The sequence below is a fragment of the Schistocerca americana genome, chromosome 3, assembly GCF_021461395.2.
Source record: "Schistocerca americana isolate TAMUIC-IGC-003095 chromosome 3, iqSchAmer2.1, whole genome shotgun sequence".
In the NCBI taxonomy this organism is placed as follows: Eukaryota; Metazoa; Arthropoda; class Insecta; order Orthoptera; family Acrididae; genus Schistocerca; species Schistocerca americana.
The window spans coordinates 725,325,402-725,397,490 of record NC_060121.1 but is presented as its reverse complement, the minus strand read 5'-3'; the positions used below and the strand labels follow the sequence as shown (position 1 = coordinate 725,397,490).

Genomic DNA, 72,089 nt, shown 5'->3' with positions numbered 1-72,089 from the left:
GCACCTTCGACAGGATACACTAATGTTACTGCTTGTTCTAAACTGTCCTTAATATTGTCAAAAGCATTTAAGGATAGTAGCCTCACTTGCAATCGAAGGAAGTCGGTATTACGCCAAGGAAGGTGAAATTCTTAGGGCAGATCAGCAGCTGTGAGAGCATTATGCCGGACTCAGCAGACCTCAATGCAATTCGAGATGCAACCCCACCAAAAAACATCAAGCAACTACGTTAATTTATTAGGCTTGTAGTGTTTTATTGAAGATTTGTGAAGACAAAAGCTTTAAATGCACATTGCTGCTGGCATTAACAGGTAGCAAAGCAGTTTGGGACTGGAATGGGCTGTGTCAGGTGGAATTTGAGCTTATCGCACAGGAATTAGTTTTGGCCTCAACACTGTACCACTCAGATCTCGCAGTGCCATTTTACCTGGTCTCAGATAGTTCATCTTGTGGTATTGGTGCCCATGAATTCCACCTATGCAGTAAGGTGAAGACACTGAAGTTGTAACTATACTTTTGCCAGCAGAATTCTCATAAACACTAGCGAAACTATTTGGTTACAAAACTGGAAGCACATTCCATTGTCTGGACATTCCAGCACTTTCATTACTACTTATTAGGGAGAAGAATGATTAGTGAACCTATCACCATGGTCTTGAGTTCTGTGGGCCAAAGCTCATGTATAGAATACTGAGGAGATAGATGTTGCTCTTACACGAGTATCATTTACAAATGCTATACCACCATGGAAAGGAGAACGTTGTGGTTGAGCACTCTCTCAACTTACTGTAGGGGCAAGAACAAGAAAGGGGTAGCGGATATAGGTAGACACACACACACACACACACACACACACACATACACGACGACACACACCCACACCCACATGCGCATGCACACACACACAACACATGTGGTGTGTGTGTGTGTGTGTGTGTGTGTGTGTGTGTGTGTATGTATGTGCATGTTTCTCCTACAGCTTGAGAAAGGAATTCCATTCCGAAAGCTAGCAAAAGTAGTGGGACAAAGTTCGTTCTGCCCAACTCTGCATTGTTGCCAAATTTATTAAGATGGCGGTGATAGATGTGTCACTGTGGCAACGACATCAGTGTGGGAAGTTCAAATTTTGGCTGGAAAATAGGACAACTGGGCTCCCTCCACTAACCTAACCCCATCCCCTCCTCTCCTCCATCCTCTCCCTAAGAAAATGGCAGGAAGTTCAAATTTTGACAGGAAAAAGGTCACTGGGGCTAGCTCCACTAACCTAAGAAAATGGTGGAAAAAAGATGACTTGGGCTACCTGCACTAATCTAAGTCATCCAACCAACACCTCTTCCCTGCAATTGGCAGGTAAACGACTCTCGCTGTGCTGGGTTGCTGGATAGGATGGACATAAGTCTTTATTTTGCATGCAGTGTTTATAAACAATTTGAGTTGTGATAGGCAGTAGCTCCAGTGAGTATCTTCACCACGAGGTCCGAAGTCCAACTGACCTAGTAGTAGGCTACTGCAACCAGAGGGCGCTGTCGCCCCTTGGTAGTCTGGGGAAAAATGGTGGGAAAAGGATGCAGTTTGTGTCCAGCTGCTGGAGAGGGGAAGGAGTGTACATTTATTTATTATTTCAGTGGGAAGTTGGATCAATTTATTTAGGGATGGATTTCACATAGTATATTTATTACACTGATACAAAAACTCACCCTAGCGTGCTTGGGGTCACAGTAAAGATCCTACAGACCTGCAAACTACCCGTAAATCATCGAAATAATGCAGTACACTGATGTGCAGACACGAAAACAACTCGTAAATTGTCAAGATAATGCGTGTGTAACCTTCTGCAAACAAGCTCACTAATTATAAACTTTCGAAATAACTCATTGCACAGCCTACAGACCTGCAAAGTACTCGTAAATTACGTAAATAATGCTGTAATCTGATGTACAGACACACAAACAACTCGTAAATTGTCAAAATAATACCTATAAAACGCTATGCAAACACGCTCACTAACTATAAACTGTTGAAACAATGCGTTGCACAGCCCACAGACATGTTCACGAAATAATGCAACAGAGACACGCACTACACGTAAAATTGGCATAATAATGCATGTATAACGCTCTGCAAACACGCTCACAACGCTTAAACGACCGAAAATAATGCAGTGAACAAATACTCATTGCATGTAAAAACGCTTTCGAGCTATCGTTAAGAAATCCAACTGTGAAATATCAGCGAATTGTTCCCTACAGAGGTCCCAAGGTGCACATGCCGGCGTGGCGTGCTCACGCTGGTCCCAGATGCGAGACGCTTCCAGAGGCATACGTGTTTACATAACCACAGTTGCTGGTGCAACGATGCATAGCCTTTGTACCTGTGAGTCCAGCAAGATGCTTACCTAGCGACTCACCCTTGCAGGGGCAGCTAAAAGGTTGTCAGTGTTATACTGAAGTCACAAATCTATGTAAATAACAGCCAAGTCTCCCCCTGGATGCACCATAGAAATCTTTTGCAATGCTTTCAGAAACAGTTTACAAATAGTCCAGAATAACACAGGTTGCATTCTTCCTAGCAATCCAACGGAACAGCCAGTCCACTACATATTGGCCTCTTCCCAGAAATCGTAAGTGTCGCAGAAATAGTTAACGGTCGCTTTTGTTGTTGTAGGAGCTTTCGTAATGTCTCAGCTTGTCTGCATGGAAATTCTTGTCCTAACAGGACCTGTTTACGAAAATAGCCCAGAATAACACTGAATGCATTCTTCCTGATGATTCTGACAAGGCACCCCATCCATCACGTGTTACCCTTCCTGAAACTCAACGCTAAAAGCCTTCATCATGTCTGTGCATGACTGCTAAAACACTGTTAATCATAAAAGCGTTCTTGTTACTTGGAAAGAGTGATGATGGTGGCATCAAACTCTTGCAGGAAATAGTGACGTTCCATAAAAGCTTCCCGTTGGCTGTACATTAAAATAAAGCTCTCTCATTGGCCGCCTCCCACAACCAACCACCATTGTCCTCAGTCTGCTGCTGTTTGCCTTGTGCGTACCTTCATCTCTGTATGTGTTTTGGAAATTTATGGTAAGGTCTTGTGGGACAAAACTACTCAGGTCATCGGTTCCTAAGCCTACACACAACTTAATCTAACTTAAACTAACTTATGCTATGGACAACACACACCCCCATGTGCAAGGGAGGACACGAACCTCTGACAGGGCGAGGCGCACAGACCGTGACAAGCTGTCTCAGACTGCATGGCTACCCCGCACGGCTCTGTGTGCGTTCTTTTTCTCCCCAAGATAAAGAGAGGTAGCAGCAGCAACGATTCAGACTATAGTGGCAAGAGGCATAGAGTTCTGGAGACAGGGTTACCATTTTAGTGAATGATTTGTATTTTGAGTGTAAATTTTCGTGTGTATGTTAAATTCCGTATCCTTGTTATAGTACAACTCCAGGATTTTATCTTGCAGTGTGAGGAGATACAGAAGGGGTCTGGATTGTGGTAGACTCTCGAAGTCCAGTATCCTGTGTTGGGAACACAGCAGGATTGCCACGTGAGTTTAATTTTCATTGTAATTTGTTCTTCATATTGGCGATTCAGAGTTTTCTTATTTCACACTTGTTTTTTCGGTTTATATGTCTTGTTTTTTGTTGTTGTAGGCGAGACTGACCAAGTGCCAGATGTCGATTCTGACAAGGACAACGACATGCCTGAATAGGTCAGACAAAGGGCCACTGAACTAGAGGAGGAGGAAAGACGTCATGTTCTGGTCCTGTTAGATGATGTTGATGATGACTTCTTTGAGGGTGTGGCGGAGTTTCCCAATGAAGTGTTAATGCCTTGGAACCAGAGTAAAAAAAGTAAATACTTATTCTGCTCATAACCTTGTGATCGTCAGTATTCTTTCTTTCACTCTGTCAGCAGCGGTAAGCAGTGTACTTAACTACCTTTTTTTATCTCTTCCTCTACAGCTGTCGCGTCTCCGCAGCCGCAACACAGAGTGTCACGCATACCCGTGGTGTCTAAAACTTCTTCCTTGCAAAGCAGCGCCCAGTAAGGCACGCATCGCCTATAATGGCGCCACTAGTCGCCGAGCGGGAAGCCGCCGCCGCCACCGCCGCCGCCACCCTGGCACCACCGCTCTGGCATCCATGGGCCAAGGAACGTACCACCACCCCTCAAGTTACCGCGTTGGGTCTGCAGCAGCAGCAACATCTACATCTACATCTACATGATTGCTGTGCAATTCACATTTAAATGCTTGGCAGAGGGTTCATCGAACCACAATCATACTATCTCTCTACCATTCCACTCCCGTACAGCGCGCGGGAAAAACGAACACCTAAAACTTTCTGTTCGAGCTCTGATTTCTCTTATTTTATTTTATGATCATTCCTACCTATGTAGGTTGGGCTCAACAAAATATTTTCGCATTCGGAAGATAAAGTTGGTGACTGAAATTTCGTAAATAGATCTCGCCGCGACGAAAAAAGTCTTTGCTTTAATGACTTCCATCCCAACTCGCGTATCATATCTGCCACACTCTCTCCCCTATTACGTGATAATACAAAACGAGCTGCCCTTTTTTGAACCCTTTCAATGTCCTCCGTCAATCCCACCTGGTAAGGATCCCACACCGCGCAGCAATATTCTAACAGAGGACGAACGAGTGTAGTGTAAGCTGTCTCTTTAGTGGACTTGTTGCATCTTCTAAGTGTCCTGCCAATGAAACGCAACCTTCGGCTCGCCTTCCCCATAATATTATCTGTGTGGTCTTTCCAACTGAATTTTAACACCCAGGTACTTAGTTGAATTGACAGCGTTGAGAATTGTACTATTTATCGAGTAATCGAATTCCAACGGATTTCTTTTGGAACTCATGTGGATCACCTCACACTTTTCGTTATTTAGCGTCAACTGCCACCTGCCATACCATACATCAATCTTTTCTAAATCGCTTTGCAACTGATACTGGTCTTCGGATGACCTTACTAGACGATAAATTCCAGTATCATTTGCGAACAACCTAAGAGAACTGCTCAGATTGTCACCCAGGTCATTTATATAGATCAGGAACAGCAGAGATCCCAGGACGCTTCCCTGGGGAACACCTGATATCACTTCAATTTTACTCAATGATTTGCCGTCTATTACTACGAACTGCGACCTTCCTGACAGGAAATCATGAATCCAGTCGCACAACTGAGACGATACCCCATAGGCCCGCAGCTTGATTAGAAGTCGCTTGTGAGGAACGGTGTCAAAAGCTTTCCGGAAATCTAGAAATACAGATTCAACTTGAGATCCCCTGTCGATAGCGGCCATTACTTCGTGCGAATAAAGAGCTAGCTGCGTTGCACAAGAACGATGTTTTCTGAAACCATGCTGATTACGTATCAATAGATCGTTCCCTTCGAGGTGATTCATAATGTTTGAACACAATATATGCTCCAAAACCCTACTGTAAACCGACGTCAATGATATAGGTCTATAGTTCGATGAATTACTCCTACTACCCTTCTTAAACACTGGTGCGACCTGCGCAATTTTCCAATCTGTAGGTACAGATCTATCAGTAATGGGTACCATCACCGTAGCGTGATGATCGTCGCATCAAGCTGTTCCCATTGGTCTGACCCAGTAGCACCGCAGCATTCTCCTCCGTCATCATCGTCATCATCATCATCATCATCATCACATCAGCCTTGTCGGAATCGATGTAAACGCAAGGTATGTGTGCCTCAGCGAATACCTACTACCATGATCAATGGGGTGGATGCAGAAGAGCATTAATAGTAATAGAGAAGATCCTGGGGCTAGTGGCAGTTAACTCTCCCATCCTTTTAGTGAAGGACATCAGGCCAATGACACCATACCACAGTTAGAATACTCGGTCATTGCAGACGCCTTTGAGGGGCGAATCTCATTCATGAGGATCGAGAGCCCGGCAGGAGGGTACTGTGATGCTGTTGGTTTTCTAAGGGCGTGCTTTCCTACCATGGAAACAGGGTCAATGATCCGCAGCATCCCGCCATTAATGCAGTGCTCTGCATCGAACTATCGCACCCCCTACCCCCTCCCCAAGTTGATTCTGGTGTTGAAGAGACAACTCTTCATTATCTTTGGGGGGAAAATGGCGTGATAACGCGGAGCTCGTCAATCGTCGAGTGGTTTTGTAAATCCACCTTTACTCCTATACTGGCCTGGTTTTCCGAGTTGGAAGTCAGAGGGTCAGCTAGACCACTCGAGCTGAAACTACACCTGGACATCCATACACATGTCTATGATCCAGTAAACGGAGAGTCTAGCTATATCAAGTTAACTAAAGATACAGTTAATAAGCATGCATGCATTAATGTCGAAAATAGAAAGGATCAGGCTTGTTTTGCGTGGACAATCCTGGCTTACGAAAGAAATTACCATTGCAGAGATCATCCTGAATGTCCCAATACATACCATGTAGGTGATAATATTCGTGGGTGTTATAACTTTGATGGTATCGATTTCCCTATCAAGTTCCAGGACATACCTAAATTTGAAGCGCAGAATACCGGGATATTGGTTCATGTTTATGGTTTGGAGAAGAAAAACAAGTCAGGTGAGCAAGACAAGCATATTGTAGTCGGGCCCCTCCATTTCTCAAAATTTGCCTGTGAGCATGAGCTCCATGCAAACAGGCTGCTCTTCTCTGAAGGTGATAATTATCCCTATGTTTGGATCAAAGACATGTTCCAGCCAACTATCAACTAATCATCATGTAAAACATATTTGCTTATTGTGCCTGAATTATTTCTCCTCAGATAAGTTACTAGTGGCGCATCTAGTAGACTGTGCTTCCAGGGACCCGGTACGTGAAATTATGCCTACTGAGAGAAACAAATTCATAAAGTTTAAGAATGGTCAACACCAGGAGCAATGGCCATTTGTAGTGTACACCAACTTTGAATGCCTCCTGGCTCCTATGATACGCTGTGATGGTGACCCCACGGCATCACATACCACCTTTACAAAAAAACACGTACCATATGTGGCAGCATACCAAATTATGTCATCCTGTGATTCCAGTCTTAACTGCTGCAAATCTTATGTCGGGGATAATCCTGTGGTTTGGCTGCTCACTGAGCCCGAAAAACTTCCATGGGAGGTTTATAAGCTTTGCTGCGACAACGTTCCCATGACCAAATAAAAGGAGAATGAAGATTTGTACAATAATGCGGTTGACTGTCACATCTGTCGCTTGCGGTTAGACAAAAAAATGGTAACTCCTTGTAGGGACCACTGTCATCTTGCGGGGAAGTTCCATGGAGGAGCTCACAATATGTGGCATTTGAAATACTAGCTACCAACGCACATACCCGTTTTCTTTCATAATTTAATTAGGTATGATACTCATTTCCTAGTTGAGCATTTCGCTGATTTTGGCTTGGAAAAAGATTAGATCGGTGTCCTACCTGAGAGCATCAAGAAATACATTTGTTTCTCCAAACACATGATGCCAAGAATTATGCTCCGATTCCTTGATACACTACGTCTTATGCAGGCGCCACTCCAGAAACTCGTTGAAACTCTACCTTGGGAGAATATGCACATCACTCAAGCTGCAATTCCCAATGAGGAAAAGTTTCAGCTTCTAACTAGGAAAGGGGTTTTTCCATCCGAGTACATGGATAGTACAGCAAAACTCAACGAAACCAGGCTCTCTGACTTCATTCTCCAGCAACCTTACAGGCAATGCCATAATGGATGCAGAGTATGAGAATGCCATGAATGTCTGGTGGGAATTCAACATCTCCACTTTAGGAGAGTAAGCACAGCTTTACACAGACACAGATGTGCGCTTGCTTGGAGACATTTTCGAGAAATTCCAGAGTCTGTGCATGGCCACATATTCTCTGGATCCCGCCTTTTATTACACAGCACCTGGTATGCCTTGTGATGCAATGCTCAAGAAAACGATGTGCAGCATTGAATTATTGACTGATGCTGACATGCTTCTTTTCTTTGAATGAGGGATCCTTGGGTGATTTTGCCAATGTGTCCATAGGCATGCAAAGGCAAATAACCTGTGGACGGGTGACAGGTGTAACGCATCCCTTGATTCAAGGTACATAATGTACCTGGGTGTAAATAACTTACACAGGCACACCATGCAGCAATCACTGCCGATTCGTGAGTTTCAATGCGTGCCCGAAGACGAATGCAAGGGATCAGGCGGAGAAATCATGGTGGGTATGGAAGCTGATTCTGATGTAGGATATGTGGTGGCAGAACTTACCTACCTCATTAGTTTGCATGATGCACACGCCGATTTGCCACTGTGTCCAGAGCAACCAGTTCTGTGACGAGGCTCCATGCCAAAACTGATGACAACGCTGGTGAATAAGCGGAGATACATTTTTCATTACCATAATCTCCAGCGGTGTCTCAGCTTGCGTATGGGGCTGGTTGTAATCACTCGGGCCATCTCCTTCAAGCACTCCGCCTGGTTGAAGGAGTATATAGATTTGAATATGAGACAGACAGCTTCTGCGAATGTGACTTTGAGAAAGATTTTTACAAATTAATGACTAATTCAATTTTCGTTAAAACAATGGAAAATTTGAGGGAAGGATGTTAAATTTTGATTAGAACCGAATGGGATGGGCGTTATGGTGTAAGAAAAAGCATTGCCAGACCAAACTTTAAACAGGTCACCACATTCAATAAGAACTTTGTTGCTGTGGAGATGGTGAAGACTGCAGTAGAGATTAACAAACCTATTTAAGTGGGGATGTGCATACTAGACCTATCCAAACTCCACATGTACCGCTTCAATTATGAGTCTGCGAAAACTCATTTCACAGATCCTAAATTATTTTATATGGATACAGATAGTGTCATCTGTTGGATAAAGAACTGCAATCCTTATGAAGTAATGATGTGCCACGGTAATGAATTCAACATGTCCTCATACACGGCCGATAATCTTTATGGTATTGTTTCACAGAACAAGAAGTTATCGGTCTTATGAAGCATGAGGCGAATGGATTTCCAGTTGTGGAGTTTGTAGGTCTATGCTCAAAAATGTATGAGTACCGCACATTGGAAGGTGCCACCCAGCGACGGGCTAAGGGTGGGCATCATATGGCATTGAGAGCCTCTCTATCGAAGGCTACTTGTGGTGCCTGTTCAGTGGTGTCTGCGGTGCTGCACTGCAGCCGCTGCATATAGTATAGCAGACCAGTATTCTATCTTGAGGACACGACGTGTACACTGTGCTACAGTCTAAAATCGGCCAGTTGCCCCATGGCGATACAAGGGTCATTTGTGATGATGGGATTTAAACTCTCCTGTACTCACACTACTCTCTTGTAGCGAGAAAAGGGCTGGGGGATACTGATTGAGTCAGAATGAGAAAATGATAGAGAGAGAGAGAGAGAGAGAGAGAGAGAGAGAGAGAGAGAGAGAGAGTCTGCAGAGTAGTAGTATGGCCTTTTATCGTAGCGGAAGTAATTTGTGTGCGTGTGTGTCATGTAAATATTTTTGTGTACTATGTACATGTGGATATACATACACACATAAAGCATTTGTGGAAAAAAGGATAAAAAGAAAGAAAAGAAAAAAGTGTATACAGGCACACCATGTGTGTGAAAGAAAAAAATTAAAAATTCATAAACAAAAAATATTATAAACCATAAACAGAAAAAGTTGTTTATTTATTTATTTATTCATACACAACATACGTGTAGCCTGTAAATATATATATCCATGCACCTAGTGCATCTTGTAAATAGAATAGTTTTTCAGTTTTTCACCTGCTGCTAGCATTCCAACTCAGAATAGTGTTTAAGAGTATATATATATCTATATATCTCGCAATCCGTCAGAATTGTTACTGTAAAAACCTTTGCTATTGGGGCTGTTGAAATTAGGTTCTAAGCGTGCACAGTCCATCAGAATTATTGTAAAAGCTATGCTACTGGGGCTGTGGAATTTAGTCATAGTAAAGAAATTATCTTGGCATTAGCTTTTAGCGTCGATTTATAAAACAAAATTCTGACCAGTGTTACTATTGCAGCATGTAAGTTAAAAGTATCTCTGCATTGGAATAGCAGAATCAATTTATACCTCAAGAATTCTATGTTGTACCACAAAAACTACATTGTACCTCAAAGGTTATATTGTACCTGAAGAGCTATATTGTATTTGTGTGAACTGAATAAACAAAGAAAAAAATTAGGCACTATATGTCTTTTTTGTTGTTATTTACAAAAATCCTATCCCCTGGTGGATTATTTATGTATATGTATATAAAGGCTGTGGGGGTCACAAATGACATTAGTTTTTCTGAAGATGCGTGCTATTAATGAGTTGAAGTTTAAGATGGTAGATAACAAAATATATATTGGTTGCGTGGAATTACACTTGTCATGCAGCACGAATTGGGTTATGGGAGCAGGAGGCAAATGACCGTGTCTGCTTCCAAAGATATATAGTAGGCATGTCTAAAATTATATCTTCTGTGTCTGAAGAAAACCACAGACATAGCATGTGGTTAAAACTGTACACTGTCAAAGCGAGAACAGAGTTGAAAAAAAGAACACAGAGGCTGTGAGGTAAAAATTCATTTATTTCTCATCCAACTTAAAAGTAATTCTACATTTTCATAAGCAGACACAGCTACACTCTTTTCACACATTTTCTTCTTCTTCTTCTTATGCTTCTTCTTGAGTCAATGGACACCCGTGGAATTCCAGGTCTTGAATAGCAGCAAACTTGAAGATTGGAAGCATTCATGAGATCTTCTCCTTCCCCTTCACGTAGATGTTGGTATCCGTGTGGTTGAATAACTGAAGCGACGTCACCAGATCTTTATAGGGTATGCCAGGATCATCCCAGTGAATTCCATGGTAGAATGTATTAACCACTTTGCACTTTTCAGTATCTTAGCAGACTTCACATACTTAAAAGAGTTCAGTGATGCAATGTTTGCTGAGAATGTCTCTATTATTCCTGCATCTTCTGTGTATGCTACAAATACAGCATCTTTAAATATGAACTGTCTATGCTCACTATCATAGAAACCCTGTGCGTCTGCTAAGATGTTCACACCTTGAGATGCCATTGTAGAATGCTCTAGGTATAGTGCAGCACCTGTTCATTTACAAAGCTCGTTGCACAACACCGGTCAGCGGGCAGCAGTTGATCACACGGTCATGTACAACTAGAGCATATGTGGCAGTATGTTCTGGGAAATTTATCGAAAATTAAAGTTCAGTTCGCAAAATCTATAGGTCCAGGCTTAATTATCTCGTCCTGTTACGAGCAGTCTATTACGATGATCAGTGATAGCTCCTTGAACTTCCGTGGACTGAGTAGACACCCTCCTGCTTCTCCTTCAGCATGTTCATAGTAAGAAACACGAAACCTCGCATACATGTCGTATGCTAGACTTTATACATTTTCATCTCATTGCAGGTGTAAAATGTCATATGGGTAAAATTCTGAATTCAGGTAGACGTTGGCTTTAGTTAACTTGCAGTTGTCGAACACAGTGGAATCATGTGCTATATTCCCTCTTCTATCAGTCTGAAACGCAAGTATGATGAATCAAGGTGTCTCTAACTGCGAAGAGGTTTTATAGACCATATTTGTCTGCTTGCAGTCGGTAGCACTGGGTACTCGAAATCCACCCACGAGTGAAATGTTAATGATAGATATGTAGTAGAACTTTTATATGCCTTCAAACGCTCCTCGTCTGATTCACTGATGTGAGGCATTTTCCATATTGTCTTGCTGACTGTAATCATATTCTGCTCTTGAGCTACTTGACTGTATGAATTATTATCCGTCGCACTCCGAACGAGAATGAGTTCCTGTTTAGCATTCATAATAATCAGGCTCATGTCTTCAAAGTATCCCATAAGCATTTTCAGAGGTATGCAAGTAGTAAATCGCTTGTACTCTGCAATGTTCTATCCTCCATATCGTCTATGAACCATCCCGCATTTCCTAAACCATTCAGATCCGTGGGTGATGCAGAGACGAATGCTTTAAGGGTTGATGTTATGCCGACATCGATCTCAGATCCATTGAGTTCACAGCGTATCTCTTGAAACAGAAATGCTAAAGAGTTACGAGTAAGCTTGGATCCCACTGTATCATTGCCATCGGTTTTCTTGAATGACCCCTCCAAATATATGAAACCCTTGCAGGGAAGCGTCAGTGCGTCTTGGTGCAGGATGACAATCCTAATTTCGTCGTTCTTGTTATATGTGTTCGAAGCATAAGGTTTATGCGAGAAGTGAAGTAGAAGTGGATAGTTCCTGTGAATTATTATGGGTGGAGGTTACACTAAACAACCGAACTAGGTTAATAATTGGCTCCTTTTACCGACCTCCCGACTCAGCAGCATTAGTGGCAGAACAACTGAGAGAAAATTTGGAATACATTTCACATAAATTTTCTCAGCATGTTATAGTCTTAGGTGGAGATTTCAATTTACCAGGTATAGACTGGGACACTCAGATGTTTAGCACGGGTGGTAGGGACAGAGCATCGAGTGACATTATACTGAGTGCACTATCCGAAAATTACCTCGAGCAATTAAACAGAGAACCGACTCGTGGAGATAACATATTGGACCTACTGATAACAAACAGACCCGAACTTTTCGAATCTGTATGTACAGAACAGGGAATCAGTGATCATAAGGCCGTTGCAGCATCCCTGAATATGGAAGTTAATAGGAATATAAAAAAAGGGAGGAAGGTTTATCTGTTTAGCAAGAGTAATAGAAGGCAGATTTCAGACTACCTAACAGATCAAAACGAAAATTTCTGTTCCGACGCTGACAATGTTGAGTGTTTATGGAAAAAGTTCAAGGCAATCGTAAAATGCGTTTTAGACAGGTACGTGCCGAGTAAAACTGTGAGGGACGGGAAAAACCCACCGTGGTACAACAACAAAGTTAGGAAACTACTGCGAAAGCAAAGAGAGCTTCACTCCAAGTTTAAACGCAGCCAAAACCTCTCAGACAAACAGAAGCTAAACGATGTCAAAGTTAGCGTAAGGAGGGCTATGCGTGAAGCGTTCATTGAATTCGAAAGTAAAATTCTATGTACCGACTTGACAGAAAATCCTAGGAAGTTCTGGTCTTACGTTAAATCAGTAAGTGGCTCGAAACAGCATATCCAGACACTACGGGATGATGATGGCATTGAAACAGAGGATGACACGCGTAAAGCTGAAATACTAAACACCTTTTTCCAAAGCTGTTTCACAGAGGAAGACCGCACTGCAGTTCCTTCTCTAAATCCTCGCACAAACGAAAAAATGGCTGACATCGAAATAAGTGTCCAAGGAATAGAAAAGCAACTGGAATCACTCAATAGAGGAAAGTCCACTGGACCTGACGGGATACCAATTCGATTCTACACAGAGTACGCGAAAGAACTTGCCCCCCTTCTAACAGCCGTGTACCGCAAGTCTCTAGAGGAACGGAGGGTTCCAAATGATTGGAAAAGAGCACAGATAGTCCCAGTCTTCAAGAAGGGTCGTCGAGCAGATGCGCAAAACTATAGACCTATATCTCTTACGTCGATCTCTTGTAAAATTTTAGAACATGTTTTTTGCTCGCGTATCATGTCATTTCTGGAAACCCAGAATCTACTATGTAGGAATCAACATGGATTCCGGAAACAGCGATCGTGTGAGACCCAACTCGCCTTATTTGTTCATGAGACCCAGAAAATATTAGATACAGGCTCCCAGGTAGATGCTATTTTTCTTGACTTCCGGAAGGCGTTCGATACAGTTCCGCACTGTCGCCTGATAAGCAAAGTAAGAGCCTACGGAATATCAGACCAGCTGTGTGGCTGGATTGAGGAGTTTTTGGCAAACAGAACACAGCATGTTGTTATCAATGGAGAGACGTCTACAGACGTTAAAGTAACCTCTGGCGTGCCACAGGGGAGTGTTATGGGACCATTGCTTTTCACAATATATATAAATGACTTAGTAGATAGTGTCGGAAGTTCCATGCGGCTTTTCGCGGATGATGCTGTAGTATACAGAGAAGTTGCTGCATTAGAAAATTGTAGCGAAATACAGGAAGATCTGCAGCGGATAGGCACTTGGTGCAGGGAGTGGCAACTGACCCTTAACATAGACAAATGTAATGTATTGCGAATACATAGAAAGAAGGATCCTTTATTGTATGATTATATGATAGCGGAACAAACACTGGTAGCAGTTACTTCTGTAAAATATCTGGGAGTATGCGTGCGGAACGATTTGAAGTGGAATGATCATATAAAATTAATTGTTGGTAAGGCGGGTACCAGGTTGAGATTCATTGGGAGAGTGCTTAGAAAATGTAGTCCATCAACAAAGGAGGTGGCTTACAAAACACTCGTTCGACCTATACTTGAGTATTGCTCATCAGTGTGGGATCCGTACCAGGTCGGGTTGACGGAGGAGATAGAGAAGATCCAAAGAAGAGCGGCGCGTTTCGTCACTGGGTTATTTGGTAACCGTGATAGCGTTACGGAGATGTTTAATAAACTCAAGTGGCAGACTCTGCAAGAGAGGCGCTCTGCATCGCGGTGTAGCTTGCTCGCCAGGTTTCGAGAGGATGCGTTTCTGGATGAGGTATCGAATATATTGCTTCCCCCTACTTATACTTCCCGAGGAGATCACGAATGTAAAATTAGAGAGATTAGAGCGCGCACGGAGGCTTTCAGACAGTCGTTCTTCCCGCGAACCATACGCGACTGGAACAGGAAAGGGAGGTAATGACAGTGGCACGTAAGGTGCCCTCCGCCACACACCGTTGGGTGGCTTGCGGAGTATCAATGTAGATGTAGATGTAGAAGTATTCCTGACTTATAATTCGCTCGTCATACTCTACTGGACTGGTTATATTGAGTGAGGATGTCATTGCGAGGTTTCAAGCCAACTGATTTATCAAACTCGTAGTTCGCACATGTTATCAGTATGCGGTTCTGCAGCGAAGTGACATGCTGTGGAATGCGTACACCGGTTTTATGCCATACGCCCATGCCACCTTAAATGTAATCGTACAATGGTTTCCTCACCCCGAAAGTCAACGAGTTGATTATTCTGGTTCACAATACGCAACTACAAATAATACAATATCTGAACTGTCACTGGAAGATATATTGGATTGGTAGGAGTCTCAACAATCTTATACCCCGTTTCAACTGAAGGGAAGAACCCGTAAATACTATGAATCAGACTGTCGTTGAGATAGGAGTTTGCTGCAATGTTACACTCGACTCTGATTGTGCTGATGGGTAGTATGTCAACAGTCTGATCTGACTTGTAAAATTTACTAGGATCGTTTTCAAAATCTGCCCCTTTGTGAAACCCAGTAGTCGCCCTATTGAACCTTTCTAGTTAAAGTCAATCGTCGCATTTAGAGTCCCTATTCCAGCTTTAAGTGTATCGATGTTTGCACGTAGCTCAATACCTTTTCCAGACTGTTTTAAGACTTCGCTTAAACTGCCGATATCATGTGCACTGGGCTCTATTGCCCCAATGTCTTTTTCACCATTAATATCCAGATGCAGTTGTTGCCAGTCTCGGTGATGTTTGGGATGCTGCCGTACATCTACAGTCCAGTCAATGCAATACTACATACACCAATGCTCGGATCAATTGGTTGGAACTAATTTGCACGTAATATAGATGATCGTTTTTTTAATGTCAGAATGTATGACATTGCATCTGATCCTCAACTGATTAGGTAATGTTTAAACCTCCTCCTTATATATTCTTCTTCTTCTTCTTCTTCTTCTTTGTAAACGTCAAGGGAAACATAATGCATAGACGACAAAATAGGTGTGTATTAAAATCCTGATAGCGTAGAAAACTGTAGAACTCACGTCTTCTGTGAGTGAAGTATCATAGTAATTCTTCTGGCAGTTGCAGGTCACCAATTGAGCCGAAATAGTAGACGGTATCCGCATTTTTTATAATGTTTAACACCCACTGGGTGCTGGAACCTCCAGCAACATCTAAATTCACAATACCACATTCACCAGTTTTCCATATAGTCTTCGGTAATGTATCCCGCATAAACACACCACAGAATCTTGGAATGTTGAATTTTTGTGTAACAAACTTAAGAAGATCAGTATTTGTGAGTGGTGAAAGGTGGCTACACTGAGTCACAGCGCCAGAGATTGCGGCAAAGAGTATTTTTCCGCCGCCTCCACTGGGGCAGTTGTAGTCCAGAGGTTGCTGTGGGCAGTGCTTGTTGAGATGATGTCGATAGCAGTACTAGTTGAGGGCATGTCGTGTGCAATTGTTCTGTTGGGCGAGACAGCAGATGCTGTTCGATTGGGGATGTTGCAATGATCACAGTGTATTTTTCGTCAATATATATGAAGGTAACAAAAAATTTATTATTTCAAATTTCCTAAATAACAATGCCTCTTGGTCACAGGTTCAGTCAACAAAGCATCTGGCTTGTGTTCATGTATTAGACTGTAATTCTGGTTTCTATGTGCAATTATAGTATTTCTGTTTTTTTAAGTGCTTCATTGTAAATGGTGTTTAAAATATCTTGTCGTATTGAGGAAGAACCGTGCCAGATGTGTACGTTGAATCACACTTCCACACACAGAACAGTTACACTTGTGCTTTGTTGTTTCGTAGCTTTTATAGTTGCTGGGGACTTAATTAATCAATTGTGTTAACGGAAATTTCCTTTCATTCCTTATTGTTATTCTATGCAGTCGGATTGCGTACTAATATTACTCAGGGCCAACCGGTTATGAGACTAAAATTATTTGCATTTTTATTTAATTAAGCCCCCATGCTGTGGTCGATCTGGTAGGAGCGCTAATGGACTATTTGTTTTATATATGAATAGACCTAATCCTTTCCTATGCGGTTTCAAGTACAGTCCTTTTCCGATGGCTGCGGCATCCATCATGCGGTTATGTCTTCTTGCCTCTTCTAACTGCACTTGGGAGTTTTGCGTGTTCTTGACTGTTCGAGCAGTAGCTGCAACACCACCAGCGAGGGACCCTACCGCCGAGAGCGTGGGGAGGGCTGGGATGAAGAATGAAGAATGAAAGAAAACCACCAGACGTCTTGGGTACTGGTAGAAGTCGAGGTGCTTTAACCGATCCTCTTCTTCTTCTTCTCACACCCTTCTGCTTCACAGTGTTTTAAGCTGCATACATCGCTGACAGGATACAGTTCTTCAAACAGCTCTGCTTCCCACCCTTCTCCTTCTTATAGTTTAGTGCACAATGTGTAGCATTCATAACTCGCTTGAAATTCGTCACCCCTTAACCCAACTTAATTTTTCCTCGCTTAGTTTTATCAGCTGTAAATGCTGCAATGCTTTGACCTATATCAATATCATTTTTCTGCGTATCACATTAGCATTATCAACTAAAATGGTATCTGCAATGTGACGAATTGAGAGATCTTTATTTGCAGCATATGCAGTATCGTGATCCATACACACTTCGAAGAGCAGATTAACCCCCTTATCACCTAGTGCCAAGCGTTTCTGAAGCTTTGTTCCCGGACCACAGTAGTTATATCCTGGAATGTGTAATTCCACTGGCAGTTTGTCAAGAATACCACCACCTCCTCTAATGCGTCTCCTAGCACACACACCGAGCGAGGTGGCGCAGTGGTTAGCACACTGGACTCGCATTCGGGAGAACGACGGTTCAATCCCGTCTCCAGCCATCCTGGTTTAGGTTTTCCGTGATTTCCCTAAATCGTTTCATGGAAAATGCCGGGATGGTTCCTTTGAAAGGGCACGGCCGATTTCCTTCCCCATCCTTCCCTAACCCGAGCTTGCGCTCCGTCTCTATTGACCTCGTTGTTGACGGGACGTTAAACACCACTAACCTAACCTAACCTCCTAGCACACATGTTATGCTACTGCGTTGGTTGTGGACTGTGCACCCCATTATATAGCAAATCGTTAGCATCATTCCAACTGTTTTGTGGTGCAGGAAAACCAAGCCATTTAACTAGTGCTCTATTTCCACGGCGTCTTATGACTCTCTCCAAGAGAAACAAAAAATGGCTCTGAGCACTATGGGACTTAACTTCTAAGGTCATCAGTCCCCTAGAACTTAGAACTACTTAAATCTAACTAACCTAAGGATATCACACACATCCATGCCCGAGGCAGGATTCGAACCTGCGACCGTAGCGGTCGCGCGGTTCCAGACTGTAGCGCCTAGAACCGCTAGGCCAGCCCGGCCGGCCAAGAGAGACACATCCGGTTCTGAACTTTTCTGCAACTCCTCGGTGTAGAAGCAACCTGCAATTTCTTCACCTTTACTATCCCTCAAGATATAAGTTCTAGGATTCGTTCTTTGCACCTTTGAAGCTGTAAATGTCTCTGTTCACCAGTTCGGTAGGCGTGATTTCTCAAATGCTGTCTTATGTTTTAAATTTCTGTCTGCATGTGTCCATCATTTTATTGCGATAGTACACTGTATCCATGAATCCATATCATGAACATCGATTCATCTCATTTTTACTTTGCTATGTTTGGTTCGATTATACTGAGCAGTTATTTCTGGGAGGAAAGTTAAAATGCATCCACATTCGATCTTTTATTGTTTTGTTCAGACGATCCACGATACTTGCCTTCAGGTGGGTGAATGTTGAGTAGTGATGTATTCCATACCGCTGAATCAGGGTCTTGAAATACCTATTATAAAACTCTCCACACTAATCGGTTTGGAGGTTGTCTAGACGTCGATTCGTCCCTGTCTGTAGCAAACACTCAAACACATCCGCTACATTTTGTTTTAGCAGGTAATGCCAAGGCAAATTTGGAGTACGCATCAATAACCATTAAAATATATTTGACTCCATTATTCTCATGTGAATATTCCTTCACATCTACAAGATCAGCCTGCCATAAGTCATCCAAACCTTTAATGATAACATGCCTACTAGGGAATGTTTGACGTGCTGGTTTGTGGAGTTCTCGAACTATTGTCTCCATACTTATTCGATGATACCTCTCTCTCTAAGCTCAGAGATTACTGAAACAGCCTCATTCGAATGAGCTGTATTACCTGCAGCAGCTGATGCCATGAGCAGCCTTAGTCGATCTATTAGCTCGTTGGGGTCGTCATAATATATACACTCCGCGATTCGACTGTTCACAGATTTATACTCAATGTCAATACCATCGCCGCCGCTGCTGTTCTTGTTGTTTTCGCCATCAAGTATTGGTTTATAATGGTTTTACATTTCTTGTTGCTCAGGCTTTTTGCAATCTTATGTACATCTGTCAAATGCAGTATTTCACAGTGCATTTCCCTATCGTTAACTGAATAATTTGTAGGTTTTTTGGTAGGTTCATTAAGCTAGGTATTCTCTCAAACCGCCTATCACCAATCTGTATTGTGTCATCAGTTACATTTGTAGGATGCATGCCCAACATGTATGGTCTCCCCCCCTGCTAACGCCGAATGTTCCATCCATCTGATCAGGGGCGTGATGAATAAGAAATTCGTAAATGGCAAAACCATCGTTATCGTGTGGTTTTGTTTTTGCTGAGAGCTGCCTCAGAGATTCAGCAAAAGTCTCTCCCCGGTTGGAGATTTTCTCTACTAGTGGACTGGGTGTTGTGTTGTCCTCATCATCATTTCATCCTCATCATCGGCCGTAAGTTGCCCAATGTGGCGCCCACTGCAATAAGACTTGCACTTGATGGCCAAACCCGACTGGGACCTCCCGGCCAAAAATGCCATACGATCATTTTATTACCAGGCTATATATACATGCACTCTTGAAAGTTTTGCCTGTACCTACCATCATTCAGTTTTCTTGTTTTATGAATAACGAGAAACCCATACAGTGAATGATTCCAGCAATCAGCTCATATCTTTACAAAATGATTGAACGACATGTCAGTTCCTACATTCGTCTGGTAAATGTGTTTAAAATTCAGATTGTCTTGTTTAAAGGCTATAATGAGGTTTGCATTATCCCCGACGAACTGTTTCGGGATTATGGAATATGTTTGGCTTAGATAAAATACATCAGCACCCACATGACGACCGAAACAGAAATATTTTCGAATTTTGTCTTGGTTTTCTCCAGCAACATCGTCAAATATGAAGACAGCGTTTGGCTTTGCTTTTTCAGGTGTGGGGATATTACCGCTTTCACTGAATGTCGTGCATGTAAAACCCCTTTATACCAGGCAATATCTCCTGTTACAGCTGATACTTAGCGACATGAGGACATTAATCTTGACACAATTGGATGGGCCAACAATAATTGCTCGTATATCATCAGGAAGGAGAATTCCGTTCTTCTTCTTCAGGTCTTCTTTTGCATCTTCACAGGACCAGTCATCAACAACAAAGTCTTTGTGCTGAGGGTGTTTCACCCATCTGGCCCTGATACTAACTACACCAGATACTGACAAGTAGTTGGCATATATAGAACGATACACTTGTAAGGACGGTAATAGCACGTGTAGCCATTATAGCTCCACCACTTATCCAACTGAGCTATATTGTCTACACAGAAAAATCGGCTATCTACATTTTACCCATGAGGAGTAACTTCATCATTCATTTCGTCAATGATTAGTGAGGAGATGTTTGGGGCAACTGTCTTCTGCTGCTGCTGCATCATTAGTAGCACTGAAAAATAATGATATCAGTAAGTGTAATACTTGGACTACAATGAGAGAGGTATGAAATAAAACTCAAACACAGTTTTAGATTATATATGCATACAAATTATTTATTTAAATATCACACATCGGATGCAGTATCTCAAATAAATCATCAGACTCTTTCTTTATCTTCTTCTTCGCGCCTGTACAGTATTTCCCAAACAAAGCTTTTTGATATGCAATGAATTCCGCACGTATCTCCCTCAAGCCAAAGGATGCCTCACAGTATTCAGGTTTTTTCACACACACATTTAATCTGTTTCTCTTCCGGTTCCAAATTCGTGTGCAAACAAAGGTACAGTTCCAAATCATCAACATGCACACTAAACACATGTAAAAAGTTTACAACATCATTGTATGCAGAGTCAATGTTCGGCAACCAACGACTCGATCTCTCCAATACAAGGCATAGTGCTGTATCCAGATCATATAAGTTCATAACTGAAGTGTGTCATAGATAAAGACACTTGTCACTCGATTTCACACATAGTGCAGAGTCATGATACACTGTTTCATACCAGTAAGGCAAATGTCTGGGGGGGGGGAGAAGAGTTGGATAATACTCTGTAGTCATCTGCTAATCATGTATCGCTCTGCACAACATATTTCATCCCAGTCGAACTCAGAAAAAGACGCTTTAACACCCTTCAATGCACTTTCAATTTCAATTCTCGCATGCAAGCCACAGTCATGATGTGCTTCTATACCCACGTTTACACGTTTCATTCCACAGGGAGTTAAACTGCATGTAGAACTGAAAAGCTTGGGTACACTTGATGTCTTTGTGCCAAAGCATTTGCATTCTGTGCCTGCACTAGCACAGGGATCTTCGGCTGGGATGGGTAGTATGTTGATGACCAGTACTGTCCTCCATCTTGCTATTGTTTAGGACCACCAGCAGCACAGTGCCCTATGGTGCTGGAACTGTGTACTAGGCCAGTTGGACTCCGGACCTCATGGTGAACACACTGGATGGAGCTACTGCCGAAGACAACTAAAATTGTTTAAATAAACACTATATGCAAAATAAAGACTTATGTCCATCCTATCCAGCAGTCCAGCACAGGCTGAGTCGTTTTCCCGCCAATGCCAGGGAAGAGGTGGTGGTTGGATGACTTAGGTTAGTGGAGGTATCCAAGCGACCTTTTTTCCCGTCATTTTATTAGGTTAGTGGAGGTAGCCCAAGGGCCCTTTTTCCCGCCAAAATTTGAACTTCCCACCATTTTCTTGGGGAGGGAAGGGGAGGGAAGGGGAGGGGAAGGGGGAGGGGTGGGTGTTAGGTTAGTGGAGGTAACACGATTGACGTATTTTACCGCCAAAATTTGAACTTCCTGCCATGTCTCATTGTGATGTTACCACATCTATCGCCGCCATCTTTGATACACCATCTTGAATAAATTCGGCAACAATACATAGTGGGGCAGAACAAACTTTGTCCCACTACTAGCAAAGTAAAGCTCTGTACTTTTTGTGAGTGTATCTGTCGATGATGCAGCACTTCTGCCTCTCTGTGAGTAGTCTCCTAAACAATTCACTATTCTCAACCAGAACTTTCTGTACATTGTAATCGGAAAGCTAGTTTTGTTTAAGTGAACCATGTGTGAAAACACGGAATGGAGGTGTACATTCCTGAAAGCAGTGTGAACAGACTCATTTGACATGCTGCTCTGAGTTTGGCTCATTATCGTGTGTGTAAACGCATTTCACACTTAGTACAGAGTTATTATTTCACAAATAATGTGAGAAGTTTTAAGAGGATACTGCAAACATACTGATACTGACAAATAGCTAACAAGCGAATGGTTCAGTCCCACAAGTCGAAATCTGTCCTAAAATTTTTCACAGAGGAAGAATATACCAAAAGAAATACAGTCAACATTTTAACTGCTAAGGCGCATTGCAAATATCTTTTAAAAGATGCTAAAGTTTCTCACTTTTTGCCCCACGAAGAAGCACTTATAACAGCGGTTTGTACAGCCGTTCCTGCATAGCTCGCGAAATGGCATATAAGTGGCTGCAGCCATCACAAGAGATCGTAGGTCCACATAGCGCTAAGTCCAAAGTGCACACGCGCGAATTTTAAACACTGAAATCAAACCAAAAGTGTCTCAAATCACTAATTTTTAGAACAACTTGCAGTTCAATCCACAGCTAAGCTGTTGCAGATTTAATTGTACACAGGGGACTAGTAGACGAAAGAAAATCAAGGCAGTGGATGATACTAAATTACAGACGACTTTTATCCATCGGGACTTTATCTTGTTAACATCGAATATTTTATAACAGTTCCTGTAGTACAGTTCTTATGATAATTTTTGAATAGTGTATACTTTACTATCAAAGAAAGAGTTCCTTGTTTATTCCCTGTAGTCGTCACAAAAATGTGAAGTTTCTGCTGGATGACTTAAACAAACATTTTCCTTATACTAGACATGCCTAACAAAAGAAAAATGAATTCATTGAGTTACCTCACAGCAATTATTAGCTATATCTAGACAAAACTGTGATGGAGTAAGAAATGGTTGTGGCTATTGTTCTGCATATTTTACTGCGTACCAGGCATACTGTATCAAATGCATAAAAGATGGTGATACAAATCGTTGATGCATAAATGACAGAACCTTAACAATATTGTAGCACTGATAAACCTGAAATGACGAAGAGCTATGGAAAATTATACTGTCTGAAAATTTTCTCAGAAATGCTTCATACCCTTGAAAATTCTTTTCTATTAAGAGGCTGTATCACACTATTTGTTTCAAGTGTAATCCGAATTATATGAACAGCCTTTTAGTTTTCCTCCTAAAGACAGAGGTTTCGCTAGGTCCAGGACAAGAGCACAACAAAATTATTTTCTGCAAATAGTAAAAAGATGTTTTGAGTGTAACACTGAAAATTATTCTCTCTCATTTTCCTGAATTTTTCTATAATAGTTACAAGATTTTTGCCAGTAAACAATCCTTTTTTTAATGTTTGGTCCCAATTTGCCTTGATGGTCCTGAAGGTAGATATAAAGCTGCAGAAACAATAATTTATTGATGTTTATCTCCGGTATTGTTGTATATGAATGTGTTTTGCCATTCATCAACTGCACTAGCGCCTTTGTCTTTTCTTCACTCAAAATTATAAAGCACAGTTTGCAGGCAGTTCTTGCACAAAGCCTGTTGACTGGCTTTATACACAGCATTTTAGGGGATAATAAGAAGCTTCATCTCCACTTTAGTTATAATATTGGTTTACGTTTTTTTCCTCTATAGTATTACCTATTAATGAAATATATACACATTTACTTGAGGTAAACTTCGTAGTTTTGTGACTTCACTTTCCATATAATTTCCTGAATCTGTTCAACTAGGTCAAAGAAGCCTGGAAATTAGTAATATTCATCTGACTTGCAATTCAGATCACCCAGACCTGTAGATACGCCTTGATAATGGTGCACTGACTCTCATGAGCAGTTCTAAAACTTTCAAATAGTTTTTCTTTCATATTTTTGCGAGTTTCATTTTGGCGCCTGTTTTTTACTTCGTTTAGATCTTTCTTCCATTTATATAGGATGTCCCAAAAAGAACGACCCGATTTTAACTTGTAATAATGCTGAGACAAATGTCATTAGGTAACTGAAAAAGCGCTAGATGTGATCGCCATGGTCTAGAGTTTCAGAAAAAATCCGCTAGATGTCGCTACAAGCGCTGACCTGGAGCGTGCAGCCAGTCTCGCGCAATATGGCGTCCGCAGAACAGAAGGTGTATTGTTTTATTAAATTTAGTCGCACTTAGTCAGTGATTACAGTTCAGTGGGCGTTTCATATTCGAATTCGTGGTAAACAACCATCACCAAAGAACATTCGACGGTGGTATAAACAGTTTGAAGAAGCAGGGTGCCTCTGTAAAGGCAAAAGTACTGCCTGGCCACGTGTTCCTGAACAAACAGTAGAACAAACCCGACAAGCATTTGAGCGGAGTCCTCGCAAGTCTACGCGTCGTACTAGCTGAGAACTTGTGTTACTGCGCATGTGTGTGGCGTATGTTATGGCGTCATTTAACCCTCAAACCATACCAATTACAACTGCTACAAGCTCCTCGAGATAGTGACAGAGTGCAGCGAGTGGACATTAGCAATGCTATTCTAGAGGACATGGAAGATGACACTTTTATGTCACAGCTGATATTCAGCGATGAGGCAACTTTTCATGTTAGTGGTAAGGTTCACTGTCACAATGTGCATATATGGGGGCTCGAAAATCCTCATGCAACAAGTGAACACGAACGTGATTCACCAAAAGTGAATGTTTTTTGTGCTGTTTCGCAAAGCAAGGTTTATGGACCCTACTTTTTTGAGGAAGAAACCGTAACAGGACAATCATATCTTCCTATGTTACGGAACTGGTTATTCCCACAACTTGACTCTGACAATTTCATCTGTCAGCAAGATGGAGCACCACCGCACTGGCCAAACAACGTGTGCAGTTTACTCAATGCCAACATGCCTCAACGTTGGATAGGGCGTATAGGACTGCAAGACTGCTTGGCCTCTTAGGTCCCCTGACTTAACACCATGTGATTTCTTCCTATGGGGATATGTTAAACAATGTGTTTACGTTCCTCCCTTACCTTGTGACATTGATGAACTAAAAACCAGAATATCAGCTGCTGTAGCTTCAGTGATAGAAGACACCTTACGCTCAGTTTGGGATGAATTTGGCTATCAGTTAGATGTCGTCCGTGCAGCCAATGGAGGACATATTGAACATTTATGATGGATTTTTATAAACTTCTGCCTTTTCTGAGTAATTTAGTACGCAATTTGTTAGTGTTAAGTCCTTCTTCCTAATTAATAATTCTCTCTAAAATTGGGTCATTCTTCTTGGGACACCCTGTACAATTCATGGTCAGATTTTACGAAACGAAGCTGGCTTTGCACATTGTTTAATCCAATGCGTTTTCTCCCTCCTTTGTTTAACCAAAACATTTATAGCCTTTTCTTTGTCACCGAAAGCTATTACTATACATATTTTGTTTGGGATTGAAATGTACAGTGAAACTCTGGAACCTGCACAAAGACAGATGCTATTAGGAAGCATATGCAATGAAATGGCAAAATACATTAATCCAGTTTTATCTCTGTTGTTAACACTTAGCAATATCATAAAGGAAACTGCTAATTATTACGGAACAATCAGTTGCAGCGTCGACCTAGTAGTAGCTGTGAACAACTGTGCCACAGAAACTATCAACAGAAACTGAAATTAGCTTAACAAGTTACGATTGTGTTGTGCTGTGTTATCTGTTTACCTGGTGCCGTCAACCAAGGATATGTATCTGCCATGTTGTGCAAGTGGTGTCTGCCACAGCTGCTGCAGGAATTTAATTTTTCCAGCCACCAGATGGGCTACGAATTTGGCAATATCCAACGTTTTTTGAAGAATACTTGCAGTGCGACTTAGCAGCTAAAAATTTGACAGTGTGTTTCTTTCATCGTGACTGCGAATAAAAATGTGGACAGGAACCTAGTGATTTTAATGGAACAAGCATTAAACGCTTTATCGCCAAGGAAGAAAGAAATGGTACCACTAGTAATGTATTTTAAGTATTGTTGCAGAAGCTGAGAAGCAACCAGCACAGGTAGTCATCCCATACAGAATATCTGGCTGTGCGATGAGTAATGAGATCTGTAGTAGTTGCTGGAAAGGTAAGTGCCAAGTGCCAAGTTCCCATCCTGAGTCCAACTCAGGCGTAACATCAGGGCTAAGAAATGAGCTAAAGCATGACAAATGCAGCCAGGCTACCAAGAGCATGCAGGAGTATGCACTCCAGACTGCATGCTTGGACATGATAGCATCTTCAGCTGCTGATGGAAGTGTCACTTCATTGATGCAGGGGTAGACACCAGTGGGCCTCTAAACAAACTGCTCAGTTCCCTGGGCACATAATGCATACCACAGAACATGTGAGATGTTATAAGGAGAAGGAGCTTGAGATAGGCATTCGTGGACTCATGTGTGTTGGTACAGCTGAATCTCAGGTGCCAAAGGACATGTTCAAAAACTATCAGACACATGTGATTCATTGTCTCAGGAGGACAGCGTAGACAGTAAGTGAAGGATGTGTGGACAGTAGACTGTGACTTAATGATATAACCTGCCTCAATAGAGCTTATTCGATATCGATGATGTAAATTTAGTATTTTCTTAAACAATATCCTTCGTTATTATGAGTGTAAAATAAGGGTTCTCTATTTTTTCATTTTTTGAGAATGTGTAGAATATTTTTAAAAATCCTTTATAATATAAAACAAATTTTTTATCTGTCGTCTCTGTATAGTATGGTTTCTTTTTTTGACTGCTGTTTAAATATAAGTACTGCTAGTTTTTACTGTTGTGTTTGATAGTGTAGTGAGTGAGTGAGTGAGACACTGTGGAAATACTTATCATCAAGATGTAAATAAAGAAACGACCCACCTGGTCCAACAATCCACAAATAAAGCAAAAGTAAATGAAAAAGAAAGTAGTACTCTAACGATAGAATAACGGGAGGAAATAAGAAACAAATTCAAGTCCAAGTTTATCATAAAGTGGATAAACATTGCCACATAAAAAGAGATAAAGAATATCAGTGAGTGCATTTGAAGTGCATCAAAAGTGATGCTAAGATCTGTGTTAGCCAGATATTCCTGTCACAAAACACCCATCTTCAATTTTATGGTCTCAAATTGAGGATGTCATTCTGGAATCCTCGAACTGAAACAAAATTGCCAGAGGTGGGTAGTGAGAGGGAATACATAGCTTGTTTAATTATCACTGAGCAACGAAGAGGGGTGGGGGGGTGACAAGATGTTGGAAAGAAACAATACAGGAATGGCGTAAGCCAACTACTAGAGGCCAGTGAGCTTTGAGTCTCGGAATATTTGTCGTTGTGAAGTTGTAAGGATGGAGAAAAAACTCATTAACGTTGAAGGTGAGGGGGCTGACTATTTAAAAGGCCGAACGTAGCGGACCAGTCCGCTGGCGTCAAGCATTCACTTCCAAAAACATGGGAGCTGAAATTGGACGCTTTCACGTAACGAAACTCTGCTCTATTACGAATTCAAACGTTTGATCGCCAATTTCTGTACGTATCATAACCCAACCGTTCTCAAAATTCAAACGAGCACCAGAAGCTGGGCTGGACATTGGCCAGAGTAGTTCACTTTGTACCACAGTTGGACAAGCACAGAGATGACGAATAACTTAGCCACTTTATTAGGGACCGAGATGAGATATAATCGTGCTTCACTATTTTAGAATAATAGATAGAGTCTTTGTAGTTAGGCCTACATATTCGGCATCCCCCTCTCACTGCCACTGTCTATGTATGACTCTCTCCCATTGTCTCCTTTTTCTCCCATTGATTTCCAGTATATCACATTGCCACCATTTGCTGTCTCAATTACACTGCTTCCTTTTGTCTTTCTTTCCCACTGCCACTGTCTCCACCATAACTCGGCAGCTAAAAAAATCTTGTGGTACCAATTTATTTTTCCCCTATTTTCAAGTGATTGAAATATCGGTCCAAAATGTGCCGTCCCAATATCTGTTATAGTTCGCCGGTCTCGGAGGCTCCAGACTTCCAAGACTATGTATGATCTCGACTCGTCTCTATTTTTAATTTCCAGTGACTCCTCTCTCTTTTGCTCCCACTGCTTCTATCTCCATGCATCTCTTCTTCCCTTTTACTACAACTATCTTTCACTGACCATCAATGTCTCCCCTCGCTTTGGCTCCCACTGCTGTTGTCTTCGTCCATCTCCCTTTCTTTTTCACTGCCACTTTCTTCCTCCCACCACCAAAGTCTCCTCTCTGTTTCCCACTGGCACTGTCTCTTCTCTCTTCCACAGTCACGGTCTCTTTCGAACTCTCTTTCAGCACAAAAAGCGCGAATTTATTGGCATGTCAAAATTTTTGGCGAGGTAGGCGGAATGAGGAAGTTGGGTCCCCACTTTTCTGCCAGAGTCTTTTAAAGTGAACCATATTCGTCTTTTTTATGCTCCTACAAGAGAATTTTTCAGCTCGTTCCCGCTGCTTATATGACACTGCTTCCATAGGTCAGTAAAGTTTTGATAATCTATTTACCTACTTCGATACATTTAATATACTTCGAAAATATATAAACAACAAATAACTATGCATAACATAAGATTAACATAAAATTGTCTTTTTTTACATTTTTTATGGATACTTTGGGCATCGATCACAATTAATTGAAAACTCTTGGCTTATTATTTGTACCTTAAAGGAGTAAAAATACTATTAGACATATTTTACTGAATTTATGTCTTTCCAGTTTTACTTAATCTTCGTCATTCGTTTCGTCCAAATACAGAATGAGTCCCACGTTAAATTTAAAAAAAAATTTAAAGCCGCCGACTGAAGAACAAAAACAAAAGTTATGCAGTGATGCAGGTACTACAAATGTACAGTAAAAGCTGAACACACCACAGAATAGATGCTTCCTCTCGTTTAAAGTATGCGCAGGACTACCATCCAAAACAAGTTCACTTTACACTACTCATAATATTTTAGGCTACATCTGAAGTACACAAAAAACTTCGGTGCTCGATTTGAAAGTGCAAAGAATTAGCCCGCATCTCGTGGTCGTGCGGTAGCGTTCTCGCTTCCCACGCCCGGGTTCCCGGGTTCGATTCCCGGCGGGGTCAGGGATTTTCTCTGCCTCGTGATGGCTGGGTGTTGTGTGCTGCCCTTAGGTTAGTTAGGTTTAAGTAGTTCTAAGTTCTAGGGGACTGATGACCATAGATGTTAAGTCCCATAGTGCTCAGAGCCATTTGAACCATTTTTTTTACAAAGAATTTCGTATGACAAAATATTTTTTTACAATAAGATACGATACTGCAGCGCCTGTGCTATTCACAATGCACTGTTTCCTCGGATATACATGCACATCCGAACGAACACACACTGCAACGACCACGGCCGTAATGAAATGCATGCATCGTACTTGTGTACAACACTGGCACTCTTCATCTTTTTTATCCGCCGACACCGTGCAAGCGACTTTCATTCAAATGTCTCTCCTGTACGGGAATATACATAATGAATGAGCGAGAGCAGGTTGGAGACACATGGTTGACGATATATGAAAGCATGGGTCTGAATGTGAATCGCGCTCTGATGTCTAATGGTAAGGCGACCGCCCACGACAACTGGAAGATCCGAGTTCGAGTCCTGATCTGGCACAAATTTTCATTGCCACCATTCCATCATACAGCTGATGGTTGCTTGTATTTGCAGTGCGAATGTATTTCATGTGGATAATTTTTTATAAGGTACTTACGCCGCCAGTTGGCACCATCGAATAATTTCCACGTCAAGACAGATTGTATATGCGTGAAATACCCGTTATACAGAGATAGCACTTCATAAAGCTTTATTGGCGAAAAAATGGCGCTTAAAAACGTACGCTGGTGACCTTAGAAACCTTTCGGTGACATCAGAACTCTTGTCATGTTTTCACCAGGTCAGTTAAAACTGCATTACGCTTCAGACTGGATGTTACGTACATAAAAACTTGCATAAGTACGGAGAATTTTAATCTCTGAATCTCGGTAACGGATAATGGCATCGAAAAATGTTTCGGGGGTCCCCGAGAACACTATCTTAAGAGCATATAGCAAACATTTCGACTATTTGCCATGAATAGAAAATATAAAAGTGGTATAGCCACAATTGGTACTTTTGGTACCCAAAAAAGATAGTTTTTGGGTGTATCTTGATAACTGATACAACTTTTTGGAAAGCAAGAAAATGGTGTTTCTAGATGAATGTCTAAAGACGGTAGAGTTAAAATTTGAGCCATTTCCTGCAGTTAGTAATATAGATAATTGTGGCCCACGCTGCAAAACTCCTAAAACTGATTTTTGCTGTTTTTTGGAACCACCCACGGAAAAATGATGCTTTTGTAAGTCGCCTGAAGTCCATCGTAGACCATTTGTAACGCAAAACAACCAGTCGATTTGCTTTAATTGTCTGGGCTACAGGAAGTGTGTAATATTTAAATTTTGACCATATGCTGTAGGATTTTTACAGTGTGCCTATTCTTCCGATAGTTATACAAATAGTCGCTAGGCCAAGGGCTAGCCAAAACATGTGAGCTATTATCTCTGTGATCGGTATAACCTAATATATGATGCCTTGAAAATCGCATTTTCGCGCGAGGATTTTTGGATCAGATTGGTATCAAGCACTGTCGTTCACGGGCCGATCATCCTCCTTACCTTGTTGGAGTGTATGCCAGACGAAGTATGGTGGTGACCATCAATGTTGCCATGTGTTAATGCATTTGACTTTTCACATTACACTGGAACGATCCGTTGTGCACAGCAGAGACCAAAGATAAGAGATGATGAAATTAAGCGACAGATCCACAAACAGAAAGTCCGTCATCAGATACTTACGCGACTTCTTGGACGAAAGGAAAAATTATAGTGCGTATATTAAAGAAAGGAGCAAGACAGGTAGGAACATAATGTACAAAATTATTAGTCCAGCTACTTACGATTAAAGGCTATCGATGCAAACAATAAGAACGTAACATGACGCAGTTCTGATCTTGGGATATTACGTGAGTGCCAGGGCGCACAGACTTCTGCTCAGAACACCAACTTGACAGATAACAGGGTGCAACGTGGAATACTTGTTCAGCTGTCGGGAGCTAGCACTGTGTCTGCAAGTAATACTTGGAACATGTCCGCTCGATCTCCAGATACGGAGAAAAGAGGCGATATATTGGCTGAAGAAGGGACAATACCAGTAACTGCTGAACTTAATAGGAATAGAGGCCACAGGGAAGCATAAAATTCGCAATTATATCCTCCACCTGTGGCAGAAACGACGGGATGAGTTCTAAACAGCTAGGTGCGCCTAAGGTTTTCTGCCAAATATAAAACAGACGGGGAATGTGACCCCTGAGTCCGTCAGGAGGCCTGGTGCACTTCTTGTCTGGCGCCTAATGGCTTCGAATTGGTAGAAGACCTACCTCCGAGTGTTCCCGTGGTGAAGAAGGCACGTCAGAACATACTATTTCCAGATGTCTGTTGTATGCCTATTTTGCTGATACTGATCGGCAGCAACTGGATTGGCACAAAAGACTCGATGTCGAGGAGATTCTGTGTTGCATAGCAGAGTGGCAGATCCTGAATGATATCACTGTCACTTGGGTCTTCTGCACTGCAGGATGCTGCGGCAGAACATCGAGAAGCGACGCAGTGAAGACAGTTGAGGTCAACATTTGTGGTAGAACAGCCAGCACCGCATCCACGGCCACCATTAACAACCCCAGAGAGAAACACAGCCGTTGGCCGTGTCTCGCTACCCAAGGAACGTCCGCCCCGATAGCTGAGTGGTCAGCGTGACGGATTGCCGTCCTATGGGTCCGGGTTCGATTCCCGGCTGGGTCGGGGATTTTCTCCGCTCAGGGACTGGCTGTTGCTCTATCTTTATCATCATTTCATCCCCATACGGCGCGCAGGTCGCTCAATGAGGCGTCGAATGTAATAAGACCTGCACCAAGGCGGCCGGACCTGCCCCGCAAGGGGCCTCCCGGTCAATGACGCCAAACGCTCATTTCCATTACCCTAGGAACTAGAACCGGTGTGATGTCGGCCGGCGTGCGGGTCTGCTCCTTTCCAGCAACAACTACGCCCCCTCGGAGGAGGGAAATCGTTCGGTGCAAGCTGGGAGCCGACAATCAAACGGAAGAGGCAGAGGCAATTCAAAGAACCGGCAGAGCATGCCCGCGTGCAGATCACTTCCCAGAAGAAAGCATATAGAGCTTTTTAATGGACACACTCGTCTTCTTATCGCAATAGTCGAACCGATTAAAGTGAAGTGTTACTTTAATCTAATCAGCAGCTTTATATACAGGCTCTTCACAGAGTCGCCAAAGTCTCTCAGCTGGACTCCATAAACATCTTAACTGTAGACACAAACATGTGGAAGATCGTAGTGTGTGCATTAACAGTGGCCTCGTGTTGGCTAACTGTGCAGAGCGCACCACGGATAGTGAATGGCACCGGCGTCGACATCGAGGACTACCCGTGGATGGCGTCCATTCAGTTCGAGTACCAGCACAAGTGCGGCGGCATCATCATCAGCGAGACTTGGGTACTGACCTGTGCAGAGTGCGTACAAAAGTTCGACCCTTCGTACTACTTCGTACGCGTCGGCACGTCCATCCGGGAGAGCGATGGGATCATCTACAATGTCACCAAGACCGCCCACAACAGCCACTACAGCTCCACCTCCATGGACTACGACATCGGGGCAGCGCAGATTCTGGGCACCTTCACCTTCAATGAGAAAATTCAGGTAAATTAATAAATATTTGTTAGCCAATGCCTTTTCGCCAAACTTTGAAAAGCACAATAGATGCAATTTAGAACTTCTAAGAGGTTTACTCCCAATTATTTGTGCAAACTGCGGTGACAAATAGATAGAAGAAGATGATAAAGTTAAATTCATGGGCTTACAATCTATGTCTACACTAATGACGACGCTGTAGAAACGTCGTGTCTGTCTGTTTTGTTTCGACACGCTAACCTCCAAAACTACTAGACGGATTTTCATACAGCTTTCACAGGGAAGTTGAGCGCAGCTTGCGGCAACGTATATGCTCTATTTCATAAAATCGGATCACGAGAAAAAGCTATCGTGGTTTAAAGTTTGTCTAGACCCCTCGTATCTATTTGTCTGTTTGAAAACGCTTATCCCTCAAACTACTAGACAAATTTTCGAGATGTGTTCACAGGTAACTTGAGCGTAGCATGGGGGAGCAAACAGACTTTATTTCAGCACAATCAAGATATCGTAATTTAAAGTGTTATCTCGTTTGATGAATTCTAGATGTAGATAGAGGGGAATGGAGGTTCAGATACAACCAAGAGCTTGAGGAACTATACCAGCAGCCCAACATAGCGGGAACTGTCAAAGCCAAACGAATGCAGTGGTCCGGCCATGTGGCCCGGATGGGGGATCACAGATGGCCTCGGAAGCTCCTGGATTTCACACCTACAGGAAAGAGACCGCCAGGGGGACCCAAGAAGCGTTGGAGGGATGGACTCCATGAAGATTTAAACCAAGTGTCAATAGATGTAGATGGATGGCGGATAGCAGCAATGGACAGAGTACAGTGAAGGAGGAAACTTGTACATGCGTTCGGTCCACTGGGCCTGATCGCGTCGTAGTAGTAGTAGTAGTAGTAGTTGAAGAATATAACATGCCATAGGGAAACATATTTACTCTTTGAAAACGGCTGTTTACTCTGTGACGTTTGAACTAGGTCGTATTTGTGAAAACGCTTTTATTGATTGATGCATGGTATGCAAAAGGATTCAACATAATGAATACCATGCTTCTCTCTCTCTCTCTCTCTATTCGTTTAGTCGGTTCCGACTCTTCGTGACCCCATGAACCAAATCTCGCCACTTTTTCCTGTCTTGCACTTTCTCCCGTAGACCTTCCAGGTTGGAACACGTTGCTTCTGTGATGCCATCGATCCATCTCGTCCTCTGACGTCCTCTTCTTCTAGTTCCTTCAATCTTCCCCAGCATCAACGTTTTTTTCCAGCGAGGCATGCCTTCACATTGTGTGTCCAAAGTAGGTCAGCTTTTGTTTTAACATTAGACCTTCCAGGGAGAAATCTGATTTTATTTGCTCCAATATTGATCTGTTGGTTCTCTTTGCAGTCCATGGAACTCTAAGGAGCTTCCTCCAACACCACAATTCGAAGGAGTCAATTCTTCGCCGTTCAGCCTTTCTAATGGTCCAGGTCTCACATCCATACATCACAACTGGAAAGACCATAGCCCTCACAATACGGATCTTTGTTGCTAGTGTTATATCTCTGGACCTTATAACCTTGTCAAGGTTTGACATCGCCTGTCTACCGAGCAACAGGCGTCTCCGGATTTCATGGCTGCAGTCGCCATCAGCAGAGATCTGGGAACCGAGATAACTGAATGTGGTCACTACCTCCATGGTTTCTCCTGCTATATCCCACGAATTGGTAGGTGTAGTTGCTTCTACAATCCTCAATATGTTTAATCCAGTCCATACTAGTATTATTAAACGGCCAAGTAACTCTATTTCTTATATTTTCAAGACTAAACTGTTGAAATGATTTCGATGAAATTTGGGAAGGGGGTTGTTCGAGCCCTGGGTAAGAAAATAGGCTACTTCATAAAGTAAAGAAAGAAAATCTTCCCCTAAGAGTGTGAAGTAGGGGATTCAACATGTCTGCAATTGTATTAACGTGATTAAATTTGCTGTATAATATCCATGTTGTATGATGCGTAGTTACTTCAGTAGCACGATGCACAGATGTGCGCTCCTGCCCCCTTTACTTAGCACATGCCACTCGGCAACAACGCTGCGCATGCCGCTATGTCGCGTATTGGGCACTGGGGAGATGGGTGAGAGGTAAAGTGGAGGGGGGGGGGGGAGGCGCACGTCACTAGCTATGCTCATCGGACCTGGCAGACAGCCGACATTATTGTGTGAACAACAGCTTATTTACTCACCATCACTCACCGTGACAAAAGTACTGACATGCAACTGCAGCTGCTCGTAGCAGCTAGTTACACAATAAATTTAGATGGAAAGAGCAAATCACAGAACTGCCTTAAGCACCTAAACAAATCTCTATATTCAATGATATGTATATCCGGATAAAACAAAAAATTTAAAAAGCCAATATACTTTGCCTACTCTCATTCTGTTTTCTGTCGTTTGTTGTGAACTCAAGAACGTCTTGCAGAGATCTTTTCAAGGTAATGTGAATAATAACTGTTGCTTCCCAATATATTTATTCCTTAATGCAATTTATTGTAATTAATATGTCTCTTTTCCAACCAATGACTCAACTGATAAAATCAAGTGTCCGTTATGGACGACTGCATAATATCATTAACTTGCTAACTACCATATCATGTCAAGTTTCGGAAAAGTTTGAAGAATTCATTAGCAATTAATTCCTTCTAATGCAGTGACAATTTTTCTAGTAGAACCAAAAGATGTGTATATTATTAATAATAACAAACAGTGTGGGTCTTAGTAAAATCATATCTCTGCACATCTCCAATGTAGTAAAGTCATTATTGTATAGAAGTGTTATTTTGGTGATTCAGAGCTACAACAGTGTTAAGAACTATCACATGCTCATTGATGTATTATGCATAAACGTGTTCTGTAAACAGTTTTATTACCTCATCATCATCATCATCATCATTTAAGACTGGTTATGCCTTTCAGCGTTCAGTCTGAAGCATAGCCCCCTTATAAAATTCCTCCATGATCCCCTATTCAGTGCTAACATTGGTGCCTCTTCTGATGTTAAACCTATTACTTCAAAATCATTCTTAACCGAATCCAGGTACCTTCTCCTTGGTCTGCCCCGACTCCTCCTACCCTCTACCGCTGAACCCATGAGTCTCTTGGGTAACCTTGCTTCTCCCATGCGTGTTACTTGACCCCACCATCTAAGCCTGTTCGCCCTGACTGCTACATCTATAGAGTTCATTCCCAGTTTTTCTTTGATTTCCTCACTGTGGACACCCTCCTGCCATTGTTCCCATCTACTAGTACCTGCAATTATCCTAGCTACTTTCATATCCGTAACCTCAACCTTGTTGATAAGGTAACCTGAATCCACCCAGCTTTCGCTCCCATACAGCAAAGTTGGTCCAAAGATTGAACGGTGCACAGATAGCTTAGTCTTGGTACTGACTTCCTTCTTGCAGAAGAGAGTAGATCGTAGCTGAGCGCTCACTGCATTAGCTTTGCTACACCTCGCTTCCAGTTCTTTCACTATGTTGCCATCCTGTGAGAGTATGCATCCTAAGTACTTGAAACCGTCCACCTGTTCTAACTTTGTTCCTCCTATTTGGCACTGAATCCGTTTATGTTTCTTTCCCACTGACATTACTTTCGTTTTGGAGATGCTAATCTTCATACCATAGTCCTTACATTTCTGATCTAGCTCTGAAATATTACTCTGCAAACTTTCAATCGAATCTGCCATCACAACTAAGTCATCCGCATATGCAAGACTGCTTATTTTGTGTTTACATATCTTAATCTCACCCAGCCAGTCTATTGTTTTCAACATATGATCCATAAATAATATGAACAACAGTGGAGACAGGTTGCAGCCTTGTCTTACCCCTGAAACTACTCTGAACCATGAACTCAATTTACCGTCAACTCTAACTGCTGCCTGACTATCCATGTAAAGACCTTTGATTGCTTGCAAAAGTTTGCCTCGTAGAACAGACAAGAACTTCCTCCTAGGAACCCGGTCATATGCCTTTTCTAGATCTATAAAGCATAGATACAATTCCCTGTTCCACTCATAACACTTCTCCATTATTTGCCGTAAGCTAAAGATCTGATCCTGACAACCTCTAAGAGACCTAAACCCACAATGATTTTCATCCAATTGGTCCTCAACTAATACTCGCACTTTCCTTTCAACAATACCTGAGAAGATTTTACCCACAACGCTGATTAAAGAGATACCTCTGTAGTTGTTAAAATCTTTTCTGTTTCCATGTTTAAAGATTGGTGTGATTACTGCTTTTGTCCAGTCTGATGGAACCTGTCCCGACTCCCAGGCCATTTCAATTATCCTGTGTAGCCATTTAAGACCTGACATTGCACTGTATTTGATGAGTTCCGACTTAATTTCATCCACCCCAGCTGCTTTATTGCACTGCAATCTATTGACCATTTTCTCCACTTCCTCAAATGTGATGCTATTTCCATCATCATTCCTATCCCATTCTACCTCGAAATCTGAAACATTACTGATCGTATTTTCACCTACATTGAGCAACTCTTCAAAATATTCCCTCCATCTGCCCAAGGCATCCACAGGATTCACCAGAAGTTTTCCTGACCTGTCCAAAATACTTGTCATTTCCTTCTTACCTCCCTTTCGAAGACTGCTAATTACACTCCAGAATGGTTTTCCAGCAGCTTGACCCATAGTCTCCAACCTGTTTCCAAAGTCTTCCCAAGATTTCTTCTTGGATGCTGCAATTATCTGTTTGGCTTTGCTTCTTTCTTCAACATAACTCCCTCTGTCTACCTGAGTTCTAGTGTGTAGCCATTTTTGATACGCTTTCTTTTTCCTTTTACAGGCTGCCTTAACTGTGTCATTCCACCAAGCTGTTTGCTTCATCCTACTTTTACACACTACTGTTCCAAGACATTCTTTAGCCACTTCTAGTACTGTGTCCCTGTACCTTGTCCATTCCATTTCCAATGACTGTAATTGACTACATTCAACTAACTGGTACCTTTCTGAGATCGCTGTTATGTACTTGTGCCTGATTTCCTTATCCTGAAATTTCTCCACTCTTATCCCCCTACATATGGACCTGACCTCCTGAACTTTGGGCCTCACAATTCCAATTTCACTGCAGATTAAATAATGATCAGTGTCATCAAAGAATCCCCTGAATACCCGTGTGTCCCTCACAGCCTTCCTGAATTCCTGATCTGTTATTATATAGTCAATGACAGATCTGGTTCCCCTGCCTTCCTAAGTATACCGGTGAATGTTCTTACGTTTAAAAAAGGAGTTTGTGATTACTAAGCCCATACTGACACAGAAATCCAAGAGTTGTTTCCCGTTCCTGTTGGCCTCCATATCCTCTCCAAATTTACCCATAACCTTTTCATACCCTTCTGTTCGATTTCCAATCCTGGCGTTAAAATCACCCATGAGCAGAACACTGTCCTTGTCCTTTACTCTAACAACTACATCACTGAGTGCCTCATAAAAACTATCCATCTTATCTTGATCTGTCCCTTCACAATGCGAATCAAATGAAAATATGTTGTAGTCTTGTTTTTTCTTGTTCCACGTCCGTGAGAACCATTTAACTTGGAATCTGTCGAATTTTTTTGTTCACTTTGGATCTACGGAATAAATACAATTTCTACTCTGACATGTTTCGTATACAACTTTCATGTAGATCCGTATTGTGTTCATACAGTTTCAAGAAACCGTAAAACTCTGCGCTGTGATGGAAAGGGCAGAACATAATAAACATTTACAGATTCATACACATTCTGTGAAACACTGAAGTATATGGCAGAGTGTACTCATTTTGCTATTACTTCCCCTTCAAGTAGAATATAGAATGTGAGAAGAATATTGCTCAAATGTCCATGAGTGTGATGTAAATATTCTAATCTTGCTATACATTTCGCAACGTGGCCGATATGCAGAGATGTGAAGAATATCTCCATATACTTCACTTGATACTGTTCTTGAAAATTTGTAGTTACGCTTTCGCAAGGTGACTTGCTCGATATTCAGGTTCTGTTTCTTTTTCTTTCTTCTAAGATTTCGCTGACGCTCTCCCGTGAGCCAATCCCTACGAGTTGTGACACACAGATACAGTCTTTCAGAGGCTCTAGCCTTAGTTTGTTTCAGTCTTTGCAGAATACACGCAGTACTTGTAATAGGCGTGCATGAAAACTTTAAACCGTGGGGCACTGTGCTTCCATAGCAAATATCTTACCTTTCTCATGCTTTATTTTATCGCCTGCGCCAGCAACAAACGCAAAGCTACAACTTGCCATGGCTGCCTTGCTTTGTTTTCAAACTCCCACAGAGTCTTCCGATCAAGAAAGTATATGCAGTGATAAAAGAATTTCTTCGTCAGTTACAGAACTTAGGCTGTGGCCAAGCCAAATTCTCCACTGTATCGACTCTACTGCGTCTGCTAATTGCACAGAATCTCGCGGGTTCCTCAGACCATGTTTCAGGAGAAATAGTAAATATTTTAGGAGATGGCAGTGTATACTAATTCGAATTAATCATTCCATTTAACATGGGTCCAGTTTTTATTGGTAAAAGAATTACAGCTGGTTGGAGAGATATGTATTCATTGCGGTGTTGGCGCACTAGTTGCCATGGGTTTATTTATCGATTGTCATTTTTGTTTATACTTAAAGTTGCGAAGTTGGCTTCAGTTTAAATAATTGAATTTTTAAACTATTATTCTGATTTGTTAGGCTGTTCTACTGTATCGTTTAAGCATGCCGCATGTACTTACAATTTCTGAGTATGCCGGTATGGTATTTCGTGTATGGGTTTTGTAACGGCAATACTACTGCTGCTACTTGTAGGGAACACGGCTGACGATTTCCTATCCGCACAGTGCCAGATTCAATAGTGTTTACTCGTGTTCCCACAAAAACCCACGGGACTGGCGCGCAGCAGTAATATCACGTCTGTTCGTACAAATAAACAGAGTTTGGATGAAGTAGAACACATTATTGAATTGGTAGAATAAAGTCTTTCAACAAAAACACGTACAATTAATGCACTTATCGATGTTCCATGCACAAGAATATGGCGCACATTACGTACGCACAACCGCTGTAATTATTTACAGCGGATTAAAATCTATGGAGAAGAAGATGAAGGCAGGAATTTGGAATTCGGCGTTGCCTACTTGGTGATCGCGGAGTAGTACCATTAAGACTGTTTAGTGATGAAGCTATTTTCATATCTGACACAACACTCACAACACTCGTAGATCACATCGGTGGACCGACGGATACCGTCATACCTATAGAAAGACACCTTTTCAAGAAAGCTTCCCTGTATGTGTCCTTGGTTCCACCTTCCCGCCCCCACCCCCCACATCCCCAGAAGCTTTGGCCGGAGTACGTAATCGAATGTGACTGAGGCATTTGTGTCAGTTCCTGTGGAGCCTGTAGTCAACGAAATTTTATCTTTGGTCAAGAGCATATGACTAGAAGTGGATAACAATGATCTCGATGAGTCTATGGAAGATCACAGCCAAGAAATGGCCACCAAAGAGCTTGTGAAGTTGCAGTGTGTCTCACAACAGGAAGTTGTGGAGAGGAGTTCTGCAGAGGGGTAGGTGGAGGAGGCTGAGACGGTAATAGCAAAGCAGCAATCTTCTCGTGTAGGAAGAGAAATGCTGAAAGCATGGGAATTACCCCAACAAAGCAGAGGCTAGGCGCGCTACAAATTTATTTCACGATAATTCTGTGTCGTTTCTGCCATGTATAGAAGCATCGGCAGAAAGAAATGACCAAAGATATTTTCCTAGAAAAAAAGAATTAGTTATGTGTCGTGAATAATAAAGTACCTTGTAAGTAGGCTGTTTAGGTTTTTATGTTGGTAACGCCACGTAGAGCTCTGTATGAAAATCACTGACTGTGCTGTGTGCAATCTGTGGCTGGTTGGCATTGTTGGAATATTCGCTCTCGTATTGTTGGGCAGTTGGATGTGAACAGCGCGTAGTGTTGCGCAGTTGGAGGTGAGCCGCCAGCAGTGGTGGATGTGAGAAGAGAGATGGTAGAGTTTTGAGAGCGAACGATCTGGACGTGTGTCCGTCAGAATAAGGAAATTTGTGAGACTGGATGTCATGAACGGAAACATTCCACGTGGGAAAAATATATCTAAAAACAAAGATGACGTAATTTACCACACGAAAGCGTTGGTATGTTGGTAGACATACAAACATACAAGCAAAATTCAAGCTTTCGCAACCCACAGTTGCTTCATCAGGAAAGAGGGAAGGAGAGGGAAAGACGAAAGGATGTGGGTTTTAAGGGTGAGGGTAAGGAGTCATTCCAATCCCGGGAGCGGAAAGACTTACCTTAGGGGGAAAAAAGGACAGGTACACACTCGCGCTTGTGCCTGTATATGTGCGGATGGATATGTGTGTGTATGTGTAAGTCTTTCCGCTCCCGGGATTGGAATGACTCCTTACCCTCTCCCTTAAAACCCACATCCTTTCGTCTTTCCCTCTCCTTCCCTCTTTCCTGATGAAGCAACCGTGGGTTGCGATAGCTTAAATTTTGCGTGTGTGTTTGTGTGTCTATCAACATACCAACGCTATATATATGATGACTTTTGAACATTATTAAGGTAAATACATTGTTTGTTCTCTATCAACATCTTTCATTTGCTAACTATGCCTTCCATAGTTAGAATCTTTTATTTAGCTGGCAGTATTTGCGCTCGCTGTATTGCAGTAGTTCGAGTAACGAAGATTTTTGTGGGGTAATTGATTCATGAAAGGTATAGGTTATTGTTAGTCAGGGCCATTCTTTTGTAGGGATTATTGAAAGTCAGACTGCGCTGCGCTAAAAATATTGTGTGTCAGTTTAGTGATGATCAGAATAAGTAAAGAGAGAAATGTCTGAGTACGTTCAGTTTTGCTCAGCTGTTTAAAAATCAATTAACGTAAGAGGTTTACCAGCACAGTAATTCATAAATTTTTCTGAGGGGATGTTTCAACATAATAGGTGTATATATAATTTGAATAAATGTCGCAAATAAGATAAAAACTTTTAGTACTTTTATGCATGAAACGCATTGATGTATTTTACATTAATTTATAAGGAATCAATTGTTTCGCTTAACGATTGTTTCGCACTACGAGTAAGATTCTGGACCGATTTATGCTCACTCTATGATGTTCCACTGTGTTCGTGATTGTAATCCTTTACAGCCTTTGAACTGGTGTGATTTATCATGTAATTGAAATTTAGAGGATTCCTTTTGGTACTCATGTGGATGACTTCAAACGTTTCATCATTACTAGTCAACTGCTACTTTTCTGATCATACAGATATCTTGTGTAAATAGTTTTGCAATTTGTTTTAAAGGTTAGATGTCTTTATAAAAAGGTAAATCATAGCATCACGTGCAAACAATCTACGAGTTCTTCTCAGATTGTTTCCTAAATCGTGTATTAGAAACAGCAGCGGGAGTAGAACACCTCCTTGGGGAACACCAGATATTACTTCTGTTTTACTTGACGACTTTCCATCAGTTACTACGAACTGTGACCTTTCTGATAGAAAATCTCGAATGCAGTTGCACAGCTGAGACGATATGCCATAGGTACCCAATTTGATTAGAAGTCGCTTGTGAGGTACCGCATAAAAAGCCCTGTCAATAGCACTCATTACATGTGAGAATAAAGATCTAATTGTGTTTCATAAGAACGATATTTTCTGAATCCGTGTTGGCTGTTTGTCAATAAATCATTTTCTTCGAGATAACTCATAATGTTCGAACACAGTATATGTTCCACAATCCTACTGAAAATCGACTTTAATGATATGGGTATGTAATTTAGCGGATTACTCCTGTTTTTTTCTTGGGTATTGGTGTAGCTTGCGCAACTTTCCAGTCTTTAGGTGCGGATATTTCGACAAGCGGTTGGTTGTTTATGTTTGCTAAATATGGGGCTATTGTATCAGCATGCTGTGAGAGGAACTTGACTGGTATACAGTCAGGACCGCGGACTTGCCTTTATGTCTTTTAAGCTGCTTTTTTATAAATCTTTGGTGGGTGTGTTCGAGCCGGCGATCATAGCTACCAAGCAGTGACGTTAACCAGTAAACCACACTGCAGGCACCATAGCTTGCAGCAATATGTTTAATTTGATGACTCACAGTGCATATTCTGGTGTCGTGAAATCATGTTTTTTTTAAGGTTTAATGTGACTTCTGTTGGTAATTAGGCAACCGATTAGTCGCTACTTCTTCAGCTACGACATAGATTTTCGTTCTGAGCTCAGCGGGGTAGCAAAAAGATTCTTATTGTTGGTATTTACCTTTAGTAAATGTCGCGAGTTGTCATGTCTGGCGATGAAGGTGGTCACGCAAATGTTATACGTGTGAGAATACAAACGAAATGGTTGCCAGAGTTGGCAAAGCTCTTTGCGTTACATGCGCCTTCACGCGAGACTGGCGCAGGCGAAACAAAGCAGGCATCTCGTCATGGTTATCTAATTTGTAACAATACGATCACAAGAAAAACAGTGAATTAGGAGCGTTACGAAACTCGCGCGTGAGCATAGATGACGATTTTTAATCAGTTTTACTTCTTAGTCACTTGAAGTAATGCATCACGAGATGTGGAAACTAAAAAGTTGAAAGCATGCACACTGTGAGGTGGCACTGGTTTCAAAAACGTAAATTCAGATCAGACTGAAACTTATGAAATCAATTCAGATCGAAAATTAGTTGAACGCTGCTTTAAACGACTACATAATATATTCTGATTAGCACAGATTACCATTACGGCGAGCAGGTGTTGCTAACTGCACACCACTACCTGCGACAAGCTCTGAGGAAAATCCACACCACTGTGATTCGGCCCGTCGAGTTCTATTCACCCCTGTCCTCAGAGCGGAAGTCCTCTGACGTCATTTCATGTGACCAATTGCAGAGCAAATTCCACGGAAGTGTTTGGCGATACCAGTGCTCCTTTTGTCCGAACCGAGTGTCAACAAGCTTCGCAAACACAGAGAGATCCATAGTTTGAAAGGGTGATACGCATACAGCAAGCAGCTGAGAAAAATTCCTGAGAAGGGTGAGGTGTAGAGTTGGGGAAACTTGGGGAAAAAGTCCTTTTCCTCGCTCCCATCCACCCTGCGTCCGTCGATTGTTTAATGCCCCCTCGAAAAATAACGCCTTACCAGTAGATTTCATTGGCATAGTGATTGGGTTTTATAGTTCGCCATTTATTGATTCTCCTAGTTTCTTTTATCTTTTATGCATACCACTGGTGAGAAAGAGGAAAAATCTCGTGAGAATTGCACTAAGAGGTCACATCAACATCGCGAGCGAGAAACAGGCTGCCACTGATGGTGTTCCAACTGAATAAAACGAAGAGTGTATGGCGACGAAGAAATACGTTTCAATAGTTACATACACAGTGCCAGTATTAATTAGTTATTGATACTGCAGCTACTGGTACCGTGTATGTAGAAATGGAGAATTTGACCGGTATTATTTCGGTAGTGTCACAGCATTGAAGAGATATTTAATATATTTACATCGCTTGAACCTCTTCAAGTGAGTCACAGTTACTATACTGATATAACTGAATTAATGAGAATGTTTTTACAACACCATGTGCTATTCTGTCTAGAGCACTTCACAAAACTCGCTACCATATACCCGTCGCAATCATGCATTTCAGCCGCAGACAGTATTTGTGCTACGATATATCTGTGTGTGCAACAACAGTCGTCCACTACAAGGCAATCATATTCTACAGTCTGAATTTAAAAGATACATTCCTTGAAATGCTACGGGACTATTTATACACTAAAGACAAAAAATAAAGAAAAACCTAACATTAAAAGGGCGTTGTGCAACATAAATGCAAGTTACCAGGTGTGTTTCTACATCTGAAAGATGATTTCTATATGTTTATTCAAATTTCCCGCCAGCTGCATAAGAGTGACACTAGTAACGCCACAGTGAGGATGCAAATCAGGTTTGCTTTAAAGGGTAACGGTCGTGAGCATTAGTTACCTTTGAGATTCGACGTGACGAATTGATGTTAGTCAAGAAAGCCTTCAAGGCGACAAACCTCACTGGGTTTGAACGAGGTCGTGTAATAGGGCTACGAAAAGCTGGATGTTCCTTCTGTGATATTGCTGAAAGACCTGTCAGGGATGTAGCCACTGTACATGACTGCTGGCACCGGAAGTGTCGCAAGAAGACCAGGCTCCGGACGGCCATGGCACTACAGAGAAGGAAGACCATCGTGTTCGGCATAGGTTCTGGCGCATCGTACTGCTTCTGCAGAGCCATTTGAGCAGCAGCTGGGACCACAGTGACACAACGAGCTGGTACAAATCGGTTAATTCGAGGACAGCTCCGACCAGACACCTCGTAGCGTGCATTACAGTGACCCCAAAGCATCGCCGTTTGCAACTTCAGTGGCGTCAACCGCGAGCTCATTGGAGGGCGGGGTGGAGGTCTGTTGTTTTTTCTGATGAAAGCTGCTTCTGCCTCGGTGCCAGCGATGACCGAGTGTTGGTTAGAAGGGGGCCAGCTGACGGCCTGCAACCAACCTGTGGGCGTGTTGGACACACTGGACATACACCTGGAGTTATGATCTGCGGTGCGATTTCATGTGACAGCGGGAGCACTCTAGTAGTTATCCCAAGAACTCTGACTGCAAAATTGTACGTCAGTCTGGTGATTCGACCTGTTGTGCTACCATGCATTAACAGCCTTCCAGGCGCTGTCTTCCAACAGGATAATGCTCGCCCACATACCACTGTTGTAGCCCAACATGATATACAGAGTGTCGATATGTTGCCTTGGCCTGCCCGGTCACCAGATCTGTCCCCAGTCGAGCATAAATGGGTAATCATTGGACGACAGCTCCAGCCTCACTGAGAAACAGGATTAACCGTCCCTGTGCTAAGTGCAACAGGCGTAGAACTCCATCCCACAAACTGACATCCGGTAGCTGTACAACACAATGCATGAATGTCTGTGTACTTGCATTCGGCATTCTGGTGGTTACACCTATTATTAATGTACCAGTATTTTACATTTGTAATGGCTTATTTCACACTGACATTGGCCCATGATTTGCGATGCTATTCACTTAAATATATTACCTAGATAAATGTATTCCCAAAATTTCATTACACTACATTAAATATTTTTTTGTGTTGCGATTTACTCCCGTCAGTGTACTTTGAAAGTATTCTGGGTTTCTTACATATTCTGGATACTTTGTAAATATTGTTTTCTTTCTGAAGATACTCTTTTAATTGGAGTTGTCCATTGTTTCTACAACGTGTAACGTTGGATTACTGTGCTGGTAAGCCCCTACGTTATTTGATTTTCAAACAGCTGAGCAGAACTGAACGTACTCAGAAATTTCGCATTTGGCTCTTTACCTATTCTGATCAACACTAAAATGACACACAATATTTTTAGCGCAACGCAGTCTGACTTTCAATAATCCCTACAAAAGAATGGCCCTGACTAACATTAAACTATATCTTTCACAAATCACTTACCTCACAAAAATCTTCGTTACTCAAGCTACTGCAATACAGCGAGCGCCACTACTGCCAGCTAAATAAAAGATTCAAACTACTGCAGGCACTAACTACTGATAGGCATAGTTAGCAAATGAAAGATTTTGAGAGAGAACAAACAATGTATTTACCTTAATAGTGCTCAAAAGTCATAATATATACAGCAGTTCATGACATCCAGTCTTACAAATTTACTGTCTCTGTCCAGATCATCCGCTCTCAAAACTCCGCCATCTCACTGCCCACATCCATCACTGCTGGCGGCTCACCTCCAACTGCGCAACGCTACGCGCTGTTAACAGCCAACTGCCCAACACTACAATAGCAAATTCCAACAATGCCACCCGGCCACAGACTGCACACAGCACAGCCAGTGATTTTCATACAGAGCGCTACGTGACGGTGGCGTTACCAATACAAGAACCTAAACAGCCGACTTACAAACGTCCTAATATTACATTTAATTTCGTGGCGAAAGTCTAAAGTCAGTGTTTGGCCAGATTTCTGAGGCTTGGACGGCACAATTACCAACACATTCTCTTGTTATCTTTGGGCGTTCTCTGTGACGACTTCTCTTTTTGCTTGCTCTCTGAGCAGCCCATTCCGCTGACGACAGTGGAGCCTGAGGCCGGCACGCTGGTGACCATAACTGGCTGGGGCACAGTCTGGAACGGCGGGTACCTGGCGGACCAGCTGCAGATGGTGCAGCTCTATATCGTGGACCGGGACAACTGCAGTGCCGCCTATGACGGGCTGGGCAAGGTGAGCGTCCGCAAGATCTGCGCCTGGTGGCCGGGCGGCGGCCGCGACCGCTGTGGCCCCGACTATGGGGGCCCCATGGTGTTGGATGGCGTGCTGGTGGGGGTCATCTCCTCCTGGGGCAACGGCTGTGCCCTTCCCGGCTGGCCCAGCGTCTACGCCAACATCGCCAACGACGAAATCAGGCAGTGGATCAATGACACCACCGGCGTCTAGAGCCTACTACTGCTGTTGTGCTTTTTCCAGTTGTGACACTCTTTCGTCTTGGTTACACTATTTCAGCTTGAGATGAATGTAAATAATATTACGCAAATTAAACAGTAATAAAAAACTGGAAACCACATACAAAAAATTCGTTTTAAAACACCCAGTGAAACGTAAACGGCGTTGGATATCCTTTTTCCCGTTCGCATTATTTATGGAGTTAAAAAAAATGGTTCAAATGGCTCTGAACACTATGGGACTTAACTGCTGAGGTCATCAGTCCCCTAGAACTTAGAACTACTTAAACCTATCTAACCTAAGGACATCACACACATCCATGCCCTAGGCAGGATTCGAACCTGCAACCGTAGCGGTCGCGAGGTTCCATACTGTAGCGCCTAGAACCGCTCGGCCACTCCGGCCGGCTATGGCGTTCCTGCCTGGAACCAAAATAGGTAATAAAATATACTTTTATTCATAGATGTGAAAAAATTCTATATTATCACAAGGACATCAACAAACATATAAGCGTATTTTAAAATGTACGGTATGTTTTGTGTTTGTTATTATCATGATATCATAACGTATTGATTATAATCCGTTCATCATACGAATAAATCTAATGTAAACATTGCACTATGTATTCTTCCGCGTTTGCTGGAACCTCATTGGATTTCCGTTTCACGTGGGACTGCAGCCAAGCTGTCTCGAGTACTGTCAAGTACGATAATGTTACATTTTGTGCTGTGCGTTACGCGCACATCGATATTACTGGATAGCAGCTTTACCAGCATATTTAGCTTGGACAGCACTCGCCGGTCACCTGATACAGCTAGCCTGCAGTGAAGTGGCCAGCTGCAATAAATGGTTCAAATGGCTCTAAACACTATTGGACTTAACATCTGAGGTCATCAGTGCCCTAGACTTAGAACTACTTAAACCTAACTAACCTAAGGACATCACACATATCCATGCCCGAGGCAGGATTCGAACCTGCGACCGTAGCAGCAGCGCGGCTCCGGATTGAAGCGCCTAGAAGCACTCGCCCACAGCGGCCGGCGGCCAGGTGCAGTTCACACGTAAAAAAGGGACGAGCAGAGGAGCAATACAGCTTCGAATGTCATTTAATTTTTAAGCATAATGAAATAATACACTGCAAACCTCCCACAATACACTCTTTAGACGACTAGACGAAAACCGCAACACGTTATCGTTTTTATCTAACGTACTATTGTAATTAAAAACAAAATGGTTCAAATGGCTCTGAGCACTATGGAACTTAACTTCTGAAGTCATCAGTCCCCATGAACTTAGAACTACTTAAACCTAACTAACCTAAGGACATCACACACATCCATGCCCGAGGCAGGATTCGAACCTGCGACCGTAGCAGTCGCGCGGTTCCAGACTGTAGCGCCTAGAACCGCTCGGCCACTACAGCCGGCAATTAAAAACAAGAATGATGAAAATTCCTGATTGGACCACAGAGTAATTTTTCTGCATAAGCTGTGTGTAACATAACAGAGTAGTGAGGTATTACACCGTATAGTTAAATATCATCGTCTGGTAATCTCTCAGCTCTTTCCTTATCCGAATCTGAGAAATACATTTCAGTTCTGGAAGCGTCACCTGCTACGTTGATAACGAGCCTATCAACAACAGAATCCACGAAGCCAACCGGGCGCAGCATTTTCTCTTCTTCTTCTATGACGAGCAGTTCTATATCTCGCCAGCATTCGGCAGTGACGTGTGAAAAAGCTGCGTGCGTTAGTTCCAGCGTCAGGGGGCTTAACAGTCATGTTACTTCTCGGGCCAAATGCCGCAGCTTGGCTCCAGATCAGTTCTATTTGGTTCATATTGTAATGGTACAGTAGCAAATGTAAAATTGCAGCATTTGTATGATACGCTCGATGTTGCGAATATGATTGTTTTTCGTGTTTCTACCATACTTATCTATTCTGTGGTAGAAAACGATGGACATAGTCCAAATACAGAGGAGTTGGTTTTCCATTTTTGCCTTAAAAATTAAATTGTTATGTTTTTTTTTAATTTAAACAACTTTTATGAACAGTCTTTCGTAGAACATCGATAATTAAGAATTTGTATTTGAAATGGAAACAAGAATTTCGCGTCTAGTATGTAATTAGAAACAAGAAGACGTACATTACTCATAAAAATGACGATGAGTTTTATATAAACGAGATGTAGGTAATTCAAATTGAAAGAGAAAAAAATAGTGGCGTGATTTGAACCAACTCACAAATACCAGCGTGTGTCATATTTCGTTACGCTACCGACTGCGCTACACGTTCAGTGCTAGTACTTTAAACAACTGCAATATATACACCGCTGGAAAAACTTCAAAGGCGATTGTCTCCGTAAATTTATGAAAAACGTTAAGAATAGCCTAATTATCGGCACTTTTTAACCGTGTTCCCCGCGCATGTTTCACTACGGAACAGAAAGCAGCCTCAGCCATTTTCATACTGTGCATTAACAGCGTGACAATCAGAGCACAACGCTACAGAGGATATGACTGTACACGATTTTTTAAATAAAAACTACGTAGCTAAAGCGTGATTAAGAAAATGTTGATGACTGTTAATACATTTGAATATCTTAAAGTTTCATTTAATGTAACTTGGTAATACACACATCAAAAAAAGTTTTGCATCACCTCGGTTCCGAGAGCTCCGGAACCTGTACAGAAGATTGGACTAGAGATCAACATAAACATCATTTACGCCCTTTTTAATGCTCATGAAAACCACACATTGCATGTTGTACCACCATACAGCGAGACCTTCAGAGATGGTGGTCCAGATTGCTGTACACACCGGTACCTCTAATACCCAGTAGCACGTCCTATTGCACTGATGCGTGCCTGTATTCGTCGTGGCATACTATCCACGAGTTCATGAAGGCGCCGTTGGTCCAGATGGTCCCACTCCTCAACGGCGATTCGGCGTAGATGCCTCAGAGAATGGTTGGTGGGTCACGTCGTCCATAAAAAGCCCTTTTTAATCTATCCCAGACATGTCGATAGGATTCATGTCTGCAGAACATGCTGGCCACTCTAGTCGAGTGATGTGAAGGAAGTTATTCACAAGATATGCACGATGGGGGCGCGAGTTGTCGTCCTTGAAAACGAATGTCTCGTCAATATGCTGCCGATATGGTTGCACTATCGGTCGAAGGATGGCATTCACGTATCATACAACTGATATGGCGCCGTCCATGACCACCAGCGGCGTACGTCGGCCCCACATAATGGCACCCCAAAACTGCAGGGAACCTCCACCATGCTGCACACGCTGGACAGTGTGTCTAAGGCGTTCAGCCTGACCGGGTTGCCTCCAAACACGTCTCCGACGATTGTCTGGTTGAAGGCATATGCGACACTTATCGGTGAAGAGAACGTGATGCCAGTCCTGAGCAGTCCATTTGGCATGTTGTTGGGTCTATCTGTACCGCGCTGCATGGTGTCGTGGTTGCAAAGATGGATCTCACCATGGACGTCGGAAGTGAAGTTTCCCATCATGCAGTCTATTTCACACAGTTTGAGTCCTAACACGACGTCCTGTGGGTGCTTTCTTCAACATGGTGGCGTTGGCTGTCAGAGTCCCTCCGAGCCATAATCCGTAGGTAGCGGTCATCCACTGGAGTAGTAGCCCTTGGGCAGTCTAAAATTGGCATGCCATCGATAGTTCTTGTCTCTCTGTATCTCCTCCATGTCCCAACAACATCGCTTTGGTTCACTCCGAGACGCCTGGACACTTGTTGAGAGCTCTTACTGACACAAAGTATTAATGCGAACGCGATCGAACCGCGGTACTGACCGTCTAGGCATGGTTGAACTACCTCCTTACTGGTGGAATAACTGGAAGTGATCGGCTGTCGGACCCCCTCCGTGTAATAGGCGCTTCTCATGCGTGGTTGTTATTATCTTTGGGCGGGTTCAGTGATATCTCTGAACAGTCAAAGGGACTGTGTCTGTGATTCAATATCCGCAGTCAACGTCTATCTTCAGGAGTTCTGGGAACCCGGGTGATGCAAAACTTTTTCTGATGTGTGTAATATACCTAATACATACGTAGGACCTACTTCCAAGAAAGAGCAACACTTTGATCCTGAGCCTCATTGCGACTACTCCTGATATAAAGTTTTAATGCTTAAAGTAATCTTTAGTGTAAAAGATCTGTTTTGCTGCGTGCCATTCTATGGTATAGCTCTAATCTTGTTAATGCTGAGTATGAGGGAATCTGATTTCACTTACATCTGCATATATTTAAAGAGACAAACAATTAAATAACAATTACAATGTTACATGCTGCAAATGTTGTGCAGTGTGGTATTTAACATTTTTTTAAATCTTTCACTCCATTTCTGAAGGCGATGGCGGGCTGCAGCAGGGCGGAGCCCCCAGTTGTTATCGTGCTGTGTTGGCACTTTTTAGTTTTGAATTCTGTACTTACTTGTACTTGGTTCGGATGAAATTTGTGATGCAGGTTGAATGGGGATATTCATATACTTGTTGCCTAATCACAGCATTTGCCTCAAGCCTGAGGAAAAAGATCCCTATAGGAAAAAACCTCAGTTAGGATTGATTACCTTGTGTCATTTCTTTTTGTGTGTTATTATTTTTTATATTTTCTACAGCCTAATGCATTATAAATAATGCATATTGGCGTGAAATCTTCCCTTTCTTTTCATTATATATACTGAAGGAGAGATTTCGTAAAACCAGTGTACTTTAATCTGCTGAGTCCATATCTAGCGAATTGTTCTTTCAGTGTGACCTGTATTTACGTTCCGTTGAGAGCTGCATAAAATGAGACAGAATGGAACTCGTATGCCACTTCTACAGATATTTGCAGTATCCTCCTTTATGGAGACACGATCTTAGTTTGACAGGGTGACATTATTCATGCTTGCATTCTACGTCAAAGTATTGGGCGACGAAAATTTTGTATGTGAACAATGATACTGGTGGGACTGTACCACACATTCTATATCTCATAAGTGGTACTAGGTTGTCTAGTCTCTGCTTTTCTTATTTTTTCTGTTTTGTGTTTTTGTCAGTTAAGTAGTTCGTCGAAATAAATTCAATTTAATTAGTAGGTGTCGACGTCAGGACAATGTGAGCTGGTTTTTGTTGGGGTACGTCTTATCCTCCACTTGCTTAACCAATATTCCGGTATTTAAAGCAAATTATCATTTATTCCTCAGTCTGAGTTGCACATTTTTAATCACGTGACATGTTTCGATCACTCTGGATGATCTTCACATCTAAGTAATTACGTTAGCAACCCGCCTTGTTCAGAACCTCATATCAGAGTAAGAATAAATAAGAATTGTTATACCAATACAAGTGCTGATTCTTTCGTGACGAATATATCGGCTGTCGGCTTTAGTGAAGATTTTACTCTCTTTATAAAGTCCTTGACCTGTTCGTTTGCTCTATCACTAGCTCGGGTGTCACAGCAGTATGCAATATCGTTTGCACATAAGGCTCTACCTTCATTCCAGCATTCAGGTCTATAAATGTCAACTACATAGACTGAGTATAATAGTGGAGATGCGACTGATCCCGGAGATCCATGCATTTGGTGTGGAACATGTCGACCAACTCGGACTTCTACTTTCCTGTCACAGGTGAGACTTGCTATTAAATGCACCACTGCATATGGAAAGTTGACACGTAACATTTCAAAGAGTGGCCCACTGTTCCACACTTTATCAAATTTGTGTTCGATGTTAAAGAAGATTAGTACGGTTGCATCTTCCATGTTGGATACTTCTGTCGCTTTACTGCTTATCCATAGAACAAGATCTGCTGTCTAGACCTGTACGAGTTGGGATTGTTTTTTGGTTTGTCACGTTTCAGCATCATCCTCATTTTAGCTTGCTTCCATTGCTGAAGGACTGTTATTTTTAAGGACAAGTTGAGCAAAGGTTTCAAGCCCTAATGTTCTTACCATCCTCTTAAGTGGCTCAGTATCCGTTTCTAGCCGCGAGACAATTTTAAGGTGATAGTAAAATAATGTTTTAATAAAACTCTTATCCTTTCCATAGTTAATGAATTCGACTTAACTGTTCTTAGTATTTTATAAATATCCAATTATAGTCTGTTACACTGCTGTATTCACTTGATTCAAAACAATACTTAGAGCAGTAGACAAATCGCTAGAGGATTCACTTGTCTCACCTGTTGTCATCGCTGGGTTGGTTAATCTCTGATCGTGGTGCATCACAGTTTTTTGATGATCGCTCTACCAAGACAAGATGGCGGGTACTATCTTGCAAATGAGAAATTAAGGAATAAAATTTCAGAAATAAGATTTCTGTTGCCACTCCGTTGTGTCATATTGTTATTGAATGCACAATGATAAATTTTAGAACCGTTTCTGAGTAGGGTACGGGACTGAACTATGCAGGTACAGTTTTAAACTTTAAACTGGCCTAGACTCTCTCCACTTCAGTATTTCGAATTCTCTTCACTACATTCCATCTGCCTCTCATTGCTGTTAAGAAGTCACCTTCTTCTTATAAAATGTAACTGATTTTTCTTAACAATTAGAAAAGCCTGTTCAGCCCACCTTTACACTTCTGGGTTGTTACTTAGACTATGCATATTCATTTACTCTTCCCTTTCCTCAAACTTTTACGAAGATGATATTTCCTATTGGACCAAGGAGTTTTTATGTTACACTGAAATTACATACAAATACATTTAAAACTAATACAACAAACTTGTATGATGTATTACTTTCCAGTTATATTAAGATATTAAATAAACAAAACAAAATTAAAAATGAATGGCTAATTAATATATCTGTTATACATTTTAGCTCTTTACAATATCCTATTTGGCAATTAAGAAGCCACTCAAAAAGAGATGTTTTTATCGGATCTTCTACATTTCTTCTTGGAGCATATACTGATATCATTAATACTTGCCACAAAATATTTTGCCTGTCTATAGACGTAATTACTATATAAATATGGTATAATATGTATTTATATAATTTTGTAATTGTGGGATATTCTTGAGAGTACTTTTTTATTTTGTTATAGAAAATGAGTTAGAAAATGTAAATGATATGTACACTTTTCTATAAAGATTTATCTTCTTCACCAAAAATAAAAATAAAATTTCAAATAATTTTCATGTCTGAATGCTTGTACAATAAAGATGTCTAATTTCATCACCCAAAGATCTACTTTTTTGTTCTAAGAATTCAAACTGTGTACTGGTCATTGAACATTTGGCTTGCAAACACAACTGAATGATGTTAGAAGTTAATGACTATGCTCAAATTTCATATATGTATATTTAAAAATTTCCTTGGGCTTGAGCTGCATAGAGGCATAGATCTTATGTCTTGTGCTAAAAATGTATGGCACTGTCTAACCAATTTCAGGGATCATATTAATGCAAATTTTGTTTTCCTGCATTTCTGTGCATGCTATAGTTATCTGCATAAGTAAAGTTATACATTTCCAGCGTACTTGCAGTAATATTTTAGTGGGCAAATAATTGTGATTTGCTTAACAAAATGTATTATAATGTCTTATTTCAGAATATCACAGTGGATAAAAAATTGACATTGGTTTAATATAGTGTACTGTATTGTGTTGTTCTCAAATAATGCAGTATATATGACACAATTCCTCTTTGGTTACACAATGGTAGCAACGGATTCACAGTCATATATTTTGTTACATTTTGTAGATAATGAGTTTTCTAAGCTTTCAGTCCAATATTTGTTCTTTGCCTAAAATTTTCCCTGAAAACTTGCTCTGAATTCAGAACCCTCATTGTAATCTTACAGTTCCATGTTGCACTATGTAATACCAATGAGTACATCTGAAACATATCACATGTGTTTTAACTTTCTTCAGACACACAGTTATTTCTTCCAGGACACCATTTCTTTACTGGAATTGCTGAATGTCTTTCTTTTTTCTAGCCTCAATCTGAAATTGATTCATCACTGAGTAGTAGTTTTCACCTCGTTCGAAGAGACAGCATTCACATTTTGTCTTACGAATCTCTATCACAACAACCTACTCTTTCCGTGACAATCTACAAATAAAGTCTGAAAGATTGCAATGATTATATCTTTCTTCGTTTACAAATAATGTAACATTAACAATGTGCTCTCACATTTATACAAAATCAACAGTTTTCCAAAGTACATGTATGTGGTCTCAAGAAAAGAAGATATAAATTCGTTTAATAACTGCTCTGCGAATCCCTTCCGAGTCTTGGCCCCATGCCAGTTTGCTGTTCTCTGTGTATGAACAGCATTTGATTTCGGACACTTCACAAACGCCTTATAACGTGGTGGAATAATTTATCTGCGCTCTGGAAAACTAAGGCTCGTTTGTAATCTTACTGGTTTGCAATCCTCTCGTTTAGGAGGAGTGAGGGGGAGGGAGAGGAAAGAGCCACCCCCTTGTGGTGTGTCTGTGAGGAAACTGACTCCAATTTCAGTCTCGTCCTATACCGTATAAAGCTAGCTAATTCGTCCTTACTTGCAAGCTGGTTTCAAACTGATTAATAACCCACTAAGGGGATGGACAGGAGTTAGAACATACAAAGAAGAAGGTTTTCATTGAAAAGACCATATACCGAAAATCAGGATCTTACACGTTGTCAACAACAACCTTCACATTGTACTGATGCAGAATTCACAGCAGAAAATGGAATGCAGAACATTGATAAATACCCAGAGTGAGCCATCACTAAAAAGTTGCTATGAAGGAGATAGTAACGAAGTGGTAGACAGTGTGCGGTTACTCTAGAGGCCAAATTCTACCTTCAAGCCGATGATACAGTGAGGTGAACATTTCGAAATACATCAGAGAGATCACAGGTATAACTGAACACATGACAAGTGAGAGAACGATAGTGGTGAAGAGTGGAGGGAGGGGAAGAGGTGGTTGGGATGTCTTCTTACCACATGACGATGCCGACGGTACTTTACAGCATGCAGCTGGGCAAAGTGGTAGCTTTAGTCGCATTAAATCGACGCACATTACTGTGTAAGTCATTGCGTGTCTCTGCACAATATAATGAATAGCAAAACTGCAATGAGTCTATACGTAGAAAGTGGAAAGATCTAAATGCGAAAGTCGTTGGTACCCTCCATGGGCACCATCTAACTACCATTGTTGCGGTCAGAAGAGAAAGTGATAGTTCTTCAGTAAGTTTCCGACCTCAAAAAATTGGTCTCCTGTCAAATGCTGTTGAAGGCCTACAACCAACCCTTATGTGTGCTAGACACACTGGACGTACCCCTAGAGTTATGGTCTGAGGTGGGATTTCATAAGACAGCAGAAGCACTTCGTAGTTATCCCACGCATCCTGAATGCAAAAATGTACGTCAGTCTGGTGATATGATCTGCTGATGCCACTCATGAACAGCATTCCAGGGAGCATTTTCCAACGCTAAACCACATATTGCTCTTGTAACCTTACATGATCTACAAAGTGTCGACATGTTGCCTTGGCATGCTCGTTCACGAGATCTGTCTCCAATAGAGCACACAAGGGACACCATCGGACAACAATTCCAGCATCATCCCCAACCAGCATTAACCGTCGCTGTACTGACCGACCAAGCGTAACAGGCATGGAACTCCATCCAACAAACTGACAACCATCACCTATACAGCACAAAGCATGCACATTTTGATGCTAGCATTCAACATTCTGGCGGTTACACCGGTTATTAATGTACCAGCATTTCAAATTTGCAATGTAAGAGATAGATGAAATGTATGATGAGATAAAAGAAATTATTCAAAAAGTGAAGGGAGACGAAAATTTAATAGTCATGAGTGACTGGAATTCGATAGTAGGAAAAGGAAGAGGAGGAAACGTAGTAGGTGAATATGGAATGGGGATAAGGAATCAAAGAGGAAGCCGCCTGGTAGAATTTTGCACAGAGCATAACTTAATCATAACTAACACTTGGCTCCAGAGTCATGAAAGAAGGTTGTATACATGGAAGAGGCCTGGAGATACTGGGAGGATTCAGATAGATTATATAATGGTAAGGCATAGATTTAGGAACCAGGTTTTAAATTGTAAGACATTTCCAGGGGAAGATGTGGACTCTGACCACAATCTATTGGTTATGAACTGTAGATTAAAACTGAAGAAACTGCAAAAAGGTGGGGATTTAAGGAGATGGGACCCGGATAAACTGATAGAACAAGAGGTTGTAGAGAGTTTCAGTGAAAGCATAACGGAATGATTGACAAGAATGGGGGGAAAATACAGTAGATGAAGAATGGGTAGCTTTGAGAGATGAAATAGTGAAGTCATCAGAGGATTAAGTAGGTAAAAAGACGAGGGCTAGTAGAAATCCTTGGGTAACCGAAGAAATGTTGAGTTTAGTTGATGAAAGGAGAAAATATAAAAATGCAGTAAATGAAGCAGGCAAAAATGAATACAAACGTCTCAAAAATGAGATCGACAGGAAGTGCAAAATGGCTAAGCAGGGATGGCTAGAGGACAAATGTAAGGATGTAGAGACATATATCACCAGGGGTAAGATAGAACTGTCTACAGGAAAATTAAAGAGACCTTAGGAGAAAAGAGAACCACTTGTATGAATAACAAGAGCTCAGATGGAAACCAGTTCTAAGCAAAGAAGGGAAAACAGAAAGGTGGAAGGAGTATATAGAGGGTCTATACAAGGGCGATTTACTTGAGGACAATATTATGGAAATGGAAGAGCATGTAGATGAAGATGAAATGGGAGATATGATATTCCGTGAAGAGTTTGGCAGAGCGCTGAAAGATCTAAGTCGAAACAAGGCCCCAGGAGTAGACAACATTCCATTAGAACTACTGACAGCCTAGGGGGAGCCAGCTCTGACAAAACTCTAACATCTGGTGAGCAGGATGTGTGAGACAGGCGAAATACCCTCAGACTTCAAGAAGAATATAATAATTCCAATCCCAAAGAAAGCAGGTGTTGACAGATGTGAAAAGTAGCGAACTATCAGTTTAATAAGTCATGGATGCAAAATACTAACACGAATACTTTACAGAAAAGTGGAAAAACTTGTAGAAGCCGACCTCGGGGAAGATCAGTTTGGATTTCATAGAAATGTTGGAACACGTGAGGCAATACTGACCCTACTACTTACGTTAGAAGATAGTTTAAGGAAAGGCAAACTTACGTTTCTAGCATTTCTAGACTTAGAGAAAGCTTTTGACAATGTTGACTGGAATACTCTCTTTCAAATTCTAAAGGTGGCAGGGGACAAATACAGGGAGCGAAAGACTATTTACAATTTGTACAGAAAGCAGATGGCAGTAGTAGTGTAGAGGGGCATGAAAGGGAAGCAGTGATTGGGAAGGGAGTGACACAGGGTTGTAGTCTATCCCCGATGTTATTCAATCTGTATATTGACCAAGCAGTAAAGGAAACAAAAGAAAAAATGGTTCAAATGGCTCTAAGCACTATGCGACTTAACATCTCAGGTCATCAGTCCCCTAGAACTTAGAACTACTTAAACCTAACTAACCTAAGGACATCACACACATCCATGCCCGAGGCAGGATTCGAACCTGCGACCGTAGCGGTCACGCGGTTCCAGACTGAAGCGCCTAGAACCGCTCGGCCACACTGGCCGGCAACAAAAGAAAAATTTGGAGTAGGAATTAAAATCCATGGAGAAGAAATAAAAACTTTGAGGTTCGCCGATGACATTGTAATTCTATCAGAGACAGCAAATGACTTGGAAGAGCAGTTGAACGGAATGGACAGTGTCTTGAAAGGAGGATATATGATGGACGTCAACAAAAGCAAAACGCAGATAATGGAATGTAGTCAAATTAAATTCCCTCAGGGAATTAGATTAGGAAATTAAAGTAGTAAATGAGTTTTGCTATTTCGAGAGCAAAATAGCTGATGATGGTCGAAGTAGAGAGGATATAAAATGTAGACTGGCAATGGCAAGGAAAGAGTTTCTGAAGGCGAGAAATTTGTTAACATCGAGTATAGATTTAAATGTCAGCAAGTCATTTCTGAAATTATTTGTTGGTAGTGTATGTATGGAAGTGAAACATGAACGATAAATAGTTTACACAAGAAGAGAATAGAGCTTTCGAAATGTGGTGCTACAGAAGAATGCTGAAGATTAGATGGGTAGACCACAGGAAGTATTGAATAGAATTGGGGAGAAGAGAAATTTGTGGCAGAACCGGACTAGAAGAAGGCATCGGTTGTTAGGACATGTTCTGAGGCATCAAGGGATCACGAGTTTAGTATTGGACGGCAGCGTGGAGGGTAAAAATCATAGAGGGAAACCAACAGGTGAATACGCTAAGCAGATTCGGATACTGGGAGATGAAGAAGCTTGCACAGGATAGAGTAGCATGGAGAGCTGCATCAAACCAATCTCTGGACTGAAGACCACAAGAACAACAACAACAATGGATTATCTCGCGCTTATGTTAACCTCTGATCTTCCAATGTTGATCACTTAAATATGTTTCCTAGACAAATGTATTCCAGAAATTTCATTACTCTACAATAATTATTTTTCGGTGCTGAGATTTTTTCCCATCAATGTAGAAGGAAAATAATTGGTTTGTTCCTCAGAGGTTATCCATCCTATCTTGTCGCAAACGGACACCAGTGCGAACGCTCTGCGGCGGCGCGGTTCTTTCCGTCCCTTTACGACGGACGTGCACCTACCTGTGAACATTGTCTCAGCAGATCATCAGTAGGAAAGCCGAGTGAAACCTTTGGTTTGCTCTACCCACAATATTATCTATGTGATCGTTCCAATTTAGGTCATTTGTAATTGTAATCCCTAGGAATTTAGTTGAATTCACAGCCTTCAGATTTGTGAGACTTATTGCGCAATCGAAATTTAGCCGATTTCTTTTGGTACCCATGTGAATAACTTCACACTTTTCCTTATTCAGGGTCAATTGCCACTTATCGCACCATACAGATATCTTATCTAAATCATTTTGCAAGTCGTTTTGACCATCTGATGACCTAAAAAGACGGTAAATGACAGCATCATCTGCAAACAATCTAAGACGGCTACTCAGATTGTCTCCTATGCCGTTAATATAGATCAGGAACAATAGAAGGCCCATAACACTTCCTTGGGGAAGGCCGGATATTGCTTCTGTTTTACTCGATGACTTTCCATCTATTACTATGAAGTGTGACCTTTCTGACAGGAAATCACGAATCCAGTCGCACAACTGAGGCGTTACTCCGTAGGCAGGCAGTTTGGTTAGAAGACGCTTGTGAGAAACGGTGTTGAAAGCCTTCTGGAAACCTAAAAATATGGAATCAATTTGACATCCCCTGTCGATAGCACTTATTACTTCATGAGTATAAAGAACTAGTTGTGTTTCACAAGAACGATATTTTCTGAAACCATGCTGACTTTGTGTCAATAAATTGTTTTCTTCGAGATACTTCATAATGTTCGAATACAGTATATGTTCCAAAACCCTACTGCAAATCGACGTTAATGATATAGACCTGTAATTCAGCGGTTTACTCCTACTTCCCTTTTTGGGTATTAGTGTGACTTGAGCAATTTTCCAGTCTTTAGGTAAGGATCTTTCTGTGAGCGAGTGGTTGTATGTAATTGCTAAATATGGAGCTATTTTATCAGCATACTCTGAGAGGAATCTGACTGGTATACAATCTGTACCGGAGGCCTTGCCTTTATTAAGTGATTTAAGCTGCTTCGTTACACCGAGGACATCTACTTCTATGATTCACATCTTCGCAGTTGTTCTTGATTGTAATTCAGGAATATTTACTTCATCTTCTTTGGTGAACGAGTTTCGGAAAACCGTGTTTAATAACTCTGCTTTAGTAGGACTGTCATCAGTGACTTCACCGTTGTTATCGTGCAGTGAAGGTATTGATTGCGTCTTGCCACTGGTGTGTTTCATGTATGACCAGAATCTCTTTGGGTTTTCTGCCAGATTTCGAGACAGAATTTCCTTATGGAAATTATTAAAAGCATATCGAATTGAAGAACACGCCATATTTCGAACTTCTGTAACACTTTGCCAATCTTGGGGATTTTGCATTCTTTTAAATTTGGTATCCTGTTTTCGTTGCTTCTGCAACAACGATCTGACCCGTTTTGCGTCGTGATGACTGGGTGTTGTGTGATGTCCTTAGGTTAGTTAGGTTTAAGTAGTTCCAAGTTCTAGGGGACTGATGACCATAGAAGTCCCATAGTGCTCAGAGCCATTTGGACCATTTTTTTGAACCGTTTTGTGTACCTTGGGGGATCAGTACCATCACTTATTAATTTATGCGGTATATATCTCTCAACTGCTGTCGATACTATCTCTTTGAAAACATTCCACAACTTTTCTACACTTACGTGATCAGATCTGAAGGAATGAAGACCGTCTCTTAAAAAGGCGTTAAGAGCATTTTATCAGCTTTTTTAAATAGATATACTTTGCGTTTCTTTTTGATGGTTGTAGGTGTTATGGTATTCAGCCTAGCAGCAACTGCCTTGTGGTCGCTAATCCCTGTGTTCGTCACAATACTCACCATCTGTCCAGGATTATTTGTTGCTAAATGGTCAAGTATGCTTTCGCAACCATTTACACTTCGAGTGGGCTCATGAACTAATTGTTCAAAATAATTTTCTGAGAAAGCATTCAATACAATTTCGGAAGACGTTTTATGCCTGCCGCCGGCTTTAAACGTATAATTTTTCCAGCATATAGAGGGTAGACTGAAGTCACCACCGACTATATTTGTATGAGCGGGGTACTTATTTGAAATGAGACTAAAGTTTTCTTTGAACTGTTCAGCAACATCTTCTGAGTCGGGGGGTCAGTAAAACGATCCAATTAATAGTTTAGTCCGATTGCCAGGTATAACCTCTAACCATACTATTTCATACGAACTATTGTAAGTAGGCTGTTTAGGTTTTTATGTTGGTAACGCCACGTAGCGCTCTGTATGAAGAGCACTGCCTGTGCTGTGTGCAGTCTGTGGCTGGTTGACATTGTTGGAATATTCGCTATTGTAGTGTTGGACAGTTGGATGTGAACAGCAGCGCATAGCGTTGCGCAGTTGGAGGTGAGCCGCCAGCAGAGGTGGATGTGGGGAGAGATGGCAGAATTTTGACAGCGGACACCTGGACGTGTGTCCATCAGAAAGAGTAAATTTGTAATACTGGATATCATGAACTGATATATATATATATATATATATATATATATATATATATATATATATATGATGACTTTTGAACATTATTAAGGTAAATACATTGTTTGTTCTCTATCAAAATCTTTCATTTGCCAATTATGCCTATCAATAGTTAGTGCCTTCAGTAGTTAGAAAGTTTTATTTAGCTGGCAGTATTGGCGCTCGCTGTATCGCAGTAGTACGAAAACGAAGATTTTTGTGAGGTAAGTGATTCATGGAAGGTATAGGTTATTGTTAGTCAGGGCCATTCTTTAGTAGGGATTCTTGAAAGTCAGATTGCGTTGCGCTAAAAATATTGTGTGTCAGTTTAGTGTTGATCAGAATAAGTAAAGGGAGAAATGTCTGAGTACGTTCAGTTCTGCTCAGCTGTTTGAAAATCAAATAACGTAAGAGGTTTATCAGCACAGTAATTCATTAATTTTTCTAAGGGGACGTTACATATGTCGACCCTTAGCCGAGGATACCTCACTGGAATCTTCTGATTTTTCTTGTAGTTTGTGTAGTCAGTGTAGCTACTGTTTATTGCTAGCTCGTAATTGTAGAGAGAATCTCCTTTGTAGTTGTAATATTTCATTGTTGTACAGTAAAACAGTTGTGGCATGCATGTAGATTTTCACCAAGTATTTCGCAGCTGCGCATACAATTAACGAGATATTATTTTCAGTGCTATGCTAATGTGTTTTCTTATTTTTGCTCTTCAAATTGTGCTTTTCTTATTATCGTGTGAAATACGTGATAATTATGCGAAATACATATGAAAACGTTTTCTTGAGCTGCTAGCAGCTCAAACGCAATGGAAGTATCTTAGATGTTGTAGCTACAAATCAACTGACTTATCAACAATGTGAATGTAGAAATGGGGATTAGCGATCATGATGTCATTATAGCAACTATGATTACGAAAATTAATAAATGAGCCAAGAAAGCTAGGAGAGTGTTTCTGCTAGTAGGGCAGATAAACAGTTATTAGTATCTCACATAGACAGCGGATTGGCAACACTTAGTACCAGTAAGATGGACGTAGAGGAATTATGGGCAACATTTAAGCCGACTGTAAACCATGGTCTGGAGAGTTACACTATGTAATCAAAAGTATCCGTACACCCCCAGAAACATACGATTCTCAAATTAGGTGCACTGTGCTGCCACCAACTGCCAGGTACTCCATATCAGCGACCTCAGTAGTCATTAGACATTGTAAGAGAGCAGAATGGGGCGCTCCGCAGAACTCAGGGACTTCGAGCGTGATCAGGTGATTGAGTGTCACTTGTGTCACACGTTTGTATGCGAGATTTCCACACTCCTAAACATCCCTAGGTCCTCTGTATCCGGTGTGATAGTGAAGTGGAAACGTGAAGGGACACGTACATCACAAAAGCGTACAGGCCGACCTCGTATGTTGACTGACAGACCGCCGACAGTTGAAGAGGGTCGTAATGTGTAATAGCAGACATCTATGCAGACCATCACACAGGAATTCCAAACTGCATCAGGATCCACTCGAAGTACTATGACAGTTAGGCGGGAGGTAAGAAAACTAGGATTTCATGATCGAGCGGCTGCCCATAAGCCATACACCCCGCTGGTAAACGCCAAACGACGCCTCGCTTGGTGTAAGGAGCGTAAACATTGGACGTCTGAACAGTGGAGAAACGTGTGGAGTGACGAATCTCGGTACATAATGTGGCGATCCGATGGCAGGGGGTGGGTATGGCGAACGCCCGGTAAACGTCATCTGCCAGCGTGTGTAGTACCAACAGTAAAATTCGGAGGCGGTGGTGTAGTGGTGAGGTCGTTCTTTTCATGGAGGGGGTTTGCACCCCTTGTTGTTATGCGTGTGCACTATCACAGCACAGGCATATATTAATGTTTTAAGCACCGTCTTGCTTCCCACTGTTGAAGAGCAATTCGGGGATGGCGATTGCATCGTTCAACACGATCTTGCACCTGTTCATAATGCATGGCCTGTGGCGGAGTGGTTACACGACAATAACATCCCTGTAACGGACTGGCATGCACAGAGTCCTGACCTAAATCCTGTAGAACATCTTTGTGGTGTTTTGGAACGCCGACTTCGTGCCAGGTCTCACCGACCGACATCGATACCTCTCCTCAGTGCAGCACTCCGTGAAGGATGGGCTGCCATTCCCAAAGATACCTTCCAGCACCTGATTGAACGTATGACTGCGAGAGTGGAAGCTGACATCAAGGCTAAGGGTGCGCCAACACCATATTGAATTACAGCATTACCGATGAAGGGCGCCACGAACTTATAAGTCATTTTCAGCCAGGTGTCCGATACTTTTGATCACATAGTGTATGTGCCTAGTAATTGGATAAATGATGGAAAAGACCCACCATGGTTTAATAAGAAATTAGGAGGATACTGAGGAAGCAAAAGCTGTTGCAGTCTTGGTTCAAAAGAGAAAGCAAAAATCACGACAAGCCAAAGTTAGTAGAGATTCGTACGTCTTTGAAAAGATCTATGCACGAAGCGTACAACAGCTACCACCGTCAAAATTGGCGAAGAACACGAAAAAATTCTGCTTCTATGAAAAATCGCTAAGCGGGTCTAAGGCTTCCTTTCAGTCCCTCGTTGACCAGTCTGACGTGGCAGTTGAAGATAGAAACCGAAGGTCGAAGTTCTAAATTTCACATTCAAGAAATCGTTCACACAAGAGAATCGTATGAACGTACCGTCATTTTACCATCGGACAGACTCCCGTACGGACGACATAGTAATAAGCATCTCTGGTGTGGAGAAACAACTGAAATATTAGAAAGCAAATAAACCACCAGGTCCGGATGAAATCCTAATTCTGCTTTACAAAGAGTTCTCTATGGCATTGGCCGCTTACCTAGCTTGCATTTATCGTGAATCTCTCGCCCATCCCAAAGCCCCAAGCGACTGGAAAAAAGCGCAAGTCACTCCAGGACATAAAAAGGGTAAAAGAACGGATCCAGAAAATTACGGACCAATACCCCTCACTTCAGTATGCTGCAGAATCCTTAAACATATTCTCAGTTCGAATATAATAAACTTTCTTGAGACTGAGTAGCTTATGTCCATGAATCAGCATGGTTTTAGAAAAAATCGCTCTTGGGTAACTCATCTTGCCCTTTTCTCACATTATGGATGAAGGTCAACAGGAAGATTCCATGGCTCTTGATTTTCGAAAAACATTTGACACTGTGACCCACTGCAGGCTGTTAATGAAGGTACGGGCATATGGAATAAGTTCACAGATATGCGAGAGGCTCGAAAACTTCTCAAGTGGTAGAACCCAGTATGTTGTCCTCGACTGCAAATAATTCATCAGAGACAAGGTTATCATCGGGAATTCCCCAGGGAAGTGTAATAGCACCGCTGTTGTTTTCTATATACATAAATATTTCGACGCACAGGACGAGCAGCAATCTCCGATTGTTTGCTGATGATGCTGTTGTGTATGGTGTGACGAATGGCTGCTAGCTCTAAATGTGGAAAAATGTAAGTTAATCGAATGAGTAGGATAAAGAAACCTGTAATATTCTGTTACAGTATTACTATGCCCTCTTGATGCATTGTAGTCACATAAATATCTGGGCCTAACGTTGCAAAGCGATATGAAATCGAACGAGCATGTGAGACCTATGGTGGGGAAGGCGAATGGTCGACTTCGGTTTATAGAGAGAATTTTGGGAAATAGTGGTTCACCTATAAAGAAGACCGCATATAGGACGCTGGAGCGACCTATTCCTGAGTACTGCTCGAGTGTCTGGGATCCGTACCAGGTCAGGTTGAAAGGAGACGTCGAAGAAATTCAGAGGCGGGCTGCTAAATTTGTTACCGGTAGGTTCGAATAGAACGTGTCATGGACATTCTTCGGGAACTAAGTGAGAATCGCTGGAGGGAAGGCGACATTCTTTTCTATAGAGGAAATTTAGAGAAACGCCATTTGAAACTTCCTGGCAGATTAAAACTGTGTGCCGGACCGAGACTCGAACTCGGGACCTTTGCCCTTCGCGGGCAAGTGCTCTACCAACTGAGCTACCCAAGCACGACTCACGATCCGACCTCAGCTTCAATTCCGCCAGTACCTCGTCTCCTACCTTCCACACACTTCGCTGCAGAGTGAAATTTCATTCTGGAACGGCATTTGAAGATTACTGCCCAACGATTCTACTTCCCCCAACGTACATTGCGTTTAAGGATTATGAAGATAAGATTCGAGAAATTAGGGCTAATACGGAGGCATATAGATAGTCGTTTTTCTCTCTCTCTCTGTTTGCGAGTGGAACAGGAAAGGAAATTACTAGTAGTAGTACAGGGTATCCTCCGCGGTACGCTGGCTTGCGAGGTATCTATGTAGATGCAGTTTCCAGAAATTTGACAGAATATCTCCAAAGTGTTTCTGTCTTCTGTTAGATAAAGTGAACGACAGCATTCACAGAAAAGGAACGAAACTGGAATGTTTGAAGACACAAAGGAATTAATGACATTTGCTGCCAGTGGGTACTGATTTAAATCAATGGGGAAAGTTGGGATTCGAACCGGAGTCTCCCGCTTACTAAAGCTGCGCCATCCAGCACAATGATCATTGTAGGTGCACGAACGTGTCTGGAAGAACAGACACCACACATGTAATTAAAGCGAGGATGACCATAGATCACTTCATTGTGGTTGCACACCACGTTTAAGCTCTTATGGAAACCGGTGAAATGTCGCGAGTAATGAGGATAATGAGCATGGGGCACTACATCAGTAGTGTGTAATGAGTTGAGAATTTGCGTCTGACAGGAGGTGTTCTACAGTAGTCCATGCAAAGGCAAAGACCTCTGTGTCTGGCTGGCGCAGTGGTCAACACATCTGCCTCGTAAGCATTTCCAAAAGAACAGACACAAATAATTAAGGCAAGGACGGCCATTGACCACATCACTGCGTATCCACACCAAGCTCTAAATCTTACAGGTAACAGCGAAGTGCCGCGAGTCATAAGGTTAACGAGAAAGGGGCACTGTATCAGTATTGTGTGGATAAATTGAGAGTTTGCGTCCGATGGGAGACACGCTAGGATATTCCATACAGTTGCGATGACCAAAATGTGCAGATGGAGCAGTGGTCAGCGAATCTGCCTGGTAGACAGGAGACCTGGTTCTAAATCTCGGTGTGGAACAAATTTTCAACTTTCCCCATTAATTTAAATTAATGTCCACTGGCAACTAATGTCATTAACTCCATTGTGTTTCGATTCATAGTGGTTGTAGGATCAAAATGGTGTATGTTCTTTTGAACATGTCTGAATGAACAGACACCACATATTTGGAATGTTTTAATCATAATTCGTATTTTTCATATGTTTTTCATTTGGGCGTAAGTCTAAACATTGCTTATTTTGTGAGAGATGATCGAAATATTAGGACAGTTTTCCAAAATCAGATGATCCGTAAATATTTCACTGCTTTATATCAGAAGTTCCGCGTTACAGGGCATAAACAAAATGTCCTTTCATGCCGACGACTGGATTCCAGTCATTGCCAAAGCCGAGGATAACGGATTCCTACTGCACTAGGAGAGAAGAATAAGGCATCGTATCCGGCAACCGTCAGAGCAGTGCAAGGAAGGCGAGAGGTAATGGAAAAATATCTGTCGCTAGATAACAGTTAAGTTTTCCCTATCTTGTATGATAAAAATCAGTCAGTAAGATGTGCCATGAAGAAATCCATACTTGACATATGGCAGTATATCTCAGCTGAAAAACGGAATTTCCACGAAGAAGTACCAAGTGAATAGCCGATTTTCATGTCTGTCTGGCAAAACCCGTTGATTGAGGAAATCTCTATACGTTTAGTGCAATTGTAACAGGAATAGTATTAAGTGTTTCCCTAGCTTCCGCTGCAGTTTGTGCAGATTTTTATTGCAGTAAACATTATAAGCATTGGCCTATTTTGTTTATTACATTTTTTCAGCATAAGCTTTCTTTTTTCGAAATAAATAACACAGAAAAATGGTTTGCTCCAGCAGCATAGCGTTGTAACGGAATAGGATGATCATTGATCGTCCATGTAAATAAAAAATAGTGCTATTTTTCCAAAGATAGAGTAGTTATCGAATAATGACGATTACAAAACTGTACAAATTGGCGTTTTACCTCATATACACTGTCTGCATCAGGAAAGCCCAAGTAGGTTTAGATAACATAGATAAACAAATAGGTTCACATAAAACAGCAAGAACACAGTATACTTTACTTCATTACTCGCTGGAAAACATGCAATTTGTTCGGAAATATGTAAACAAAAACAGTTATTGAATGTTTCATGAAGGAAACTCTTGTGTAGACAAGAAAAATTGATTACACTGCCGCTCATTAATTTCAATACACCCAGGTATTTCAGACTTACACACAAATCAAATGATGTATCTCAAAAAATATTATTATATTAACTTCCACAGATTTAATACAATCACAATCATTAAATTTTACTTTCATCAAAAGTATTCTCCTTTGAATTTAATGACTGCCTCACAAATTCGAGGCATGTGGTCAATCAGTTTTTGTAGGTATCGTGAACCTACAGGGTGTTACAAAAAGGTGCAGCCAAACTTTCAGGAAACATTCCTCACACACAAAGAAAGAAAATATGTTATGTGGACATGTGTCCGGAAACGCTTACTTTCCATGTTAGAGCTCATTTTGTTACTTCTCTTCAAATCTCATTAATCATGGAATGGAAACACACAGCAACAGAACGTACCAGCGTGACTTCAAACACTTTGTTACAGGAAATGTTCAAAATGTCCTCCGTTAGCGAGGATACATGCATCCACCCTCCGTCGCATGGAATCCCTGATGCGCTGATGCAGCCCTGGAGAATGGCGTATTGTATCAAAGCCGTCCACAATACGAGTACGAAGAGTCTCTACATTTGGTACCGGGGTTGCGTAGACAAGAGCTTTCAAATGCCCCCATTAATGAAAGTCAAGAGGGTTGAGGTCAGGAGAGCGTGGAGGCCATGCAATTGGTCCGCCTCTACCAATCCATCGGTCACCGAACCTATTGTTGAGAAGTGTACGAACACTTCGTCTGAAATGTGCAGGACCTGCATCGTGCATGAACCACATGTTGTGTCGTATTTGTAAAGCACATGTTCTAGCAGCACAGGTAGAGTATCCCGTATGAAATCATGATAACGTGCTCCGTGGAGCGTAGGTGGAAGAACATGGGGCCCAATCAAGACAACAGCAACAATGCCTGGCCAAACGTTCACAGAAAATCTGTGATGATGACGTGATTGCACAATTGCATGCGGATTCTCGTCAGCCCACACATGTTGATTGTGAAAATTTACAATTTGATCACGTTGGAATGAAGCCTCATCCGTAAAGAGAACATTTGCACTGAAAAGAGGATTGACACATTGTTGGATGAACCATTCGCAGAAGTTTACCTGTGGAGGCGAATCAGCTGCTGATAGTGCCTGCACACGCTGTACATGGTACGGAAACAACTGGTTCTCCCGTAGCACTCTCCATACAGTGACATGGTCAACGTTACCTTGTACAGCAGCAACTTCTCTGACGCTGACATTAGGGTTATCGTCAACTGCACGAAGAATTGTCTCGTCCATTGCAGGTGTCCTCGTCGTGCTCCCTAAGACGCCGACCAATTGCTTCGAACGTCTTCCTGTCGGGACACCTTCGTTCTGGAAATCTGTCTCGATACAAACGTACCGCGCCACGGCTATTGCCCCGTGCTAATCCATACATGAAATGGGCGTCTGCCAACTCCGCATTTGTAAACATTGCACTGACTGCAAAACCACGTTCGTGATGAACACTAACCTGTTGATGCTACGTACTGATGTGCTTGATGGTAGTACTGTAGAGCAATGAGTCGCATGTCAACACAAGCACCGAAGTCAACATTACCTTCCTTCAATTGGGCTAATTGGCGGTGAATCGAGGAAGTACAGTACATACTGACGAAACTAAAATGAGCTCTAACATGGAAATTAAGCGTTTCCGGACACATGTCCACGTAACATATTTTCTTTATTTGTGTGTGAGGAATGTTTCCTGAAAGTTTGGCCGTACCTTTTTGTAACACCCTGTATATGATTCCACACATCCTTAGCAACATTCCAGAGATGTTCCTTGCTGCATATATTAACTTCCCTGATACGTCTGTCCACTTGATCTCAGACCATTTCAATGGGATCACAATTGGGGCTTTGGTACGGATATACCATATGATTCAGTACTTTCTGTCTTTTCCTTTGATGCAATGTAGTTCGTATAGTATGCCGACTGATGTTTTGGGTCATTATCCTGTTGTAAGATGAACCCTTTCCCTATTAAGCGCAATCCACTTCGTATGGCATGATACTGACGTATGAGGTGGTACTGCTTCTGATCCATATCCCTCTATTTTCACAATGCCGCGAACTCGATCTCCGGTAAAACATCGCCAAACTATACCAGAACCTCCACCGTGTTTAACTGTAGGTAGAACACACTGCTGAGCTACCCTTTCGCTACAAATCGGCGAACAAATATTCTCCTTCTGGTTCCAAAAATCTCGATCGGTGAATAACACCTACATCCCCTCTTCCGATGTCCAATATATGCTTTTGACTTATTGCTGGAAATAAGGATTAATAACGTCATTCGTCATGAGTCAGCTGTAGCAAGGTTATGAAACAAAGGCAGTATATGTGATCACATTCATAAATGATAGACACAACTGGGTAAAAAAATGCAAGTACTAGAACAGATTTAATAATTAAGTGCTTATAGCATACTAGTATCATGAAAAGCTTCTCCTGGAAAAAATACAAAGTGGGTTATTGCCCTGAAAGAAAAAATGTATATTATGCTGAAAAGTAGTAAACTTCGAATTAACAGGTAAAGAAACGTGTACTCAATATCTGTGTACTGTAGCTGTCTTTCCCAAAACATTCAGTCATTATAGTATGTGACATAAGACATACTGTCAAAAGGAACTGCAACATATACTTAAATAACACCTATGTCCCCTCTTCCGATGTCCAATTACGATGTTTCCTAGCCCATTCAGATTTCCTTTGTGTATTTATGGGCCTTAGAAGGGGTTTTCTTGCTGTGACACATAGTTTCAAGCCGGCTTCAGTCACACTCTTCTTTTTAGTGTTGCAACAGTCCGTCCCTGGTAGCTGAGTGATCAGCGCGACGGAATGTCATACCTAACGGCCCGGGTTCGATTTCCGGCTGGGTCGGAGATTTTCTCCGCTCAGGGACTGGGTGTCGTCATTTCATC

At 41.8% G+C, this 72,089-nt stretch overlaps 1 protein-coding gene across 1 annotated transcript; it reads left to right on the top strand.

Annotated features, from left to right (window-relative positions):
• Positions 1 to 32,639: 32,639 nt before the first annotated feature.
• LOC124607444 (trypsin-2-like) lies at positions 32,640 to 47,698 on the top strand. The gene is made up of 2 exons (XM_047139778.1): positions 32,640 to 33,050; positions 47,201 to 47,698. Exons 1-2 carry the CDS (start codon positions 32,673 to 32,675, stop codon positions 47,576 to 47,578), a joined length of 756 nt encoding a protein of 251 aa, XP_046995734.1. The 5' UTR covers positions 32,640 to 32,672; the 3' UTR covers positions 47,579 to 47,698.
• Positions 47,699 to 72,089: the final 24,391 nt, after the last annotated feature.

Coding starts and splice junctions, on each gene's coding strand:
- LOC124607444 (XM_047139778.1), top strand. CDS start 32,673: ATGTGGAAGATCGTAGTGTGTGCATTAACAGTGGCCTCGTGTTGGCTA. Junction 33,051..47,200: donor CCTTCAATGAGAAAATTCAG/GTAAATTAATAA, acceptor CTCTCTGAGCAG/CCCATTCCGCTGACGACAGT.